General features: G+C 41.3%; 1 protein-coding gene and 2 long non-coding RNA genes across 3 annotated transcripts; 2 read left to right on the top strand and 1 right to left on the bottom strand.

Moving 5' to 3' along the window:
* Positions 1-36854: 36854 nt before the first annotated feature.
* Positions 36855-37465, bottom strand: LOC114570312 (neurexophilin-1). Its single transcript, XM_028600575.1, has one exon. The coding sequence runs from the start codon at positions 37404-37406 to the stop codon at positions 36855-36857; it is 552 nt and encodes a 183-aa protein (XP_028456376.1). The 5' UTR covers positions 37407-37465.
* A 19921-nt stretch (positions 37466-57386) lies between these two features.
* Positions 57387-60008, top strand: LOC114570165 (uncharacterized). The gene is made up of 2 exons (XR_003694478.1): positions 57387-57557; positions 59951-60008. It is a non-coding gene; the product is annotated as an uncharacterized LOC114570165 (long non-coding RNA).
* Positions 60009-65242: 5234 nt separating this feature from the next.
* On the top strand, positions 65243-65789 carry LOC114568967 (uncharacterized). Its single transcript, XR_003694366.1, has 2 exons — positions 65243-65330; positions 65603-65789. It is a non-coding gene; the product is annotated as an uncharacterized LOC114568967 (long non-coding RNA).
* Positions 65790-72089: the final 6300 nt, after the last annotated feature.

Below are 72089 nucleotides of genomic sequence, written 5' to 3'. Positions count from 1 at the left end.
GCAATTAACCTTGAATGAATGACTGTACATGATTAATGAAGCTGGTATTACAGTTGTAAGTTACAGTCAGTTACATGATGATGTAGTTTCTGATAATATTCAGAGATGTTATTGGATTATCTTATTGGACTTTAACTTACCATTGCACTTACAATAACGAGCGTAGCTGTCCTCAATTTAGGTCGTGTACGTCTCATCTCCGTTTTTTCCTGCATCCACCGTGTGTGTTTGTGTGTTTGTGTGTGTGTGTGTGTGTGTGTGTGTGTGTGTGTGTGTGTGTGTGTGTGTGTGTGTGTGCGCACGCACGCGCACAAGTCAGTCTCGGGGGGAACTAAGCAGCAGAGAGCCAACAGGATTGAAACAGCAGCAGCTTTCAGCGACTTTAGAGTGAAAAACCGTTACAGCGTACATTGATGTTAAAATGTATACAGGTTGGCAGGACGGTCTGAAATGTTTTGCATGGTCTTTCGCTGTACGTTTTGTTGGTAAATGTGAGATGTTCGAGTCACACACATCTCCTCTTCATATCAGAAACAAGGAAATGAATTTGGCGATGTAAGTGTGTTACGTCAACCTGTTCTCACTCCCTTGGTCAGTGGCTCTCAGAGTCACGTCCTCAGAGTCACATACTGACGCAAAGTCTGGCACGTGGGACTGCCGTGATTGGTTGAAGTCGCTGGAAACTCCTGTTATTGGTCAAATTTGCGAGTCACACCGAATTCATGGTGATTGGTTGAATTCCCGTGAATTGTTGTGATCGCTACATCGCAAAATCCTGGAGGGACCGAAAATCATGCTTCTAGCAACAAAAGCAGAAAACAAGTAATGAAACCCTAAAAAAAAAAAGGCTGCTCTAGCACTGTGTTATTGTAGTCATCATCTGTGGTTGTTAGCTACACTGCAAAGCACACATCTCATACATCGCTTCCTCAACCTGGCTGATCGCTCTGCAGTCCTTGGGTCTAGATTGTTTGATTTCTTGCGGTTGTGACTGACTCATGCAAAAAGACCAATGGTAACATTTCTCTGCAGCAGCCTTGAGTAAAGCTGGCTCTCGGTCTCCGTTGCAGTCGGATGCAGTTGTGGTTTATGAGCCAGGCGGCCAGCCCATTAAACCCGGCGCTCTTTTGTAAAGGTTGTCTGCCTCTTAAACGGTGGCATCTTTATTGATGTGTTTCTCTCTCAGCCCCCCTCATGTAAAGAAATATGCGATATGGCCCTGGTTTAAATACGGTTCTCTAACACGAGCTGTTTATTATGGCAGACAGGCCAGCGATAGAGCTATAGCTTCAGAGCAAAAAACAAGTGTGTGTGTGTGTGTGTGGAGGAGGGGGGGATGTCCAAGCATGAAATGATACAACAAATTAATGTCTTCCTTTCATAGGCAGCTACATTACCACACACACACACACACAAATACACACAGAACTGACTCCACATGCCACATCCTGCTTAGCCCTGACAATATAGCAGCTGTAAAAGTGGTCGCCTCTGTGATCGGACGAACAAATCACAGCAGTAGAGATGAGATGGTGCCGTCCCGCCGCTCAGAGAGCCGGGGAGAGCCACAGCAGAGGACAAGCTGTCAGTCTGCTGCCACAGAAAAATAGTCACTCTTCTGTAGCTTCTCCCTATGCATCAATGTCATTTTCAACAGGCCCACTTTGCTGTCTATGGCTATACAGCTGGTCTTTATCTGTAAGAACGACCATCTAGGTTTGCTCCAGCGTACTTACGATGCTAACCTGCCGTCTGGATTCCGCTCTTATTTGGTTTCGCTTCCACATTATCTTTTATGCTCCTTTTGTGCGGAGTCACCTTTGACATCAATTTCAGGTGGTTCATCGTGGGTGGCTTTTCAGAGCTGTGGTGCCAATATAAATGTAATACACTAGGTAATAACTCTGGTTAAGTATTGATCCTGTGGGATTTCTAGACTGTGTTAAGTTCTCCATCTCATTGGCTTCAATCTCTACATGACAGCCAGTGTGTGTATGTAAGTGGTATTCTGTGTGCTCCTCTGTGCACAATCATGACCGCACACACATCAAATGGACTGTGTTTGCTGTGGAGGCGTGGATGAGTAGAGTCGAGGGAAAGAGAAGCAGACCTGATTAGCACTGTAAGCTCTCGCCATGCTGTTGGAGTGTGTCCCCTACCTCAACGCTCCCCTGTTCCCCAGAGCTGCTAATGACTGCTAATTGTGGCACGGCAGGGGAGCAGTGATAAAAACTGGTTATCTCCAGCCATGCCTGGCATTGTGGCCACCCACCGGCTGGGAGGCTGGTGGCCTCTCATCTGTCGGCTAAATTATTAGGAAGTTGACTCATCTTCTGTGTGTTTGGGAAAGCAGCCTGAAAAACACTATACTATATATATATATATATATATATATATATATATATATATAAGTATATAATTAGGGCTGCAACAACGAATCGATAAAATCAATAAAATTCGATTATTAAAAAAGTTAGCAACGAATTTCATTATTGATTCGTTGTATCGAGCAACTATTACGCTACTCAGTCGCGGAGAAAAAGAAAATTTGAGTTGAGCGCAGAGAGGAGCAGAAAGGAGCAGAGAGGAGCAGAGAGGAGCAGCGCGGAGCGAAAGAAAATAAAAAAGAGCAGAGCGGGGGTAGAGGAAATACGAAGAGAGACCGGAGAGAGACCAAAAACGACACGGCATGGCACGGGCGCACCACGGTGATGATTCAGCACCTAAAACGTAAACATGTTGGAGTCCTTGATGAGGAGGAAGGGTAAAGTAACTACACTATCCTACTTCTGTTCCGGTTTGAAGTGAGAAACGTACCGTCCCTCCAGTAGCTCTTCTGGTGCTGCTGTTTACTCGTTATCCAGCTGACTAGCATGACAAGCTAGCGTTAGCTCGGTAATAACAGTAATAAAGCAGGGGTGGTATAGTTTGCAAGACTAAAGACACTACTATTATTCACTCGCCTTTTTTGGTTTAATCAAAAAAATAATCAACAGATTAATCGATTATTAAAATAATTGTTAGTTGCAGCCCTATATATAATATCACTGGGAGCGAAAGGATATTTGAGTCGGGTATAGCTGCAGCCTACTTACGGTGTTTTGGATGTTTTTGAACTAAACAATACGGCAATCATGCTAAGGAATAAAATAATTTTTTCAACAGATGTCTTAGTAACAACACGATGGAACTAGCAAAGCAGTTTTGTGTTTATATGTGCTTGCAGGATTTATTCAGTTTGGGAAATCCCACAGTCTCTAAAGCTACAGCTCAAAATTGTCTGGCAGAGTAAACAGGGAGGGACCCATCTGCTAGCGATAGGGGCCAAGACTGAGACAGCTTCATGGAGCTAAATAGATAAATATGCACCAAACAAGCCACTTTGAAATTTTGCTGTTCTCATGAATACAAAAGTTGGATGACCCTCCCCGCTAGACTAAAAAAAATTGGATGACCCTCCCATCAACAAAGAATAAAAAGACATGACCCTCCCCTATTTTCCTCCGGTGATCCATTCCATAAATACGAACGGTCCCTTAGCTGGGAGCTTCATGGAGAAAACAAACGTTTATGTTAGCTGCCCTACAGCTGTCAGAGTTAGATTTGACTTCATATATTACCTTCTAATAGCTGTATTCTCAGCAACGTGACAATCTGCAAGAAACAGGTTCCTTATAAATCACTAAAATAGTAGTGACAGCACAGTTTGGCTTGGTTATTAATGCAGTTAGCATCGTTTGTTACTTACCTACAGTAGTTTATGACAAATTGTTTCGGCTGTTCTTTCTAACATGATGTCATTGTGATAACCGAGCACCGTTAGCCTTTACAACAACGCCGCTGTCACTACCCGATGTGAGTCGAGTGCAGATGTGAGTTGCACATGCTCAGATTTAAATGGTTTACAGCATAACGCCAAGGGATCCAGATCCGGCAAATGTTTTAGCTATCTATTATTGTTTGATTGCTAACGTTAACTCAAAACGCCATTCAAGTTACAGCCTTTGTTGTGTTTGATTGCTAACTTGTAGCCAGCAGTGAACAAACTTTGTTATGTTTGTCCATTTTTAATGTATTGACCTCTAATCTAGAACTGACATCAGGGATCATGCCATGAAAATGTGATGCCTTACGCTAAATAATAAATTACTGCTATGTAATGTACCTATCTCATTATTCTGTGGCTAACAGCAAAACAGATCTGCTAGACTACCTGTGTGGGGCTATCGCAAAGTGACGCATGCGCAACTTACATCTGCACTCGACTCACATCGGGTAGTGACATCACTTCACTAAACTTGTTAGATAATGTTTCATTACATTACAATGTGTGCTCGTGGTGGAAAATGAATGTAAACAAAGGCTAATGTTAGAAGTCCCTCTAGTGGACAGAACGTGTAACAACAACCATATGCTTGTAGTGGCATTGACAATGCATAATCCTGAGTAGTGTAGTACATATTATTTAACAGGCTGCAATTGAGCATTAAATATTCGAATATTAAAAAAATATCAAATGGAATTCGAATGGTATTATAGAGGAAGATTGACAGCTCTAATCAGCACCATGTTTAAAGGGACAATTCACACTAAAACAGTTCGCAATAGGTGGATACAATGATTTTGGCCAGTATGAAACATTCTCACTAAATTTGAAATCAGTGGTGGAAAGTAACTAAGTATATTTACTCAAGTACTGTACTCAAGTACAATTTTGATGTACTTTACTTAAGTGTTTTGATTTTCAGTTTTATACTTCTACTAGGCTGCATTTCACCACTGGAAGTCAGAGCATCACGATTTCATTGATCCTAAATTAAGTTTGTGGACTTGAACTGGGAATGTCAGAATTATTGTCTAAGAAACAATAATTAGTTTTATTCGACTGTTGGGTTTCCAGCTGACCAAAACCTTCCCATGTTGTTTCATCCTTTACCGTCTATATAGCAGGATTGTCACTTGATGACATCATGCTACTGTCTGTCTGTCTGCTCTTAAAATTAAAGGGGCACTGCACCAATTTTAAACATGACCGTTATTTTACTTCACTCATAAAAAGTACTACTTAGCCTATGAAAGCAGCTATAATGGCTCTTTAAAAAACATAAAGTCTGCATTACAAACTTGAAGTGTGGGTTTTTTCTAAAGAAGAGGACATTTAGGAAGCAAGGTGTCTGAGGAGACACTACTGAGTTAGGGTTAGTTGGAGCTTGACTCACACTAAGCACTAAAAGTTGCGGAAATCTGCTGCTTCAGTTTCAACTGTTCTTTCATGAGTCCCTCAGCTTTTGTGAGTCCCTCAACTTCGTGAAAGTGCAACACTAAGTCACTGGAGTACCCCTAAATTGCTACAAATGAATTGGTACAACGAATCTGTACATTATTATAAAATTATTGAAAAGTCCAATCTCTCGTTCTCATTACCTTTATTGACCTGTATTGGTGACCAACATGGATAGATCTCCTATACATCATAGTTTACGACTACTGCCATCATTCCCCTAAATGTTGGTCACCTTTAAATGATACAACAACAAAATCTAATTTTCATATTAGAGATTAAATCAGGAAAATGTCTAATGAAGAAGTAATACATGCAAAATCCAATTATTAGTGCTTATTTTCCTCAGAGAAAGGCACTGTGGCTCAAAAGTGTTGGAACTCAACAGCTTAAAGCAGTTTGAGCCTCTATGGATTATTGAGGAGATGCAACTTTTGAAGCAATTTTCTGTGACAAACATACTTTAAACTTAATTTTCAGCCACTTAAAGCAGCAATTCAAGATTTTCTTGTGTATTTCAAACAAACCACTGATGCTGCTGCCAGGATGAAGAAATGCATCAATATTTCCAGGAAATAACTGCCAGGCACTGAGTGTTTAGAGGAGCAAATATAGAAAAACTGGCTACAGTTTAAAGCCATGTCGTATGTGCTTCTGTCATCACCAAAGAGGAGTAAAACAACATTTATCTGTATGAAAATTACCAAGAAATATAGATTTGTGTATTGAGGGATTTTGTCTTTGCCCTTATATGATGAAGGACGATGTGATGAACAAGTTTCTTTCAAAGAGCGCCATCAATATCGGTTCATTTTTTAGAGAAATTGGCGGATGTAGTGCCCGTGGTGACATGCTTGGTGAGTGAAAGTCCTGTCATCACTCTGTCAGGGCTGGAGGTGTAGCGCACACCCTGACAGCTTCCAGCTCCCTGAAAAATGTTGATGATGTGTGCAGCCATGGTTTGATAAATTGTTTACAATAATAAGCCTGTGTTTGCATTTTGAATTGCTGGTGGAGATGAAAGTAATTTAGATTGCCGCTGTAGTTAGGAAGTTATTAAGTGTCACACAGTCATGCTGTGTTTGTTTTCAAGATTTCCGATCTCACAGAGATGTTTGTTTCACTGGTTGATATTACTTTTTCTTTTTAACCTTTGATGATACATGTTTTGATTTGCAACATCATTTTCTTTAAAATACAGTTGGTGTTGGACTCTGTAAAATGAAAATACTTAAAGAAAAGTGTTAAAAGTGCTCTTTTTTTGTAAAGATACAGGGATCTCAGTGTCCAGGGACAGCAGCTAAAGCGTTACTCTTTCAGCGTTTGATGGGGGAGTTGCCCTCTGTGTAAATCCACTGTTAAGCTCTGTCCATCCTTCAGTCCCAGCACTGCCTCGCCTGCTGAATCTCTTTCTCTCACCTTCATCAGTCTGCATTTCCTTGTGTTTGGCTCAGAGGGAGTCACTGTTGAGCAGGACACAATGAGGACATAGCTGTGACAGACAAGCAGGGATATACATTCTCTATATCCTTGGGCATCCTCGCTGCATTTTCTTGAAGTGTCAATTATAATGCCAGTGGATGAGAGATCAGAAGCCTGTATGCAACGCAGTGATGAATTTCTTTTGCCAACTATGTGGCATATTATATTTGGAATGAGATTTTGCAGAGGATAAAGTAATGTTCAGATGAAGTGCCTGACCTGTTCCTTTGTCCTGTTAGCTCTGCCATATCGCTCCATCTCTCATTTTAGCGAGAAAATTTCCCTCTTGTTTCAAACCCAATTTTTTCCAAAACTCTCTGCGTTAGCAGCAGCCCCTGCATCCGTCCAGTCGAAAGCACAGTGTCCAATCAAACTCTCATATCCATACAGAAAATAATCATTTCTTACTCACCATCACTCCTTCACCCAGTTGATCCATCATTCATATAATTTCCTCTCGTTCTCAATTACCTTTCTCTTTGTCAATTACTCTGCCTTGTTTGGAAAACAGACATGGCTGAGCAAATTAAATACTTATTTAAACCAAAATGCAGAACACAAATTTAGATCTCACATCAGCACCTTTTTATTTCACAGTTTTTTTTTTTTTCGAGCGTTTGCTCCTTGGCCCCCCCACCTCCTCACCCTCTCCCTGCAGCAGATGGCTTTGGTCAGAGGTGGACAGGTAACAGACGACCCTGTAACTCTGCTCAGGGCACCTGAGCCCTGCCCTGCCCCACCTGTCCCCCCTCCGTCCCCCTCCTTGTCCCGCCACCAACCCCCTGCACCCCTGTAGCCCAGCCCTTTGAACACCTCCAGCCCTTTCTGCTCCTCCATCAGCCCCAGCACGCCACCCTTCAACCCCTCCCTGCTCCTCAGTGTCTCCCCTCCCTTCTCTCCCCCTCCCTGTTCCTCTCCTCTGGGCTGTATCTGGTTGGCCAGCTTCCCCCTCCTCCCCCCCAGTGGTGCAGGCCTTCTGGACGGAGCAGATGGCAAGAGAGGGCCAGGAGGAGACGTCCTCTAACCTGGGAGCCCAGCCAGACCTGGCCCACAGCGAATGCCTGATGCCTGCCTAATAGACCTGGACTGGGCTTGCAAGAACTCGTCTCACTGTGTGTGTGTGTGTGTGTGTGTGTGTGTGTGTGTGTGTGTGTGTGTGTGTGTGTGTGTGTGTGTGTGTGTGTGTGTGTGTGTGTGTGTGTGTGTGTGTGTGTGTGTGTGTGCATATGGCCGTGTGTGTTTTTCTTGAAGCCAACATTACTGTGTCAATGCTGTTGCCAATAAGTACCGGTAAGTGCTATTGGAATGTGTGTTATTTAAACCCCAGAGTGTGGCTGTAAGGTTTCACTGAACCCTAGAAAGGCCAAAAACAGTCTATTCCCAAAGGTACTTGTACTACTACTGAGTACTGTACTTAAATACAACTTTACTTGAGTATTTCCATTTTCTGCTATTTTACACTTCTGATCCACTTCATTTATTTGATCATTTAAGTTACTTTGCAGATTATGATTATTAATGCAAAATATAATCAACAAATACATTGTGATGTATTATTATAGGTTAAGATAAAACGTTATTGATCCCCAGGGGGAAATTCACAAGCAGTATACTGGGATAGTTAAAATGAGCTCCACCTTTACTGGCTGCAACATTAAATCGATGAACACATCAAAGCATCTATTTCAATCAATTATCATCCAGTATATTACTGAAATGGGCCAATTTTGCATAATGAGTAGGCTACTTTTACTTTTGGTACTTAAGTATATTTTGATGCTAATAATAGAGTACTTTTACTCAATTTTGAATACATGACTTTTGCTTTTGTTATTTATTATTTATGCTACACTGTGGTATAGCTGAAGCATTATGTTTTGGGGTCCCATGCTCGTGAATAGATACACCTGGAGGGAATTTCTTCAAATTTTGGACAAACGTCCACTTGGACTCAAGGATGAACGGATTAGATTTTGGTGGTCAAAGGTCACTGTAACCTCACATAACATGTTTTTGGCTATAACTCAAGAATTAATTTGTTAATTATGACAACAATTTACACAAAGGTCTAGGATGAAATGTTGAAGTGATGACATTTGATACCCAAAAGGTCAATGTTCAACTCCACTGTGATCTAAATGCTCTGCAAAAACGCTTTTCTGGCCATTATTTAACGCCATAACTCATGAACAAAAGGGGAGACATTTGGTCAGATACTGAATTGGTAACACTAATCATAAGCTGTGGTGTTTGTTTAGATCTTCTGTGCTGCTGGGTTGTAGATGTGTGTGAAGCATCCACGTTTCACCAAAAAATACACAGAATATCTTTTATTAAATTCCTTCAAAGTTTTCACCACATACAGTATGCTATATGAGTCTCGACAGACATGGATGTAAACTGCCACTTGACTAGTTGGCGTAGGCATACAACCATGAGGTGGTTTCTACTTATTAAGTGACTTATTAAAAGCTGAAAAATGTTTGCCCGTATTGGTTTGTGTGCGGTTGCTTGTAATTAGAAAATATCTAAACAGTTTCTATGGCAACATGCACTTCCCTGGACTGAGGTTGAAGATACACGGTGCTCCTCCAATTGCTGAGGTCGTACACTGTTGGTGTTTTGATGTTTAATAGGTGCGCTGAGTCTGCCGCTAAAAAGGGTTCAAAGCCAAACTAAGAACAAAAAACTCATCCAACTACATATTTAGTTTTTGGATGTCTTGTAATACACAAACCCAATCTACATGTGTAGGTGAGTTTGATTCCTATATGTGCACAATATGATGGATGTGTTGGATTGAGAAATATATTGAGTTTAAAATACATGTGTCCCAGAGGAGAAGCATTTTCTACTGTAGCCGGGCCGAGAATAAATGTCTCTATCAAATCTACCTCGGAGAGTTCTCCAATCCCGATAAGCCTTACATCTGTCGGTCTGCTCCCTAATAGCCAAATCTGTGCTTTCAGGGCACCTTCATTGTGAAGAGACAGATATTCTGTCTGCATGTAAAGCAGAGAAACACTCCCTGCACACTGTTTTCGAAGTGTATTTATGGCTATTCCATAAAATTCATTTAAAATTCATTAATACCACGGGGACAAACTCAATGAGCTCAGCCTAGTTTTCCCTCATTTGCCCACCGAGTCCAAACGGATTGTTGTTCTCCCCAGACGCTGCTCCTCTCCAATCTCTTCCTGTTATTAAATATTCAAATCTCCACCGCACTCACTCTGTTTAGTAAACACTCAGGGGACCTCACCAAGACTATTAAAGCAGAGATGATTGCGATGGTTTGTTTTTGTTTAGTTTTGTTCTTTCATATAGCCGACATGTTAATTGCTAAAGGATTGCTAGTTAACTGTTTGACCATCGTGGAAATAATCCCATCACCTGACTGGATGTAACGCTTTCATCTGCAAGTTTTTCCTTCTCTTCCCCTCGTTTATTTCCTCTCTCATGTTTGCATGTAATGTAATATTCTCACACCCACCATGTATGAACGTGCACACTCTCAAAAATGATTTTACACTCCCACACCCTTCCTTCTTTGATCTTTTATTCTTTAGTCCTCACCCGCAATCAGATGATATGAGGAACATTGAATTTATTTTCGATTTCCCTGTTTTACATCATTTATCACTCCCATCCGTTCTTTTCGCTATTGTAGATTTTTTTCTCATCCGATCTCCTGTGTCACGCTGTTTTCTAATAAGTGACATAGTAATTTCTCTGTGTTATTAATGGCGGCACACACCCTCCATCCAATCAGCTCCAGCTGCGCAGAGGCAGGGACGGGCATCTTGTGGCCCCCCGGTGCCCACCCTACGCTCGAACACGCAGACTGCCACCCCCACCAATGCCTGGGGAGCGGGCTTGCTTGCCCTAGAGGTGATGTTAATGGAAGATTTTAACTACATTTCCCTCCTTCCTCCCTTCCTCGCCTCCTCTCCCAATGGTGCTGCGGATATGAGCCTAGAGCAAACACAGGCCACTCTCATTAAGGGACTAGTGCTGGTATTAAATTCGCTGTTATTAGAGAGGCCTGCTTTCATTTCACTTGCACAGCAAACCACAGACACCCACAGGAGACTAAGGGTGAGGACTAGATTACACTCAGATGGCTTTTGGTGTGTGCGTGTGTGTTTGTGTGTTTTGGGCCTGAGCTATAAAGGGTGCTTAGAAAAATGGGAGTTGCAGTTGCTGCATTCTTTTTTGTAAGTGCCAACAAGTGCATCAAGAGACCCCCGTTTTAAAATAATAGACTGTAATGTGGCTGGGCAGAGGGCATGGCTTTAATAGCAGGGTTTCCTGCTGGGTTTTGGGCTTGCCTTATTGGCTCCCTGGCGCAGAGGGGGGTCATTTTTCACATTACTGCTCACCGCCTGCCTGACATGTCAAAGATGGACAAAATCAATATACATAGAGCAACAAAGACTCGGGCTCCACAAAATCAATGCCACTTATTTGATGGAAGACTGTTTCCACAAGCCAGAGCAGAGTGTGCATGAATACTTTTGCAATGTGAACTGGCAGCTTTGCATTCAGACTCCTGTATCTGGAATAAGTGCCCTGTAGGACATCCTCGCCGCCTGCCGATACTGCTCTTGTCAGCGGCCCCTCAGGGCACGGCAGGCTGAGTGACAGGAGCGAGCCAAAATGACTGTGACAAGGGATCTCGCATCAAATTCCCTGACAGTTACCTCAACAAACCTCCTCTGATACTGCCATGTCACACGCATAAGGAGATTACTGAATGGATTTAGTGAATGTGAAATGTGAGTGAACGCTCCACGATACAAGCTTTTTTTTTTCTCCCCCCCCGGAGTCAAAGGAGCCTGCTTATGTGATATGCTGCTATCTGGCGTAGGCACTTGGCTGGCTCATTCTGGAAGAAGACAGGTGGCAAAGAGGCGAAAGCAAGGAGGAGCAAGTGCATGTTGCGAACACGCTGCAGGTGTCCTGGTCACATGCAATGGCAAGAGGCTGAAAAAACAGCCATTACACACCTTAAAAGACACAAACAAACATAATTACATTGGCGATACAGTGCAGGAGGACCCTATTTGACTCGGTGTATTTGTTGTGGTGTTTGTGATTGTAGCATGCGGTCAGTTTTTCATGGTGGCAGGCCCTTCTGTTGGTGCTGTAAAGCACAGCGGTGTGTTCAACTGTGACTAGGACTAATTAGAGGAGGAGAGTGTCCGTCATGGTGCCTTGCTGTCTGTGTGCTGGTCATCCAGCGGGAGACTGGGGGAATATGGGCACTGGAGGAGGCGGGCAGGACCCAGACGAGCCTCGCTCCTCATTCAGCCCGCTCCATCTTTCCCTTTCTCTCATCTCTTACTCATTTGCCCTGCTGCTCTCTCCTCCATCCTCTTCCTCTCTTCCATCTCTCAACGGGGGTTCATCTCTTGTGATTCACTGAAGCCCATTATCAGTTCCCCGCCAACCTCCATCCCAAGCCAGCCTCTTAACAACAACACACAACCACTCGATCAAAGCCCCAAGAGGGCCGGCAGCTTGATTGATGTTTATCAAAGAATCCATTGTTGTTGCCCTGTGTTGCCAATCCCAGTCATCATGTGCGCTGCCATCATTGCAAGTCTCTTATTGTATTGTATCGGTGTAGCCAGGTATTGTTTCTGCTCCATCTCAAGCGATCTTCAATTATAAAAGATAGTGCCCGGTGTGTCAGACAGCCATGACAGGTCTAGCTGACATTCCCTCATTTAAACCTCAGTAATGTAGTTTCAAATCCTCCATGATGGACCCTGGAGCCAGACCTACAGAAGCGACAGAAATGGTTACTGGCATGAAAGCTACAAGGGAATCAAAAGAGATAGAACATTTATGTAATTGTTTGTTTTTAGCTTGTACACTGGTCAGCCTGTAAATACGATTATGAGGTCAATGATTCCACATAAATGTTGAAGCTGTTTAGTATTGTGGCAGACAAAATTGCACTTGTTCTACCAGGTCTAGATGTTCTGTGTATGTAAAATTTGAGCAAATGTTTATGTTTATTAGCTTGACCTTTTTCAATTATTGCTGACCTGTATCAGATATACAGAAACAGTGGAAACTGTTTAAACTTTTTCTGTATGTTCGTCCTGGATATCAATAATTTGGACACATAATTGTATGGGAATCAAGATTGTCCTCCCAAGAAAAACGACTATGTCAATATTTTTAGGAAATGGCCAAAAACATGTGTATAAGTGACAAAGCCCTCAAGCGGCTGGAGGAATTGATACCCGTGTCAATGATGAAATGAAATAGTGTGTTGTTGTTATTGAGGCGCAAAGTCTACACAGATAGGAAGTTGGATGAGTGACCAAAATATTGGACTTTGAATTGGGATCTCTTTGCTTCCTGTTTTCGACCAACAGCTTTTGTTCCCCAACCAAAGCAAGACGTTTTAGGGCTTTAACATTACCAAACTTTACCTAGTAGATCAGAAAATGCTTTTTATTTGAAATATTTATTTTAGCAGTTTTAGAAGGCACTCACAACTGATGTCATACTGCTGATAGAGATAGATAGATGCTCATATGTCATTCTGGAGTGCAATTAATGTCTAGTTCATAGTGTACTGGAAACCCTTATACTGCCCAAATTAAACCCAGAGATGTTGTTTGATTGAAATGTCATCTATAGGCCGAGTGGATGAAATTAAGCTTGTTTGCTAAAAGTTGCATGTTAGGCAATTTTAATAATTAGCATAATAAGCTAATTCAGGGTAGACACTGCAGGTGAATAGGGTGACATTTTTAACTTATCAATATCAACATGAAACTTCACTAGTTGATTACTACATTAAGACAATTATTTTTTGTATTACAAGTTTTCAGAAATGTTATGTTTAAATATGCAAATTAGGCATTTTCTTAATAAATGTGCGCAAATTTGCAAACATTTCTAGAACAGAGATCTGAACATTGGATAGAGCCAGGTTCAAAATGCTTGTTGACATGTTAGAGTCAAAGGTTTTTCCAAAAATAAAAAACATCCACCCTTCTCCCTCCCCTGTCACCTGCTACTCTCCCCCATGATGCCCCACAAATTCCCATGATGAATGATAATACCTCCAAAAAGGAAATTAGGCTAAAGCACCTTAAATGTTCCTTTTTGGTTCAAATTTGACCTCTGACATTTCCTTCTTTACGGACTCTGTGCACTTTAAATGTAACATCTTTAATCCTTCTTCTTGTTTGGCCGCTCAGTGATTTATACTTTACATTCCACTTTTCATTTTATGATTTCTTCCTTCAGAAATCCCTCTCGCTGCATCCATCTATCCGTCTTCCGTCCATGGGAATATGAGAGTTTCCCTCAGAGCCACAGCTCTCTGTGCAGCTCTCAGACCAGCAGGACCAGTGCTGTGTCAGTGTCAGATCTCCACTCATGTGTGGAGCAGCTCAGACACAAGCTCAATCTATCCCAGCACCCTGATTCCCTTCCTCCCCCCCTCTGTTTCTTTTTCTCTTCTTTTCTCTTTCTCTGTCTCACTCTCTTCCTCCCGCCTCGCTGTCTTTTTCATCTGCTGCCGTTTCCTCTAAAGGGAGATTACCTCCTCTTCACAGGCCGGGGCTGATATTTCATTTTCAAATCACTGCTCACAGTTGTTTTACCACTCTCCGCTTTTCTCGCTCTCTCTTTCTTCAATGTACTGAGAGACAAACACAGCAGAGGGAAGCTGAAACACAATGGGCATGTTGACATACAGTATAAGAGGAGGTGGCGTCTGAGAGGCTGAGGCCTCTGTGGCGCTCAAATGAGAAAGGACATCGCTCATTTCCAACCTCAAATTGCCTTGCTCTCATCTGTGACCCTCGCTTAACAGCCTCACTCGGGCAATCCACTGCCCATTCACATACAGTACACAACAGCAACATGTAAACATGTACACAAATACATACGCACTACATTCAAACGCTCTCAATCAGAGTTCCAAAACAGATTTATTGTTCATTCTGCTGTCATAGCCTTGACCAGTGCAGGGGTTTGTTACTGACTCAAATCTGGTAACACACATTACAAAGACCAAGGTCCTGTCTCCATGGCTACGAGATCATGTTGACCAGTTAAAAAGCTCAAAAAATAATGGCTACCCGGGAGGCAGAGTGATTGATTGCAGTTTGCCACAAGGGAGAGTCAGCTGAATTGTGGATAATACTGGGTGCTGCAGAGTCATCTGTTTGACATTTCACCTCTTGTACAGTGCGGTGATCACCTGGTCCTCCACCAGCTTCAGCGATTTCTTTCCTTGCTCTACCTTCTGTCAGATTGCCCTGTGGAAGCAGTCCTGCTCATATAACTTCATTACTTTTTAATGCAGTCGTAATTACTCCAGCATGTTGTAATTGGACAGAGATATGACAACAATAAAGGATGTCAGGATAGAGAACAGGATTTTAATTGTGGGTTAATGATATTTATTTTGCGCCGTGCTCTTTCTCTTCTCAGTCATGGCTCAGTCGTGTGGGCTAAGTGTCGGATCTCCGGGGAGAGTGAAGGGGTGCTTATTTCTCTGCTTTCTCCCCTCTGCTTTTGTCATAGAGAGGCAGCACATTAACCTCGGATCCGATTAAGGGCTGTAACAGAGCCAGGTCGCGGAGTGGCCAAGCGTCCGGGCTCCTCTGGGCTCCTCCGGGCTCAGATTAGGCCTGACCCCCTGACCGATGTGTCAGTAACAGATAATGAGCTTAGCTTTATCAGCCCCATTTGTTTCCCTGAGGGTCCACACAGCAACCTCATCCTGCTACGTCGGGCGGGTGGAAACTCTGAGAGCAGTACAGGGGTTAATGCTCAGGATAAGAATCATGTTGCTTCGTCGGCTCTCACTGGAGGCTCCTCAGCTGAGAGCTGCTCTGGAAGAAACAGTATTAATATACCCAGGGGGCAGATACTGTGCAAAGATGCACTTAGGAACGATAACAACACTATTCATGAAGTGATAATTTGTCTCTTACAATTACACCCATTCATTTGTTAAAATGTCAAACAGCCCTAAGTAGATTTCATTGAAATGTAGAGAAAAGACATATCTCACCACTGCATCTCAACATCTTCACTAACCACAAATGTATTCGTCATTTTGCTTGTTTATTTAGGTTTTGTGATTGTGATTGTCTGACTCACTGCTACATTTTCCCACTGCCGTGTGGTGGCATTTTCAAAATAATATTGATCGGCCCAGGAGGGGAGCTATAATCACAGATCAAAACAAGGTGACGTATTGTTACAGACTGGCCCGCAGCGTGACAGCCTCATTCGCAGGGAACATGTTTATTTTTGTCTTGTAGTTGTTTTAGATGTCCATGGTACTCACTAAGCAAGTAAAGTGGGGGTAATAAAAGATAGTGATTAATTATGAATGTCATTTAGTCTAATTACAGCCATTTTTAACAAAGACCAACTGATGCTAAATTGAGGTTGAAACTCAGTTGCAGTCAATCCCAAACCTTTCAACATCTACAGAAGAAAGTCACATCAATATCTTGTTATAGCTGATGGGCAAATGATACACTTGCAACAATGGGCAGAGGCACTGACAAAAGGGAAAAAAAATGAGGAGAGAAGAGGTGCGAGGAGAGTTTCACATCCTAACCAATGACTATTCGTTCACCTGTGGTTTGCATATGGTGTTGATGAGGAGGGGATTATCAGGCAAAAAAAGAAGAGATGAGAAGATGAGTGAAGCTGCTAGATTAATATCCTGCCACGGCAGCCCAGGGAGAGATTAATTTCCTCTTTACCACCATTACCATCAGAGGCGCATGCATTGGGGTCGGGAGTTGCTTTAATGGAGAGAAAGTGAGTGGGATCTGTTCTGCTGCTGCATGCCACAGGGGCTGATGGGTAAGACAATGGATGTCATTGGTCCGGTAGTGAACTTAGAGCAAGTCTGCCTACGCGCCCTTTGCCCTGTGTGTGTGTATTTGTGTGTGTGTGAGCAAAGATGTGATTGATTAGATCTCTGAGTGTTTGTGCCACTGGGAAGCAAAAGGAAGAACCTAAGAGTGTGCAGGCATGTAAGAAGATTGAAATGCGCGCACGCATGTGTGTGTGTGTGTGTGTGTGTGTGTGTGTGTGTGTTTGTGTGTGTGTGAGAATGTATGTGTGTGTGTGTGTGTGTGTGTGTGTGTGTGTGTGTGTGGGGGGGTGTGCTTCTTGAGAATTAATTTGATTAAATCAGAGTGCTGTCACTGTAACCGATGAGAAAGATGATCTTACTCCCGTTTCTGCAATATTAGGCTGATGAAAATGATGGCGTTTTTAGATCTTATGCTCCATGTCTTGTAATATTTGGTGGAATTAGACCAGAGAAGTCTGCCATTACTGGAGACCTAATTGGAGATGTAGGAACCGGAGGACTAATTGAACAATATAGGATGGTTTCATAATGCAGTTTATTTTAGTTGATATGTAAATCTGTCCCAAGAATGTCTTGGAAGCTGGCGTACAAACAGATCATGAATGACAATATGGTAAAACCATAGACTGTATAAAGTATTGACGTAGTCTCCGTGACGTGTGGCTCTGGTCGTCGCCATCTTTGCAGTGCATGAAGTTGCCTAGTCTTGCATTGCCAGACCTACCACCACAGCTCTGCGGAGGAGGGTCTGGTGAGTCTACACAGCATTCTGGGATGGGAGAAAAACTTGCTCTGGTTTATTGCCATTTCTTTAAACCAATCACAATTGTCTTGGGCAGCACTAAGCGCTGTACGGAAAAAACTGTGCCTCTGCAAAATAGCCTTGGGAAGGAACTTGTTGTAGTGGAACAGTCACAGGTTGTTTTAGTCATGCAAGAGAAAAACTCAGATTGGACAGATAGTCTAGCTAGCTGTCTGGATTTACACTGCAGAGATCTGAGAAAAGGTTAACCATAGTCTTCATAAATCGACTGGAGTTTAAAAAAGCCAATACAAAGAAAGCCCAGGGCAACGGATATCCGGCCTAAATGACTGAAATCTGGTGGAAATTCAGTCAGCAACTGAGCAATCCCGGATGTGGAACGTCATGGATATAGACTGAAGAGGTGGAGCGTGGATGGAGCTGAGGCGGGCCCAATGAGGCCTACAGTCTTTAATGCTCGCCTCCTATGCTGCCCGCCCACCTGTCACTCAAAGCAGAACACCCTTTATTACGCATAACTCTTAATATAGCTTAAACAAGTTAGTTATACGTACTGGATTTGCATATTTACTCATCGAAAATAAACTTCTAAAAAAGGTGAAATAATGGTTAAAGCCTAGTATCTAGTATTTCAACAGAAATATTTTAATAGAAATAACTAAAGATTTTGACTAAATCTTTATCTTTATCACTGTATCAAAAGAGAAGCCAATCTTCTGGTTTACATTTGGGTTACGTACAGTGCCTTTAAGATCCTCATTTGTCCAATGTGAGGCTCCACTGGTTATCACATTCTGGTTGTCAGCTCACCATTAAAGTGCTCAGTCATTAGTTAGCTGCCATTATAAATCTTCCCCCTTATTAGAAACGCAGAAAGCTCAATAGCTGGAAATGCAGCCACTCACAAACACTCTATCAAACCATTGCCTTATTGATTGGCCTCTCTCGTCTCATTCACCTGGGCTCAGATTGATGGACCTCAGAGTGTCAGTCAGTCCTGTGAGTCAAATGCCTCCTTACAGTCGCTTCCTGTGGCGATGCCTCTGCTCAAATGTCAAATTAAATGAGCTGGCCAGGCTGTGCTGCCATATGTGCTCATCAGGCTACTTTCTCCTCCTTGTTTGTTGTTATCTTATATCAACCACACACACACATTCATACACACCTCTACCCTCCCCTTTAAATCTCTCCCCCTCCACCCCCCATGACTCTCCCGGGGCCTGGGGGTCATTTGCTCGCTTATAGGTTTAATTAAAGGCCTGTTAATTATTTAGTCCGCTCCGGGTGGCGAGTCCATCCTTGGCCTTCAGTTTGATCAGTGGGTGACTTGTTGAGTGTCGAAGAAGGCCTACAGCTAAACATCAGTTTCTCACTGAGCCTATACTCTCCACAGACTGAACACACACTGTAACAACACTGTTTTGGTTTGTAAACCCATTGATTGTTTGGTATTTTAAGTAGGGCTGCAACTTATGATTATTGTCATTATTGATCAATTTGTAGTTTTTATTTTAAATTTAAACTTTAGGTTTTACAGGTTTATAGGTTTTACTATAATGACCAAAGTAAGTGCTGAGATCTGGAAACATGGTGACATCGCTAAAAAAACGTCTGGGAAGTAAAGTAAGTACAGCGAGTCACACCACAAGGTCTGTTGACTGTGGTGGATGTTTACAGATCTTCATTTTCTCTTCTAAAATGCTAACCTTTTTTATTTTTTTTAAAACAACATTTATGATTGTATGCTTTTGTTTCTCTCCCCACCTGACTGTTGGGTGATATTTGTGTTCCCAGATTTCTGCAATTAATTTAGTGAATACAAGTACAATTTCAAAACAAATGCCTCCTGTGGACAGGTGTTGTAAATTAGTGTTTCTCTACAAACACTGAACACAATTACAATTCTAATGCTAATGTGGTGTCCATATTAAATAAAATGAGAGATAAAATAAAGCAGGTGTTATTACAGATAGGAATCATGGCCAGAACTACAAAATCAAACCCTGTATAAAAAACTACTCTGACTCCGTGAAATTATCTTCATAATCATTTGTAGAGAAAAATAATCAACAGCTTTAAAAAACACTTTTAATTAACGTATGTGTCACTTTGCAAAATGTTCACTGACACCAAATTTAATTTGTTTTCCTACAATATCTGCTCTTGCAATATAATATCCACTTGTTAAAGAGTGATTAAACGTTTTATTACTTATCTGTAGGCACTCAGAGCACACACACACAAGTTAATAAAAGATTCTTGTCCTGTTGGACCTAAATTATTTTTAGCAAAGTTGTTGCATTCTCAGTAATTAATTGAGTGCAATACTGATAAGAACAGTGGCCAAAGAGACCAAAAACAGAGATGAAAGGAGTCAATATTGAAGAAGAAAAATGACTCCAAATGAATAACAATATTGCTTTGTTATGTATAAAACAGTTAAAAGATACAAGTCCTCACATTTGAGCAGCTGAAGCAACAGAATTGCTTAATAAATGACTCAAAATTGAAAACTGTTGTCGATCGATTATCTAATTGATTAATTAAAAGTGATTGTTTCAGCACAAATATGAAGTCATTTCCAGGACTTGTCTTACTCTCCACTTTTTAGAACTATACTTTATTTCTGTCTGTTTTGTGCCAGTATGTTCTGTGTCTTATAACAACTCAACAATGACTGCACACTTAGCAGTAATATAGACTTGCTCATGCATGACTAAGGCAATGAGTGTGGGTGTAATGTATGAACTGCACAGTACCTCAACAGGCTGTGAAGTGTTTTGATTGCTGCTGTCCAGGTCTGCTCTGCCCCTGACTGGCTCCTCACCTCCATCCCCAGGGGGGATAATGACACTAATACCTGTAAGCGGCGCTCTGCCTTGATGCCAGCCTGGGAGGAGGGGGCACCAGGCCTTTTAAACCAGTTTCAAACCAGTCAATTAAGCTGGTGATTTGTGTTGGACAGAAATCGCTCTGCCACTTCAATGCCCCCCCACCTCCTCTTCACACACGCACACTGTTCCTCCTCCATCCCACAATCCTTAGGGGACTCAAAGAGGAATTGATTGGTTGAGCTCTTCGCCCCTCAGACAGATCAATAATCACTGTTTTCTCCCGGCGCTGTGCTGGAAGGGTGAGGGGCGACGCTCATTTGCCAGTTCCCATGGGAACTGCTCTGAGTCCCACCGGATATGGCGCTTTGAAGACCTCCTTGATTTTTTTCTCAAAGTTTCTGTTTTGGAAGTTTCAACCAGCAACCTTTGACGACAGTTAATATTGTGGCAAACGGTAAAAGCTTTAATTAGCAGTAGAATTGGAACAAAAGTGTCCATGTTAGAGGGTATCTTGGTAGCTGTGTGTGTGTGTGCGTGCGTGCGTGCGTGCGTGCGTGCGTGCGTGCGTGCGTGCGTGCTTGTGTGTGGGTGTGTGGGGTACGGTAAAATAATGAATTTCACTTGATTAAAAATTCCCTCGAAGAGCGAGTGCTAAAACCCTATTGATTTCCATTAAAAGTAATCAAACTTTTCATGCTACTAGATGGGTGTGGGAATCTTTTTTTTTTTTCATTGTGAAAAAAACTATTTGACTTCTGCTTTTGAAATGACCACCAATCTACACAGAAGAGTTTGAATCATCACATTCATCAATCAGCTCTCCCATGCCTCGCTCCAATATCAGCTGTTAATCATCTGAACCCTGAACTCAGAAAGTATTGGCAGGGTATCGCTGAAGCCGTGAAAAGCTTGCAAAGTTTAGGGCTGTATCTTCTGATTCATCAATCTCTAAACCAATAGCTCGAAGTTGTCTCGGGCATGAATCTCCCCTCAGTACCAGCCCTGAATCGTTTGAGCCATCAATTTCCCCTCTATTAGACTTGCACTGTCTGCTCCATGGCCATGTCTTCTCATTGGAGTTATGGGTGGAGTGGAGATGGGGGGAGGACTGTCGGCGGATGATAGAGACATGCGGGGGAGAAGAGGTGTGGGCAGAGGTTAGAGCAGGCAGAGATGTGCTTGGTATTTAAGCAGAGATACATGAGGGATGGCTGTATCTGTCACTTCTTGCCCCCTGTCTCCGCCCGGTGGTCCCCGCTGCTGCGTCCGTTCATGCCGGTGGCTCATAAAGAGTCTTGCGCAGCCCTATGTTCAGGTCGTAAAACCAAATTAAAATATTAAATCTGTCAGGGCCTGTCCTCGTAAATAAAGCCATATATTACTCCTCCATCTATAAAAGTGAAAAAGGGTCGAGGCATTTTACGAGGGGGAGAGGAGCAGGCCTATTTCGGGTCCGATCACAAAAAGCCACCTCATCACTGTCTCCACCTGTGGACTGAGCTAATTATTCCCCTTGCAGAGTGATGGAGAGAAAGGAGGGATCGATGGAGAGTACAAGGCTGCAGATAGAAAGACTCAGGGTGACTGTTTTTTTTGTTTTTTTTTATTAAATCTGTATCAGTGACTTGGAGATGTAAAAACATGGTCGTAAAATCTCAATGAAATATTTGCATGTCTGTAGCACATTTTCAAGAAATAACCCAAATTTATGTGAAGAAATATCCACTTTGCTCATGTCTGTCCCGACTGATATAAGAACTTATAAGTCAGTTCGGGAAAGGTTTCACATATGCTCAACACGGTGTCGGGTTGTTCCAAAGAATAGGCTAATCATGCTGTACAGAGAGTGATGCAGTTAACCTCCCAGGCACTAACAACAAGTATTTGTTTAGATAAATAGGAAAACAGAAAAGGAGCAAAAGGGTTAACTTAACAAAAAATAATGTTGTGAAATGTGCAAAGTATTCCACCAATATGTCAATGGTGTAGATACAAGTAGGCTCTAAATCCAACATAATTTTTGGATGTGCAGCATGTACATCAAAGTTGAACAAAGATTTTCTGTTCGCAAAAATATTAGTTATTTTTAATAAAAAGTATTGATATCACATGTGCTTATCACTCTACCAATCTTGTGAGCTAGCAAGAAACACAAGGTAACACTAGTTAACACTGAGGCTGAATGACCAACTGGGCAAATCAAGCATCCCCAGGGCCCCAGACCAACAATGGCCCCAAAGGCTCCAGGTTCACTGTGTCAATTTTCTTTCCAGCAAATCTGCAAATTTGTTTGGTAATTTGCACCGTTAATGCACAATATAAACTGAATTGGTATGGGCCTTGTGGTGACACCTGCATATTAACCCTTTCTGTAGGCCCTATCTTGTGGAGGATATGATTTCAGTTGGTATTGTGTTTACAACGTGCATATTCCTAAATAAGTTTAATGTAATCACATTATCACAAATAATCACAAACTGCGGGGATGGGGGAGCTGGATCGGGCATCTATCACTATTTTTGTGACGGGGACCCCTAGTGGGTTAGTAGTTGATAACAAAGGCAGCAGATAGTTGTACGATAGCTAACAGACACTTTGAAATATCCAGCCACATAGCAAAAACTTCAACAGGCATTGTTGACAACAAAAAGTAATACCAGGCAGTTAGCATTAAAATTACAGCGTGCTGCTTTATTAACATCCCCACTAGAGGGCTCTACTGTGCCTCAGTAATTTCTATCTACAGTTAACCTGCCTCCCCCAGCGGTCCACTCCAGTGGTCCCTGAGATCAGAGCCATTAGCATTAGCAAGTGGTAGGGATGTTGGGATGGACGTCCACCTGCTACCGGCCAGCTGCTTCTGCCCGCTCAGCTAATTGGCTGGCAGGTGGCCGCGACAACGCAAGTGTGTCTCAGCCAGGAAGAAGAAGAGCGAGGACATCAATTCTCCCGGTATCCTGGACCAAAGATGAAAAGGCTTCTACAGAATAAAAAACAAGTCATGTACACATACACACACGGACATCTACACATACCAACCAACACACACACACACACACACACATACTTCATTTTCCTATTACAAAAAAAGGCCATAACACACATACATATACTCACACGTCTTGCAGCATTTGCTCTCAACTCACACAGACCCAAAATAAGTGCACACATGCACACCCTCTCTCCTCTCTATTTTATTTAGTCTAATACACATACACACATATACACACACACACAAACACACAGTCTTTGAGCTTTGCAGAATAACCTTGGCACCAGCATGGTGCCTGCTTCGCCAGTCTGGTAGATAGATGGTCCTCGATGCAGGCTGGCACAGGCTTTTCATTATGTTCACTACCAATCCATAGGAACTGAGTTTTGGATTTCTTCTCTTTTTTTCTTTCTCATTTGCTTCTGGCTTCCAACTTACTACCTGTGCTGCTATTTTCATGCATTGTCAGTGTCCATCCTTTTTCCTTTACCTTTTTAGTCTTTTAGTCATATTTTGTTTTTGCCTCTCCTCTCCTCTCCTCTCCTCTCCTCTCCCGGCTTAATTAGGATGTGGGGGAGCTGGTTGTCGGTTGAGTAAGCTCAGTATCAGATGATTAATTGCTGGAGGGGGGTACAGCAGCCCAGGGGCAGCATGGCCGGGGGAACACAAGGTTACAGGATGGTATAACCCCCCTCCATTCTCCATCCCATCCTCCTCCTTTCCTTTCCTTCCCTCTCTCTTTCTCTTTCTGTCTCCTTCAGCAACTTCCTCTCTTCCTCTTTCCCCTTCTCTTCATCTCTGTCTCATTTACCCTCACACTCTCCCCTCTCTCCTTGTTGATCTGTTGTAAAGCAAATTCCCCACGTTTCCTCGTCTGACCTACGCATGTTGGCGGTGAGTGCCATCCGGGGCCGCCTCAGAGTGGGAACATCGCTGCACATATGTGTGCCGTTAATTAAGATAGAAGGCCGAAGGCAGATGAACGGCAATGCAAACCAGCTGTTCATCATAGCAACGGTCATTACCTCCATGTATTCATTAACAAGGCTGGTTTTATGCATTTCAGGTGGTCAAAATGTTCAGCCTTACACTGTCTCCCACTGTGATTTGCAGTAATTCTTGCCTCAAATCTGTGTATGGTGGTCAGTAGTCCGCTGACCTTGGCTGCCCACAGGTTGAGAGTGTCAGACTGTGACTATGATTAGTTTGCAGATAGTGGACCTTGTCTTTGGTCGGCCAGAGGGCAGAAAATCTATTATGTGATTGGTTGGTTGGCATAGCTCTCTGTAGCGGCGGCATCAAGCAGGAGCTAAGTCTAGACTATAAATTTAGATTAATGAAAGGGTAGCTGGCTAAGTTTGTAATTAATAGCAGTGAGCTGCAGGGGCTACACGTATTACTTAAGCCTGAACAGAGCTGGACACCTCCCTGACCCACACACCTCCCACACTTTGTCACAGGGAATGGAGACCTCATCTATTTTCTCTGAGTCCCTTGTTTTTTATGGCTTGTTTGGACTTCACTGCTTCTTGCAAAATGTTGTTCGGCAGGTTGTGTGTGTTTGGTTTATTCTGCAGAGTCACAACATTTCTGTAGCACTTTAGACTGTGCCTGCGAAGGGGCAGCAGTCCACCTTGAACAAAGCATATTCAACGAGACAAAATGCTGCTTCAGCTCTTTGCGTAGAACTCATCTTCGCCCATTGTTGTGTATACCTGAGAGCATTTTTCTGTCGCCATTCTCTGGCCATGACTGTATTTTCAGCTGCATTCCACTTTTGTGACCCTTATTTTCTCATTCTCTTCCTTCTTCATTTCTCTGTATTTTCACCCCCTCCCCTCTCTGATGCAGACTCTCTCTCCCTCCATCATATCGAGCTGTCCGTCAGTGTGGGGCCTCGCGCCTCTTGGTCTTTGATGGATGGGGAACACGTAGGAGGTGCAGCCGTCCTTAATAGACACGGCGGATTGAAACGCTGGGGAAGTAAATGTTAAGGGCCTCATAAAACATCCACTTCCCCGCCCTCGTCCTATGCTGCCCACCCCCACATCACCCACACAACTCCCTCCCACAATCCCCTCCCCTCGCTACTTAAATCTCCACCCACACGCAACCGCTGACTTATCAGTCGCCTGCCAGTGTCTCTGTTTGTGACTGTGTCTTTCTTAACACTCAGATATCTTAATGTAGAGATGTGTAGGCATTTGTGGTTGTGTTTGTGTGGACATGATTGTATTTATGTGTACCAAATCTTCCCTCCACATCCCTCCTGCGGTGTGATAGTGGTGATGGATGGAGTCGGAGGAGAAAGGACCACCTTCAGCCTCAATCAGACGTCTGTGAGAACCGTAGATCAGATTGTATGGCAGTTTCCAGCATTGATATGTCACTGCGTGTATATACAGTGACCGTGGTGGCCCCTTTTCCCCTGACCCTGGGTAACTGTCAGGTCCTACTGGGTTGTCGAGATGTAGGAGGGGGATTAAGAAGACGCTGGTAAAGTTGATTTATTTCCTCACACCCCAGTCAGAGACAAAGGAACCGTGTTAAAGAGCCTCCATCAATAAGCCAGCACTCTGGCCACCATGTTTGTGAGAGGCGGTAAGGTCAGCTTTTAACGTTTTGGCTGCAGGGCGATAGCTGTACCACTGAATAACTCAATTCCCTACAAGGTGGGAGGGTCAAGAGGAGTCAAGGACAGTGATGAGGCTGGAGGTGGGTGGAAAGTGAATTTAGCAGGAGAGGGAAGACTTGCTGTTTCATCTGGAGCATTGACCCTGGTCATAATTCCAATTGCCTGACTTGTCTGATGCAGAAAGAAATCCCTCAGGGTGAAAGGAATTGCCTTCCCCCCGCAGCTCCATAGTGTGTGTATATACCTGGAGGAGGGGTTCTGACCGTGATTTAGATCTTCAAAAAACGGATCCAGAATTGAAAATCTCATAGTAGAAAATGTTTCAGGCACCTTATATGTATGTGTCTGAAAAGACAACCTGAAGCCAATACGAGGGCTCTGCAGATTCAGCCATTAATCATCATAACACAGGAGGCATCCAGCGATGAATTAGAATCCCCTGGCCCATGCAACCTCAATAATCCAATTATTAAAAAGCCAAAATAGAAGGTATAGTGGTATGGTAAAATATTTAAGGTGAAGGTCGACATATTACAGCATAGGCATCAGCTCCCTGGTAGGCTGTTATTCCCCAGTGGCGGAATTTCATAGCTAACGTCAAGACGTACTGTACCGAGCTCTTGTTGAGGTCATGTTTGGAGCTCAGGACGGAGCCGCGAATGAAGTCATGTTTGGCCAGAGCACAACATGAGACATTGAGAGGATTTTAGGACCAGTGTGATTTGGGTTAAGATGGGGTCTGAGAAGGTACAGGCAGCAAAGCTGACATTATTCTGCAGGTAATGAGCAGGAACATATTTGCTGAATAGAGATATCTATCATTGAAATAAGCAGGGTGTCAGCACATTATAGAGAACACTCTTTGAGGAGAGGGACAATGGCAAATCTTTCTCGGCTGTAAATACTTAAAATAATATGTGTTCAGGTAGAGAGTATTATGCATGTTGAAGAACTGAGTAAAGTATATCTGTATTGGAACACATTCTGCTGCAGTATCTTTGTCATCTTTGAGTTTATTATTAACCCTCTGTAACTACAGCTGAGTTATTTGTATGCTTTAGAAACTTCTGAAGTATTTTAATACAGTTTTGAGGTACTGTGCCTGTGCTTTGTATATTAATGTCTTATTTTGTGCTACTTTACACTCTGATTCCATTGAACACTCTAATTCCAAACAGTGGAACGTCTGTACTTTCTCAGTTGTAGTGTACGTAGTGTATAGTGTAGTTTCGCAGATTGTGTGTTATTGAGGGAATAAAAACATTACGGGTGCTGTTGACGGTAGCTTGGCTGTTTAAAAATGGTGGGTTTGTGCAGGATGTCTCTAGTAGCTAGTGACAGTTCTGTCTGACCAATCACCTAGTACATGGTAATATTTAGAACTTAAAAAAAAAAAAGAATTCCAGTCAAGTCGAGTCTTACCACATGTGGAAATACGGCATAAGCCACCGTTTGCATCTGTGGTATTAACTTAAGATGATGGTGTTTACAGCGCGTTGCACTGGCCATTAGTGACCAAATGAATATCTTCACATTTTGTTTTCACTGCTTTGACTAGTCCTTCCAGAAAAATGCGTTTTTTTGTGATTTTTGCGGGCAAAAATCCTTGATTATGCGGCACGTTTTCTTAAAAAATGCGATGGAATATGCGGGATATTTATGCAAGTTTATGCAATGAAATTGCGGGAATTTGCAAAAACTGCGGTTTGATGAAAAAAAGAAAAAAAGTGATTCCCCGTCACTTCATGGCAACAGGGGAAAATGGCTGCTCTTGTGTGAAGTAAACACAACATTTTTCAACTTTCTACTAAGATATATGTGATTTGTTTTTGCAACAAAAATGCGGGGATTATGAAATCATGCAAGAGGCGCATATTTTGTGCGGAAATCGGCAATTTATGCGGCGAAAGTGCAGCGTATTTGTTATATGTGGACTTTGGCTAATAATGCGTTGAATTATGCGATCGCATAATCGCGTTTTTCTGGAGGGACTGTTTGACTTCTTGAAGTTATAGTTTTTGTCACCCCCATGAGGAATTCTAAGTAATGACAACAACACTGTAGGCGTGCCCACATGATACAAGCCTTCGGTGATCGCACACGCGCCCCCAACCCTCCGTCACACAGTTGCTAGCTTTCAAGGAGGACACAGAGGATTAAAAAAACATGATGGACTTTTCAGAAGAGGTAATAATCTTCTCTCGAGTTTCTGCGCGGGAAAGTCACCGGACAACACAATCTTCTGAACATATCCATACTGAGAAACACAGTGAGAGTTGTGTGGAGCTGATAGGCTTAATTAGCTTTGTAGCAACTCATATGGCAATGGCTTGAATGTAACAGACATTCATTAACATAAAAAAGTTACGCTTTAAGTAAAGGAGTTAAATACTTCTACCACCACTATCTTCAGATCATTCACACTAGAGGAGTTGCAGAGGTGACATTAAGTATTTTTTTGGCCAACATTTGAGACATTCTAACACTAAATGTGAAATAATTAATCACCACCAGGCTGTGATCCTCTTATAATTTGGCAAAATGTCAGACTGAGACTTACTGCATGACCGTCCATTGTCATTGAGAGGTCACATTAAAGTCTAGTTTTCCAATTACCTTGCTGCAATGAACCTGCTCTCCATCAGAGCTTTCTCTTTTTACTGAGTTGTAAACGGGAGGGCCCAGCCACCGATATCACTTCATTCAGCAATAAAAGGAGGTGTTTGCAGCACAAAGTTTATTCAGACATTTTACAGAGGGACCATGGCCAGACTTTCATATGAAGAAATTCTTATAACATTTGTTGCTACTTCTTTGGAGGAAAAACTCCTGAGATAAGCCTACTGTTTGTCCATTGAATGCATTTTAGTGTTATGTTATGTTATGTGAGGGGAGCTTTACTTTTATGGCCAAACAGTCGTTCATGTGCCATTTGCAGTGAGTGCCTGTAGGGGGATATTCTGCTGTTAGGTGACTGTTTTTCCAGTGCCTGTGGCTGGTTTTAGAGAACCTCTGGGCCCAGCACGACACAAGTCTCAAACATGTGTCACAATCAGCCTTTTGGGAAAATCCAACTGTTCACTAAGGAACAAATAAAGTTTATCACCTGAGAGCTCCCTGTTTCACTTCTCCCTTAAATAAGCAGGAAAGTGGTGAAATATTACAAGGAAGAGGAGGCAAATGAAGACTGATTGAGGTGCTGTGTGAATGTCTGCGGGCTGAGTCTGCACATCGTTGGGTTTGTACTCATACAGGATCGCTGATACTGATGTGAGCCCAACATGCTCGCATGACAGGCCTGGGGTGGGAAGATTACTCTGTGTGTGTGTGTGTGTGTGTGTGTGTGTGTGTGTGTGTGTGTGTGTGTGTGTGTGTGTGTGTGTGTGTGTGTGTGTGTGTGTGTGTGTGTGTAGGGGGGTAGTTCCCTTTAAACAGCCCCAGAGATAATGAGAAGCATCGGGGCCCCTAACTCTATCTTTGACTTATCAAGCAACTTCACAGTACTAAGGACTGAACTGTCAGCAGAAACAAACCTGTGTGTGTGTGTGTGTGTGTGTGTGTGTGTGTGTGTGCGTGCGTGCGTGCGTGCGTGTGTGTGTGTGTATGTCGGGGCTACTTGCTAACTTAGGGGCAATAGAGGGAGCTAGAGGGATATGGAGCATTGCCAGGAGCAAAGCATTGAGGATTTGGTTGGGGAAAGATGGAAGCGAAACCAGGGCCAGAAAATCCATCAGGCTGCAGTTTTTGAAGGACAGTTTCCCAGTGAGAGTCTCACCCTGTCAGCCCCCGGGCTGCGCTTCGGTCTGGCCTCGGCGGGAGAGAGCTCCTCCTCCTGAGATCACGCTGCTTCTTGTTGAAGGTTATTAAAGAGGAAATAAAAATGAACAGGAGGAGAGAACAACCTGGTGAGAGACAGTGATGGAGAGGTGGAAAGCTAACCTTTACCAGCTCTTGTTTAATGTCTTCCTCTCTCTTTCTTCTCACGTTTATCACCTGATATGAGCCCTGAGCTGAGCACTCTTTCTCTCCTCTGAAGAGTTTGGCATAAACACTTCTCAGTTACATGAAAAGAGGAGAAACTGTAACATTTCACACCTCCCTCGCTCCCTCCTGGTGCAATCAAACACACACACACACACACACACACACACAGATGCCGACACACTCCTCGCCAAATTCATGAGCATGTACGTGACCACACATCCACACCTGATTGTCTTCTAAGGGAGTGAATAATTACTTTGCCAAAGGGCACAACTGTGATCCCTGGCTGGTATTTAAAGCCTTGTCACTGAATTTAAATTACCCCTCCACTCCCGCGCTACCTTTAGTTAAGTGGAAATGTCCCCTTTTCGGGCTAATACAGAGATCACAGCCCTAATGTCTTCATCATGGCCTCCAGCTAATACTGCCACATTGCATGACACGGAAGCCCAGTTTGAATTTCCACATTGGTGTCGACGTGTGAAACTATTTGCTGTCACCCACCACTATCCAAACTCCACTTTTCCTGTTATAGTGTTACAAGATCCATCGAAGCATCAAACCCTCAGCTAAGATATTAGTATTTCCATCTCAAAGTCTTGTTTTCTGTGCGTAAGAATGATTTATAGATAAGTGAGTGCTAAATTGATGGAGGTGTGTGGAATTCTGCCCCTCTAATTAGTTTATTCAGTTATTCTTTCCTCTTCCCACCATGTTGTAGCCCTAGGCCATCTGTGCTGTCTTTTGCAGCAAGCTCTTCCTCCACCGCCCTCCCGCTGTTTCCTCAACCCCTTTGCTGCACTATAATTTTGCAGTCTCTCTTACAGCCTCCGTCAAGCATGTGAGCCCTGCGTTGTGTCGTGTGTCCAGTCCATGTGGACATAGGGACAGCAGCGCTCTATCATAAAAGGAGCTGCAGGGGTTGAGAGGCTGATCCTGTATTCAAAACCACCTAAGATGTGTGTGTGTGTGTGTGTGTGTGTGTGTGTGTGTGTGTGTGTGTGTGTGTGTGTGTGTGTGTGTGTGTGTGTGTGTGTGTGTGTGTGTGTGTGTGCGCAGCGAGCACATGTGTACATCTGCTTTTACACATTTGTGCTCATAGTAAGAGTGTGACCATGACCAGCAAAGAACAAGTGTGTTTGAATTCAGTGAGTGCAGCGTGGTACGGTATGGTAATAAATTGCATCTGGATGGAGATGGTATCCAGGTAACAAAATCCCTAATCAGTTTCTATAAGATCTGCAGTCCTGTGTGCAACATGGAAATAGATTACAGAGAGAGAGAGAGAGAGAGAGAGAGAGAGAGAGAGAGAGAGAGAGAGACTTTTTTAATTGAACCCATGTACAAATCATGGCAATATGCTTTCCGTATGTAAAATATGCCCATAATTTCATTCTTCTCAGGGTGAAAAAGCCTCTGAAACCACATTGCCACTATAATTAGACCAAAATCTCTGAAACTCCAGACTAATGAAATTTTCAGATAGGTAAGCAGGCTGACCGATCACACCTATTTAATATAAAAAGAGATTTGGGGATACATTAGTCATTTAAATGAAGAAATTATTTACAGAAAAAGATTAAAGAAACTGAATTATTCGACAAAGATTATCCTTATTTCAGCGTTTGCAGGCTGACAGGGAAACCTGTATCATATTAGTTACAGATGACTGATGAAATCTGATTTTTAATAAGACCACAGTATCATTTTTGTTCTGTATATCATCAGACTGGTACACCAGCCTAATCCTCACCGATGATTTTAAAGTGTGAAGAAATAAGAGCTTCGGCTTTGTCAACAATGTTAGCGAGGGGATGATGCTGCAGAGTGCAATATCTACCGCCAGAGTAATATTACACTTTGTGGTGTAACATGTCATGGAAGAAAATGACACATGGCTATTATTCTGCATTATAAAATTGCAAACCTGATATAACATTAACAATAATGAGTTTATTAAGGACAAAAAAAGATCCACATGATAGCCTTGTTATTAAAAAAAAAGTACTAACAAGGAGTCAGCGCTGTTCCTTCTGTCTTCTCTCACTCTCCTTGTCTTTTGTTACATATTTTGTCTAGTTTTTTCCCAGACACACGTTTTCATACCTCAAGGTTATTTTTCTGAATGTCAATTTATCATTTTAAGCTTTGCACGCCTTCTCCCGCCTCCTCTTGCCATGACTAGTTATTTTCTCAATTGACTATCGTCCAGCTTCCCATTACTCATGCAAAAATGCCCTTTCCTCCCTGAGAAACTCACACTTTTTTGTTTTCTCTTTTTGGACAACTAAAAGCCTTCTTCTAAAACCTTATGTCCATTATCAGTGCGTTGTATATCTGTGGACGTGTTGCAGGATGTGCATATTTGACCCAGTATGCTGCTCTCACAGATTCTCACATTAACCTCATTCCTGCTTTCTTCCAAATTAGATTTCTATTCTTCTGTCTCCGCGTTGACTTATTTGCTTCCCTTTCATCATCTCCGGCAAGGTTATCCTGAGGCACGCAGCACTTTTATGGGAACAAGGGGGCGTAGAGGAGGGGTGGAGGGCCTGGCTTTGCCGCCAGCCATGCCTTAATCGATCTAGTTTAAAGGGATGTTGTGAGCTGAATGTTTGAACCCATCCCCTCGTTAACTGTTTTCAGGGATTTAATTAAGAAGTAGAATGAATTTAATGTCAATTATATCTTAAAATGAACGGGGAGTGTGAAGATGCACAACAAAGAAACCAGAGAGAATTGTGGTGGGGGTGGGGTGGGGGGGGGGGGTTCATGCATCATTCCAGTTGAAACATTTCCTTCCTCTCCCTCTCAACCCCGTTTTCCTCTTTGCTCCCTTTTCTCCTTCTATTTCTCTCTCTGCATGTATATCTGCAAGAGCCCGCAGCAAAAAATATTGTCACATCTTTTCTTTGCCGTTGGCACACAGTATGGATACGCAAATATGTGAAAATAAAGACTTCAGCACTGTTGACACTCTTCCTACACATGAAGCACAACCAGATATACGACTGGAGTCTGCTCTCTACAACGGAAGTGGTTTAAGTACTTCTGTGTACTTTATTGATTTTTAGAATGTTGGAACCACAGTAAATGCCATCATTTCATCCATACAGTATATCATCCACATGACATAGAGAAACAAAACCATGAGGAACAGAAAGATAAAACAGACGACCTCCACTGCATCACCCACATTTAAATACAACTTTATTCAGATCTGAGGACTCTTAGCTTTTATATATATTGTGTTTTTGACATTCGGGTTTTGTTACTATTCTTTGCTGAGTGGACCAGTGTTGTCTTGCAGTCTCTAAGGCCAAATATCCACATGTCTGTTGGCATTAGATGAGTCAACAGTAAGGCTGCTGCCGTAACAACACCGTCCATGCCACAGCAACATGGCTGTCTCTTAAACTTAGTCCAGCAGCCTTTCTTGAACTCGCCCCGGAGAGAGGCGGAGAGGGTGGAGTCTCAGTGAGAGTATTGCTGTAAATCTGAGAGGATCATTAAGGAGCAGAGTGAGGGGCTTCTTCCCAGCATGTAGCCCAAGATATGTCCTTGTTTTTTTCGACATGAGTTCAGTGCTTTGGGCTCATGTTGACCAACTTTGATTCCAACATGTGTGAGTATCCAGCTTCTCTCCGGACGCCCGGCAGGAGGCAGGGAGAGGGGTATTGAGGTTACTGAGGCGTATCTGTGTCGGGCACTCCGTTGGCATGCTCTCGAGGAGATTTCATGTCCTCACAATCCAGGGGCTTATGTAAGATGCTTTGAACAGGAGAGAGGAAAATACCTAAACCAGCACATCTTAAGACTGTGTGTGCACACGCATTTGTTTGATGGGATATAGATATAGAGGGAAATAGATAGATAGAGAAGGAGAGAGGGGAGTTCCGTTGGCTCGGCATTAAGCTCACAGAGATTAGCCAGCTCAGCTCAGCGCTGTGCGCAGGGCAGCAATGAGGAACTACCCACAGCAGGGTTCAACGCCAGGGTAAGGGAGGTAGAGAGGGTAGGGAGGCTTAGGCCAGTCAGCCGGGTCACACACAAGGAGAGGATGACAGCGTGAAGATGGCGGGGCATATGGCTGAGTAACATGCAGACTTCTGGAGAGGAAAGGGGCAGAGAGAGTTGGAGGCTGAGGAAATGAATAAGCAGAGGCAGTGGTTCATTCATGCTGGTTGATATGCATTTTACATTTTGCTTTGTATCTCATCAGGCAGACAGGACCTACATCTATATTGCATGTTCCACTCTGACTCTTTCTGTATGCTTTCACATAAATTCTGCATTTCTGTGATGTGGCAGGAATCAGAATCTGTCCTTACAAGCTTTCTCAGTTGGAACTCTGATTGATGGAAAATCCTCTCTGTGAAGATTCTTAATTGTTTTCTTTTCTTAATTGAAGAATGTTTTCTTAATTATTTTAATTCTTAAAAAGACTTACAGTAGAGACACAGACACGTGTGTTGATAACATATATTGGTGCATAAAACAATCACGCACAAGAGGACCCGGAGGTTTGACTTTGCCAGAGGAACAGTCTTTATCATTGTTGCTGGTGCTGTAGCTGCCTGTCCCCTGCAGTCTCGCTCGTGCTATGCTGCTATTTGCTCGGGGCCACAAGTTGATGAGATCGCATATGGAGAGGAGCTACTCCTCTCTTTAAGAAAAAAAAAAAATGCAGAGCTTTGATGTGCAGATTTACAGGTCTTTGCCACTATATTTAGCCCTATCACTATGTTTTCTCTGCTCCTCAATCTCACACAGAGCAGCCAAGACAAAGCATTTATGTCTGGCTTTATGCCCCCCCCCACCTCACACACACACACACACACACACACACACACACACACACACACACACACACACACGGGAGGATGGCTTCATGGGGACCACTTACTGCTGCGCGGGTCCACCTGGGACATCGTTGCACAGCTCCAGCCAAGCGCGCACCGATCTCAGCTAAATCCCTGGCTTCACAGAACATTAGCATCAAACTGGTTACCTGACCTCACTGTTTAATGACTCTTCACACCTGTCTGGTGACTGTTCACTGAAAAGTAATTGTGCACTCTCACCAACAAAATGTCAGGCTACCTAATTCATAGCTCCATTGTGTACTTCTCTCCAATGATACTGTATACGGAAAGCAACATGCGATGGGCCAGCCAGTGGCCATTTATCTTAATGAGAGCAGTTAACTCTGGGCTCAGTGCAAAAAACACAATCATCCCCATGAACGTCCTCTCATCCTCCTACTCGCTGACTTGATTTTTAGGAATGCATTTTGCCCTCTCGTTGAAACCTTAATTAGTTCTAAAGAAGATTAAATTATATGTAATTATTATGATAATATTTTCATTTATTCAAGATAACAGGCCGACTTTAGTGAACACAGTATTTGTCGGGAGAGAGCAATCTGCCTCACACAGTCAAAGTTATCAAGGCGTGAAATCAGGAATCCTGACGGCAACAAAATGTAATCTTTTTCATACAGAGGGGACAATAGAAGGAGCTGCATACTCTAAGTCTCCTTCTCCACTTTAATTAAAACAGCTCACTGAATCCCTCCCTCTCTCACTCCCCCACCTCTCTCCCTCTCTCTCTCTCTCTCTCTCTCTCAAGTGTGGAGGGCCAACTCTATCTCTATGCAGAATTTAGTTATTTCCCCCGCACTGAACTTGTCTTAAGCCCTGGCCCTGAATCTTTGTTGAGCAATTGCTTTTTCTTGCAAATTGTATTATCTTTTCTCTCTCCCCCTCTTTTTCCTCTTTTATTAAAATGGAGGTGACATAACTGAGAGATGTATTGTGATTAGATTTGGCAGGCTGCAAACGTAAACTACACAATGACAGTGCCGTGGTGGGATGCTTACACATGAGGATGTGGACGGGGAGTGGGGGGGTGGTGAGAAGATGGGAAAAGGAACTTTTTTTGGTACAGACTTAAAGTTCACATAAAAATATGCCCTTTAAAAAGACTTTGAATTGAGTGTAACCTAAATGATCCAGTGGTTGGTTACACTTTACATTAAGCTGCTCTTAGTGAGAAAAACAACGCTTTGTGTTCCCTCTGGTAACTTTTTAATCATTTACAGTGTGCGAGTGTTAAAGCTTTAGTGTGTAACTTTTTGAGATTATTGAACGTCTGTTACATTCATGCCATTGCCAAATGAGTTGATACAAAGCCAATTAAGCCTATCAGCTCCACACAACTCTCTCTGTATTTCTCAGTATGGCTCTCAGTATTGTGTCGTCTGGTGACTTTCCCGCGCAGAAGCTCGAGTGATCATAATTGCCATTTCTGAAGAGTTCATCATGTTTTTTGAATAGTCCGTGTCCTCCGTGGCTTCTAGCAACTGCGCGAAGGAGGGGTGGGGGCGCGTGCGCGATTACGGATGTTTTGTATCATGTGGACGCGCCGACAGTATTGTTGTCATTACTAAGATTTCCTCATGGGGGGCGACAGAAACTACGCACTATAGCTTTAAACGCTGTATGGTGTTTGTAATAAAGTCTGAATTTGTATACAACTCTCCAGTGAATCGTATCGCAGCTTTCACTGGAAATGCTGCCTTGTGACTGCAAAAGAGTTAAATATCATGTAAAATAAATAAATAAAGGGTGATTAAAAGGACATTCGCATTCACAAATGGCTTAATGGAAGAGAGAATTAGCTGGCGAGGAGTTGGCATTTAGAAACTGGATTGAGGTAAGAATGTGCATGTTTGATTTTCACGACCAGTCCAGTTAATGAATGCTGCAGTTACGCATTCCAAATGCCTCATTATCATCATTATGCATACTGTAGTTTTTGTCTTGCATATATGTTTTTACAATAGTTAGGCTACAGAGAGGTTTTTTTTTTAAGGTGTTTTGCTGCCACAATGGCATTAAGGACGATTCACAGCCCTGGTTTCCTCCTCATGTGTTACAGTTACTCCTACTCACCCCCCTTTTCCTCTCCCCTCCCACCTCTCCTCCCCCCTCCAAGTCTTCTAGCCCGAGGGCAGGTAGGGCATCTCGTTATGGTAGTTGTAGTCCGGGCAAACCTTCTGGACCAGGCGGTAGTCCGTACTGTAGAAGGAAATGTAGATACAGATCACCTTGAAAGGCTTGGAGCAAATCCAGGACACGTGGCTCTGAATCTGCTCCTGGAAGCAGGTCTTGGATGGGTCGTAGTTGCACAGTGAGGTGCGCTTGCTGCGATCCACCTTCTCATAGTCCACGCGGCAGTTGAAGATCTTTGAGTCCTTGGGGTAGACCACGCTCTGGCGCTCCAGGTCAAACTCCACCGCCTTGACAGGTGGCACCAGGCTGACAGAGATGTTGCCCTGGCCCGTGGAGTTGTGGCGGAAGTAGACGCTGAACGTGCCGTTACCATGGTCCACAATCTTGCCAGTGATCAGCAGGTTAAGCCTCACCGTCTTGATATTGGAATAGAAGTCTCCCCAGCCAAACATCTTCTTGAACTTGCCGGTCTTAACAATGGGCCGCCGTTTGACTCTGGAGCTGGAGGCGTCAGGTTTGAGCAGGTCGCTGCCTAACATCTCCCAGAACTCCTGCTTAGAAAACTCCTGCTTGGAGAAAGGGACTGGGGAGCGGTAGGGCAGCTCCAGAGATGTGGTATTAGCAGCTCTGCTCTTACTGTGAAGCATCCAGCGGCTCAGAGGCGAAAGGGGAGCCTGCCCGTTCAGGAGGCCCACCGTCTTGGAGGAGTCGTCTGAAGAGCCCTTGGGGCTGGAGGAGTCGTCTTCTTGACCCAGGGCCACCTAGAGAGAGGAGGTGAGGATAGAAGGAGAAAACAGAGACAGAACGTAGGCAGTTATCAGCAAGGTAGAAAGAAACGTGAACAGAAAACAAATTAAAGGCTTAATCGATACTTAATTTACCGTTCATACCTCTAGTGGTTGTAACCCTGACATTCTGTCAATGCTATATATATATATATATATATATATAAATAAATGGTTGGAATTTTTCAGGTATTGCTATTTTTACATTCTTTTGTTTACCCTGGCCGTGAGAGAAAATACTCCTTTATGTCTAGTGTTCGCAGAGCCGATGTAATTCCCTAAGCTCCCTAGTAATGGGCTCATATTCAAGCTACTTGAGGCCAGAGGGATCAAAGAACAGATTCAAACAGAAAAGCCACATCAAAACTGAATTCACATAAAGTGTTTTACTCCTGTGGGCAGTTTAATCAATATTTGTGAGGGTGGACAATTTTCTACAAAGTCTATAATCCTGTTAAACAATAAAGCTCTGTCATTAAGAAATGATTTATGCCCCTTTAAAGTATCTGGATGCGCCAAAAGGAGCCGGATTCATGCTCAAACACTTGTTTCTACATTGCCAAAACATCATCCTAGGTGTTATGGTACTATTTCATCTCATTTGCACTCAAACTAAGTCAGAAATGGTCACTTGAAGATCATCTATTTGGAGAGAAATTGAAAAATCTTAAAGGAAGAAAGTCAAAATAGAGAGAAGACTAAGCCATGTTTCTTGTTTTAAAGTGAGCTTTTTGCTTCTTAAGCACTGCGGTGTGAGTCTGGGAACAGGGGAAACTATTATTGCCTGGAAGGTTTTGGTCGGAGGATCAAAGTGTTTGAGGAAGGGGAGCTAGGCAAGTGGGGGGGCCGAAGAATAAAGTGTAATGTCCAATTAAGACTTCCAGTGTTTTAATTAAAGAGAAAAAAAACTCTGTATCGGCACACACACAAAGCTGTCAGATGTTAACATCAACTGAGGCAAGGCGAAGAGGAGTGAGGGAGATAAGATAGTGCTGCTGTGCTCAGCAGTAGCTTTGTGAAGACTGTGTGAATGTGAGTGCAATGTAATGGCTAATTATTCAACAGTAAAGATCTATTAACAGGTAGCTTCTGTCTAATGCGCCATGGAAGTCACCAGCATTATTGTGTCCTTTGGATTTGGCAGAACACACACACACACACACACACACACACACACACACACACATTGTGGATTTTTGAGTTGTAAACGTGAACAATAAGTGATGCAAATGCGGTATAAGTTTGTGTATGCGCACTCTTCCTGGAGAGATTTTACAATGATGCATAATGCATGGTTTCCTGCCTGTGCTCTGATCCATCTACTGTCTTGACTGCCAGGGCTTCCTTATACAGGCTTAGTCAGGATTATTAAGTCTGACTCATTTTTATTCCATTTTATGCAAGCTTTTCAAGCTCGCTCACATTTGTTCACTTGCGCCGCAGTCAGTCAGCGATATTGATTCTCTGTCTCCCTGAAAACATGTATTTCCTTTCATAACAACGTGTATCGCATTTCAACTGCCTTGCGAGGATTCCCGCTGATGTGGTTGTGGTCTGGTGTTTGGACTCAGATGAGAGGACTCCCCTCTATCCCTCATCTGGCCCTATTACCACAGGGGATGTTAGAGGCCAGATGCCCTCCCCTCTAGTTACCTGTCTGCTGCTACGCTACACTGCTGCTCAGATCCTTCGGCCTCCCTAAGGGGGCCAATAACTACCTTGACAAGGACTCCTTCCTCTTGAATCAGATAGTTCTGATAGCTCTATGAGGGTCCCATACTCTCAAACTCATAAATAATGAACACAAATTGGGAAGAGCTGAGAAGACATATTGATTTTAATCTTTTCAGATGTATCTATGGTATGTTGTTTCAGAGGGGGAAGTTGAGGCCGAACAGAATGACTTTGATGACAAATACACCATTCCCCAAAGCTCATATTGAACTGATTGTGTTTGATTTCTCTTCTTCAATGAGCTGTTGGCTGCTGGGCACAGAGCGTAGCACTCTGCCTGCCTCCCCAGATAGCACTTAAGAGCCCCCGTGGTGTCCTACAAAAAGGCCCTTTAGCGTTCTTGAAAAATATGTCACTCTTGATTTCTGTAAAAATTGCCCCTTGCTTTTAAGATACTGATCATTTTGCCAGCGGTCTAAAGTGACTCTCAGATGGTGCCAACACTCGTATTTTAACAAATTGCAGAATGCTTTGTTGTACCCTACATATTGAGCAAGGCATCCCTCCCTATCTCTTGCAGAGTCTTCATTAAAAAGCCTGAGAGGCCAATGCTGCAGGAGGGGAGCTAAAGTGAGACTTGTGCTTTTGTTAAACAGAAGATGTGAGTGTTTGGCACTGCTGGAGATGTCAGATACAGTGTGCAATATATTAAAATGAGCTTAATATGGCTCTGGAAAAAAGAAGAAGAAAAAACTGAGCCAGAGCTGCAATTATTACTGCAGTGAGAGAACAGATGCTGTGTGGTTTTCAACACACCACCATGATGCCTTTAAATTGTGGTTTCATTTCTGCTGGTTAATGTACTGTAGTATCGCTTTTTACATAGGCTACTACTTGAGTGTTTTCAAATCCGAGGAGATCTGGTGAACAATGGCAACAGAGGTCACACTGCAGTACGTATTTTTAATCATTCAATATTATAACAATCACTACTTTTACACACTCTGTTCTGAAAAACTGCATAGTACTACAACTCTCGCGCCGCTCTGCCTTTAACTAGGAGAGTATATGAGGTGTAAGATTTAACTATCAGCATCCTTCCAACTTTGACTTATGCAATGTAAGCAATTTGAAATGGTGTAGGAAAACCCCCAAGTTCACTGTTGTTTTCTCAAGGTTAAAGATGTATGCATTGCTTCACTTTGGTGGAATATGTTCACATTTTCGCATGCACACCTCAACATTGTTTTGTTAGCAGTTAGTTGAGCACTAATGCTGTCTGCTTTGGATATTCACAACACTCACAACACTGCTTTCATATTTAAAACACAGTCTAGGAAATCATCCTTTGATGATGCACCACAAATGATTTGTCAGCAACCCGTGTTGTAACATTACAAAAGTATTTTGTTGAGTTTGAATATAAATTGAGTAGTTCCAGGGCTGCAACTTTAATGTCAAAGGTTTACTGTTCACTTCATACTAAAATATGCACCATATACGTAGTGTGACACCGTAAAAATGTTGCTTTCAAAGGCCAGAACAAGTTACTTTCAGAATATGTTTGTTTTGTTTCATGAAGCTTGGCAAGATGTATCCCAGCTTTAAGTACTGTAGTCAAAGTGTGGGCGATGGGCAATCAGGTCTTAGTGAGGGGGCGGAGGTTCGGGGTGATTTGTCATTTGTCATGTGCGCTAAGTGAGTCAGTGAAACGGCTGGAGAGGATGGGAGGTGGCTGCAGGCGCTGTGGTAATTGTGAGTCATTCAGCCTCAGTGAGCACAGGCCCCAGGCCTCTCTCCCAGCAGGGAGTGTGGGCAGGGGAGCGATCCTCACAAGCCTGCCAGCTCCACAGGCAATAATCAGCCTGTTACAGTGACAGGTACACCGTTTTAACCCCTTTCCCCCGGTGACAGAAGCACACTATGGCCATAAGGCCGCAGAGAGATCGGGGAGCCACTTAACTGAAATCTATGCCCAAACTCTCACAGATGCAGGGGACTGGTGACAGACCAGTGTGTCAACCAAAGGATATTGTTCCAAAATTAGACTCCCACTTGAGTTTGCACATTCAGACTTTACTTGTTGAGTTCCTGGAAATGAACGAGGGTTGCACATATCCTACCAAGAGCTGCACACGTTTTACTTCAGAAACTACCTGGAGACTAGAGATAAAACAATAAGTGATTAGTTGATAATTGATTTGTACGTTAAAGTCATTTTTTTTTAAAGATTCTCTGGTCCTAGCTTCTTCAATGTGAGGATTTGTTGTTTTGCCTGTTTTGTATCATTGTGAATCAAATATATTTGGTTTTTATATTGCGGGCCGGACAAAACAAGCAATTTGAGGACATAGACGTAGGTATTAGGAAATTAAAATTAAATAGACCAAATAATTAAGAAGCTATAACCAGTATTTTGATTTATAATAACAGTGGATAAAATGACCATGTTTAAAGTAAAAGAGGTCGCTCAAAGTGATTAACTCAGCTCGACAAAGCATTTTAGTGTCTCTCAGCTCATTGTTTTGATTTGGTTCATTCCCACCGCTCTTATAGCATTATTTTCGGCTTTATTTAGTAGCTAAAGAGTCAAATAATTCCCTCAGGAGTTGGTAGAGACCAACCTAGAGCTTAATGTACAGTGATTATTGGATTTACATTCATCAAGTGGCCAGAAAGATGACTACTAATGTTGCTCTGTATCTGCTCTATGTGTAAATAGGCAACTGATTACTAAAAACAAGGGGCATGCATTTTGGTCATTCTGCTAAGAGGGCACTGCCCCTATTTTATTGTTTTTATTACATTTTTACTGTGATATATGTATCCCAGTAAGCATAGGTCAATGGCAGGTGAAAACACATTTAGGAATCTAGGTTACAAATAAACTAGGTATGTGAAAATGTTTCGATGTTTAGGTAACATATAACCTATATAACATGTAACATATACAACATATAATTGTTTCAACAGCTTTTCAGTGATAAAATTCAACATTATTTAGGACATATATTTTTCTTTAAGCTGTGCATTGTTACCACCCTTCACTATGCGAACCAGCAGGCAAACGTACAGTTGTGACTTTGAAATTGTAGTTTTATGGATGCATGATCTGGAGTGAAGTAAATTGATTGATTGATTGATACAGAGAATCTTCCTGTCGAGCCACCCAGCAGGACTGAAAGCATGTGCTTGTCCTGTGGGAGCTGACACATTTAATCAACACTCCATATTCCTCTGGCTGTTGCGTTGAAATCTTCATCTCTAATATGACATCAATTTTTAATTAAAGAACAAGGCAGCTCAGATTTCTTAAGTGTTCGTCAATGCTTTATTATTATATATATTTTTTTCTCCGTCTGATCTCCCCATCTCCAGATCTATTATGCTCACTGCAGGAGACTTCTCGGTTACTTGATTAAAATCTGCAAATGGCTGTGCCCTTATAACTGATTATTCTTCTGGCTGTAGTGTAGATCCAAGAAGAGGTGAGGAAGGGAAAAGGTCATTTCACAAGAAACAAGCCATTTGACTCTTAATGAATAATTCACTCCAGCTTCTTGGGGGTCACTAGAGCTTAGATCTGCAGTGGGTGAACAAACTCACTACACTGAATCTTTTTTATTCTAAACTCTTTCCCCTATCTATTCTTTCTTCCTGCATCCTCCACCCGCTTTCCCAGCTCATTTTGGACAGGCTCAGTTGTGTGGTCCCGGTGGAGTTGGGCTCATTTTGTATGCTCAGAGAGAAGCCAGCTCTGAATTGGCTATCACATTTTTTTACATTATAAGATATTGACAAGTTGGCAGTGCGAGGAAGGTGGAGAAGGTCTGTTTCTACCCAGTTCATCCCCAGGGAGCAGGGAGTTAAAGCATGCACTGATGGGGCAGAGCTGATTAATCAGCTCTGGCCAAGTAAGTGTGTACACATACAAAGAGTCCGATTTTTGTTACTTTCAACGCACTTGCACAGAATTAGACATAATAATTAAAAACAAGGACAACAAAACTGAACAAAGCGCTGCTCCAGTATTCACACCTGTCTGGTAAAAGCTAAAAGGACTCTACAAATTTGATGGAGGTTCAGGTATAAAATGTTTCAATTGAATGCCGTCCTATCAAGGCCTGTTTTCTGACTTAATGCTCCAGTCTTTTTGTTAGATTTTGAACACCTGCCTGGGAGCTTAATGCTGCAGTGGGTAGAATGCAAAAAAAACACCAGACTTTAGAGTAGAATGAGACCTCTTTCTGCAGCTCTCCCTCTCCCCTCTTTGCATAGGGAAATGCATGTGCAGGACAGCCAATAGGAACGCTCTCTCTCTCTCTTTCTGAAATGACATGTGATAGATTTTCTGAAGCCTAAATACAGAGCCAAAAGGAGGTGCAGCAGTATAGTTTTCTCTCAGACCACACATGAATTACAATATGCTAAAAGATTATTATGGAATCTTTGCCCAACGTAACCAAAAATAAAGTGCTTACCAAAAGCATGAGTACCTGAACATTTGCCAGTTTCAAAAAAAAAAAAAAAAAAAAAAAGCTAATTAATTATTATTTTTTGTTCATTTAATTACTTCAGTAAAGGTCAAATCCAAAGACAATGGTTTAACTGTGCAGCTACCACCTGGGAATGTGTGTAACTGTGTGAACGATCTCTAGTCACACTTATAGTTGCACTAAAGGGCCATTAGCTTAAAAACCAGATGTGGTTGCAGAGGTGGGTGTCCACATTTCTATGGTGAACACGGATGCAATGCATCTCTGATTGTTTGGAAGCTCTGGCGAGGTCACAAGACTGCCACAGCAATCTGCTTCTTTAGCTGAAGTTAAACTCTTTTTCTGTTTAGCAGCAGTCTTTGATGGATAAAAGCAAAAGTGAGTGGGGAAGTGAAATCTGATCACAAGTGCTTACTTGTGAAACATCTGACACGCATCCTGACAACAGGTGTGAATCGCAGACCATCTCAACTGCATTAGAATTCACCAGAGGAAAGGACATTGTTGGAACTCTTAAAGCAACCTTGCTTTTAAGTGACGTCTAGCAGTTGGGCGAATAATAATACCTGCCCTCTCTAGAAGGATGACAGCATTTTTTCAAATGACATTTGTTAACTTTCCATAGCAAAAGCTAGAGTGAGGAAGTCAGCGTGGATGTTTGGACATACAAAAAACATGACTGCACACTTTAGTCTGTCTCCTACCAAGAGTCAATGTTGGTTTCTTTTAACCAATTCTATCTTTCCTTGACCTTTAAAAAGCAACTATAGTTACCTAAAACTATCCAGACATTAACTACACAGAGAGCTGCTGAGAAAACAGTCATATGCCACTTTTTAATTAACTAACAACAATCTATTTGTGCATTAGATCAGTGAACCTTTACCAAATAGAAAACACGACAACTCCTAACCGGGTCACTGTGAAGTGGGGCATGGGTAAGTGCAGACTGTTCAAATTGGACAAATAATGTTCAAAATAACTGCTGTCCTATACTCCACAACAATACTTTCTCAAGGCAATTCTGAAACTACAATACTCTGCAAAAATAAAATTCTATTATCCATTTTTTATACTTGAAACGCTCTTCTACCGAGCTCAGCCAAATTCCCTGATCCCTGTGGCTGCGTGCTGCTTTAATTGGAAACCCCCGTAAAGACCCTCAGCGGGCCTTGTCTGGACATGTGCACCACTCTGACCCTGAAAATCACTGTACCGTCACTGGGCAGCATGCTGGTGAACTGCACACTACATGTTCATTCAGGCAGAACAGACTGTTTACAGATTGTGAGAGAATATAAATGGGATTTTGCTCCCCGGTCTCATTCTGATGTGGTATCCAGCGGCTCTAGTCACACCACAATGAGGTCAGCATGAACCTCAGAGCCTGGGGCATCAGAAAAGCTTCAGTTTCCTTCGACAACCTGATGTTCCCCCTTCAAATGAACCCACGTCCCCTGGTCCCACACCGCCTTTTCTAATATTGTTTGGATGCTTGAAACAATGAAAACCTCATTCTGGATTGACACTTTCCATAGCATTTTCACAACGCAGTAAAACAACTTTTACTATTGTCAGTTCCAGCAGACGCTCTCTGAAATTAAAACGTCTGTTATGGATTTTCTCATCCTTAGTTATTCCTCTGTGTGAAAGTCAAGCGCGTCTTTATCTGGATCCCCTGGGAGTTATACCCGCTCATTCTACCCAAGGCTACGAGTCATTTTTCTTTAAGCTGTGCACTGTAATCCACCTTTCACTATTCAAACCAGCAGACAAACCTACAGATATTCTTCCAGGATCTGCTCTGTCTCCCCTGCAGTCTCCCAGAGAGCAATGCCACAATATATTGTGCTGGTTTTGAGCAGACAAGACATTCTGTCTCAGGACAGCTCAGCGCTTCAGTATGAAGGGCTGTCAGTGTGTCAGCGAGCGTGCTTTCTCTCTGTCCGTCTCTCTCAAGCTCTCTCTCTGTCTGTCTCTGCTGTGGGGCTGCTGGGAGCCTGAGGGGGGAGGCGGGGAGGCGAGGGGGGGGGAGGGGCAGACGGTCCCTCAATGGCTTCCTTAACTGGGTGGTCAGAAGGGAAGTGGTGCACCTCTGGGCTCACTCTTGCTGTGGTTGTGCATAACTCAAGGCTGTTTTACACTACAGCAGGAAGCCACAGTAGGTCCATTATAATGCCAGCAGCTCATTCACCGCTTATTCATGTTTATTTATTGTTTTTGTGATTGCTCATTGTTGGGTTATTTATTTGATCAATACACAAATACAAATTAATGTAAAATGTTTAAGCAAAATAGGTTAAAACACGAGGAAGGAGTCTTGTGTTGGCAGAGCCAAAAAAGCGTACACATCAAAATTAGGGAGATAAACAACAATCATGCAGTCATTTGTGCAAACCAACTACTTTCATAAATGTAGACCCACAATAAAAAACATTTTTAAAAAAGGTAAAAGCAGCTGGCATTCATAAAGTTCATGGCTGAAGCTGAGTGTTTTTGAAATAATGATGTAGTAAAACTGAACAATGTGCAGTGTGTGGATTCGGAAAGCAGTGGCCATGGCAGAACTTGTAAAATGGGTACGACCAATAAACATAATTTACTTTGATCTATAAAATGTTCTGCATTTCATTTCCTTGTTTTGTCCCACTAACAATCCAAAACCTAAAGAGTTTTATTTTACTGTTAAAAATCTATAAGATGTCATTAAAGAAAAACTGCAAATTCTAACATTTTGAGAAGCCAGAACAAGCAAATATTTGGCATTTTGCTTAAAAAACCCTGAAACCGTTAACCAAAAAGTTGCGGAATAATTTACTGTCAATTGACTAATTGTTTATTGAACTAATCGTTGCTGCTATTGGCATGAGTTTGGTTCCTGTATCACACACTATGCGAAATATCTTTTGTAAATGATCAAGTTTTTGCAGTTGTATATGGCGTGTGCTCACCCAAGATATATTGCAATCATTCTAACAATGGCTAACAAGGTGAGTGCATATTATTGTGCTCATAATTGTCCCTTTTAAATGGCCCCCTTATGGGGAAAAGTACCAGACAGATGTCATCAGCACAATAGACTGTTCTGTCTGCTTCCACTGTGTTTCTGCAGCCTTGTGATAGAAATTTGACAATTATGAATGAGTTTTGTGTTTCCTGTGCCTGTGTGGGATGTGAGGTGGTGAGTCGAAGCTTATGAGCTCTGACATACAGATTGCAACAGTGATAGCAAAGAGCAAGACTCAAGAGAGCGAGAAAGCCCCAAAACAAAACAAAAATTGTATTCACTCTGCTGCTGCTCACATTTGTGACTGCATGCAATATATGCCCTATCAAACACTGTGTTTTTTCTATTTGTTTTCTCAGGATTAAGGTGGTATTTCTGCTTAGTCGGGGATGTATCTGGGTGGACAAGGTTAGCGACCCTGCAAGGGGGGCAGGTATCTAAGAAACATGAATGTAAGGCTTTTGACAGGCCAAAACGGAGAGAGGAGTCTGGTGTGGTTAGAATTAGTGCCCAGCAGCCTCTGCTTTTTAATCTTACACACACATATTCAAGTTTGTTACACCATGCTGTCTTGTGGAGTTCCAGGCAAACTACAGGCAGTTTTGCTTAGATTTGTATGCCTTTTATTGTCTCAGCTGTTGCACTGCTAAGTTATGATTCAAGCGTCCCATTGCTGTGGTGCTACAACCTAATCACAATCTTGTCTTTGTTATGAAAGGGATTTTGGCTCTGCGAGGCTTTCAATGTAAGAACATAATTTGTTTTTAATTGCTGTGTTAGATAAGTACGTGTTTCCTTGCTGATGGCAATGTCAAATAGAGGGCGATAGAAGTTTAGAAGTGGGAAACATATTGTAACGGCACCAGATCCTTATTTGCAAATTCATCTTTTCTTTATACTTTCAAATAACCTCCATGCACAGAAACCCTGGAATATGTATGAATGTCTTCATCGAAATTCAGTCTGCAAACAGTGACATTCTGTGCAGGGCCACAGAGGTGAAATCCAGCTATCGAGCACGATGGCCAGCGTCTGCATCTGCACTGAAAGCAATCAGAGGGAGTACAAAGCTGTCCTGTTTCTCATGGCCACAGAGAGGCTACCTGAGGCTCATCCCTTCCAGAATATTCTGGTGTGAAAAAGCAGCTAGGAGCTCAACATGCATTTATGAAGAGCCGAGCACCTGCGTCCCCAGGGATCTTTACCACATGAAGGTTACAGCACATGCAAGGTCTTAAAGGCATACTATGCAGTTTCCATTTTTGTCAAACAGCGACCCCTAGAGTCGCTGTGGAGTACTTATTTAACGATACCCTTTTTAGCTCTCGCCGACGAGTGAAAGCTTGACCGAGTGGGACTCTTGTCCTCACGCGGTCAGTTTCTCGTTTTCTTTTCCTTGACTCTTCCGACCGCACTTTCTTTGTTTTGTTCGTCGACTCTACTATGATTCACGTCTGAAATGCGTGCTAGTGTCTTCCATAGAGGCTGCTTCTTAGATGTTGTTGATGTACGTGACGTCGTGTTGTAAGGCAAGTTGTGATTCTCGTGAGATTTGGCGGGACGCCACCTCTCAAACCTGCATTGCTGGTTTTGCCAGCTTTTGCTGCTTTGCTATCGGGATGATTCGCCCGACTACGAGTTCGTTTACCATTGAAATGATTTCAAAGCAGTTATATTAAGGTACAAATCTTGCATAATATGCCTTTAACATGCTCTTTTTTGGGTGTGCACGTAATTTAAGTACCTACATTTGTCTTCTTGTTAAGTGCTAAGTGAGTTAAATTATAATTATGTTTAAAACATAATTATTTGTAATGTTGATTAAGAGCAACATTGATACTTGTGGAGTGATTTTGGAGTAATTGCAGGGGAGAGAATCTGCTGTTCACTGTGGCAGTTCAATGCCCTGTTCTGTTGCACTTCATTCTTCTACTGGTAGATATTCAGATTGTGACCTCACCCCTCCCAGATTTCACCGGCTGGTCCGGGGATTCACATTGTCAACCTTGTGCTGTGCACGGTTCCGCCACACTGCTGCAGTTGTAATTATATGTGGATTATTTTCTTGGATGCTTTGTGCAAAGGGAAGAAAGAATCTGTGATGACTGTCAATGAGGTGTACAAACCTCTGAGGCAGGTGTTTAACAAATTCCATTTTTTAGCACTTTAGCTACACCTCCTGTCACTTCCTCTCTTTTTCCTTTGTCACCACTCTGTACCTGCTCTGTTGATTTTCAATGTGTCAACTCATCCTATAAAGCCACCTGTCTCTCTTCGGCGGAATGTGTGAGCTCAGTTCAGCCTGCTGCATCTGTTTGGTGATGAACTATGCCCTTTGTGGCTTTCACATTAGAACTGAAACGATTAGTTAATTAAGGCATTAGTCGGTTAATTAAGGCATTAGTCGGTTAACAGAGAAATGATCAGCAACTATTTTGATAAACGATTAATCGTTTAGGTAATTTTTCAAGCAAAATCACAAAACATTTGATAGGTGCAGCTTCTTAAATGTGAAAATTGTGGCACTTTTCAGAATTTATTTTTTACATTTTATAGATCATACGACAATCGATGAATCGCAAAATTAAAAAAGCAGATTAATCAGTAATGTAAATAATAATTAGTGGCAGCTCTATTAAACATCTTGACTCTGCTCAACCAACAGCTGACTGCTAATCACAAGAACAGTGAAAGGATAGTAAATATCAAACTATCCTCCTAAATATTCCATAGATTATTCTCTTGATACATGCTTATCAGCCACTCAGTTCACTGAAACAAATTCAGTCTGCTTGCCGAGCATCACAGAAGAAGAATAACTCTACCGCTGCCAAAAATAAACATAATTTCTCAAGCAGTCATTATGCAACTGAGATGGTTTATATTATTCATTGCCCTCCATTCAAAACCAAGAATATTTAACATTTGAAACACATCATTCATCACATAAACAACAACCAGAGTGGCACATTGTGTTAATTGTCGTCTATATTAGAAAAGGCCCCTCGAGAACTCAACCCTCTCTGAGAATTGCGGAGCTATTACAACAGAAAATCATCCAAATTGAATTTTTATGCATAGTAGGCGTATACGATTATTAATCACGACTCTGTTGCATAATAAAAAGTTACTTCATTTATTAATTGCTCTATAATTTATCAATGTCACGGGACTAATTAATTACGCAAGAGCTCCTGCTGAGGGATGTCATGTACGTTTTTCATAGATACATGGTCAGGAGAGGGAGAAAAAGCCCCAATTAATTCTATTATCATTAGCCACAGACCTTTAGGGTTACAATAGGCTGCAGCCCTGCAGCTCACAAAATGCTCCCAGAACCAAGACAACACAAGAGTGAGTGTTAAGCCTATTATCCCACACTCTTGTATCTCGTTATACAACGGCTGAAAAGGCACTCATACCCCATTTTTTAAGTCAGTGTGTGGTCTCTTCTCTCTCTCAGATCTGTTGAAACAGCTCTGTCTCAACTAAATAAATGTCTGTGTTCAGTCTTTCATAAACCCTGCCTGTCAGACCTCAAATCATCAAAATGGCCATTACTTCCCTGTGAGCACCTGAATAATACTTTAATATGAAAACCACAAGGTCATCCTAGAAGCCAACACAAACAGACAAGCATCAAACAAGCACTCAACCTCACTTGAGTATTTCCACTGCACTGTTTTTTTTTTTTTTTTTTTTTGGGAGCTTGCTCATTTCCTGGGCCCTGTGCTACTCAGCCCAGGGGTTTCCGAGTAGAATGGTATTCAAGTTTTCTCATGTGAATCAAGAGCAGATTTTTCATTAAAGGCTGCTTTTTAATAAATATGCGAGCGTACATGAAAGAGGAGTGGGTGATCTAAATGTGATAGTATAGGTTATGTAATGTTGGAGGCATTTATTAAGACCGCAGAAATAGTTAATGTTTACACGTGTGGTGTTATAGGTCAGTGGGGGTCCTTAAGGAAGGTATCGTGTTAACTGAGGTAAGATATGTACTGCAGGTTGTTAGTGTTACTTCTCAATTAAGAGAAGAGAGATTCTAATGAGACATTTCACTCAGTTCAAAGTTATCTCACCACCCACAGTATAAATTATGTATGTAATCATATCTGACAAGAAGGTAAGTCCTCAGAATAAAGACTTTATTAAGAAGAGCTGCTTGTCTGTCTTTATGTGGACGTCCTCTGCCTTAAGTCTGTGTGGTGCAGCTGTTTGTAATAAATGTCACATAAAACAATCTGATCAAATATGTTGTGTCTGGTCTAAGTTCCTTATTCTAAGCCAGGTGTGTGTGAGCTACTGCAAGGTAAACCCACTTTCTTCAATTTACATGCATTTTGTTTTGCCGTTTATGTTGGCTGACACTGTCTGTGATGGAGTATACTCATTGTATACATATCAAACTGGTGAAAGCTTTCACATTTATTTTTGTTTTGCCTCTTTGGCTAAAAGTGGAACATTACACCTGCCTGCAGTTTGATTGATTTAGGACGCATGTGCACTTTTCGTGTAATTGTTTAGGTGAAAATGAAGTCATCATTTTCATGGGCAATTACATACTTTCAAGTGACCCAAATATATAGATTAAATGATACGTTAAAAGACTGACGTGGCTCCAAATACGCACACTGATGTTGGGCACCGGCGGCACTGTGCGCTCGGCACGCTGCCAGCACAAGTGTCCGCTGGTAATAATAATAGTGCACCCGCCGTACCTGATCCTAGTAGCCGGGTCAAAGTGAATGTTATGTACTTCATAATTATAAGTCTGGGCCAAAATAACATAGACATCAGCAGCACACATGCGTTTGGAAGCAACGAACAGAGAACATCAGGCGAGAATTATCTCTGCATCTCTGCAAAAAACTGGTAATGTATCATTTTGACCAGCATCATCTCAGCTCTCCGTTACCGTTTCCACATGTTTGTCTGCATAATTTGAGTCTACTTATATTCGCGAGTTTGTAAGTTTTTGGTGCAAACGGGGTTCAGACACCTTACCGTGTGACGCAGGTACAAGGTGTTACATGGATAATAAAAGGTAATTTTGAAACAAGATGCGTAAAGACTACAGTGTGACTTTTACCCCACTCTCAGTCTTTTCTTACCAAACAAGCGGTTCCGTTGAGGAGGAGCAGGATGAAGCCGCGGTTGGGACGCATCATTTCGGCGCGTAAAGCCCACAGCTCCCCCTCCCCGGTAACAAAAAACAAAAATGAAAAAACTCCCACACACGGGCTTTTCCTCCTTCAGGAAGACGTTCTTCCCCCGGCACCGGATCCCTCTCGGCTGACGCACGGTCCCATGTCCAAGACAGGCTGAACTGCAGCTTCCACAAACCTAAAAACAATCGCTGGAGTACCCCCTTATTTGTCTTTTTTGTTTTCACCAATCCCGGGTTTGAGTCAAATTAGTTGTGGTATGAGAAATCCATGAATATGCGGTAGGCTGTTATCATCCATGCAAACAAATAAAGAGATCCCAGCTCAGAGTAAAATGGGTTGACTGGGAAGTGGGCAGATCATAACTGGTAACCGGTGCCAGTGAAGATCCTGAAGGGATAGAGCTGCAGCCTCCTGCAGCTGAGACTGGCGAGAGAGAACACACGTTTTAACAGTTTCTCTCTCGCGCTCTCTATCTCTCTCTCTCTCTCTCTCTCTCTCTCTCTCTCTCTCTCTCTCTCTCTCTCTCTCTCTCTGTGCCTCTCCCCTCATCTCTCAGCCACGAATCTCTTTTCTCTCCCCCCCTTCCCTCTCTCTTTCCCCCTCCAGTATCTCTCTCCACCTATCCAGCAACTCCCTCCTTCACTCTTTCAGCCACTTTCTCTCATCCCATCCCCAGTTCATTTTGTATATACAATCAAATAAACAATTAAAAATAATAACCAATAGCTACACAACAATAAACATCTGTTCCACTTGTATGAGTGCATCTGCCTCTATTCTCCAATCCCTAACCAGTAAAAGTGACATCAGTTTTTCAAACTACAACAGCCTAGCTAATCCGCTGACAACATTGTGGGCATTCCTCATCACCAAGCCTGTATAATCATCACTGTGGGTGGGCGAAAATCATTGATTGGGAAAGACTGGGTCTGTTTTTACACTGTGCTTGTCACAACAAAAAGAACTCCTGTGTCATAAAGTAACTAAGGATGTTAAAGCTGCAGCTACATGTATTTGTCACAAAGCCTGATCCTCGAGCATGCTGTCGCCTCATGCATGTTACAATCAGATTGTATGTCCTCCCCACAGGTCAGCCAGTGATCCGGAGCCCCGCTGAAGAGAATCAACGTACTCTGTGAGAACTGATGAACCAGTGACCGTCACATCAGGGGGGTGTTATTGATAAAGACTTTCCCTAATAACACACAGTTCATTAGGAGCAGGTTAATGGCCTGGAATGCAAAATATCACTACGCAGGTCCCCTGGCTCACAACGGCTCCATTTCTGCTTAATTAGACTCAGAGATGAGTTTCTCTCGCTCTGTCCATCTCGCTGAGTCTTTCCATTTTCTCTTCTTTCTCTGCAGCTCTCTTCAATCTGACAAGCAAGACCTGGTCTGTATCTCTCTGTCACTAGGTCAGAACCTTTTCTATCAGTGTTATTTTGTCTTGGATCAGCCCATTTTAAACCTGATCTGGTGGTTTCTCTGCACCTGCTGATAATGCATGGGGTGTTATCTGCTTGCACCAGTGTAAAAGGGTTAATTGATCTCAGTTCTGGGGTTAATTGGCTCAACGGGCCTAATGCTGAGCGAACCTGACCCCTGGAGGTGCCAGGTCAGAGCTGAGGGTGGTCACCAGAGGCGATGAGGCCCTGTCAATCCAGCGTGACTGAGACATCAAAGAGTTTGGCTGCAAGACGACTGCTATCTTGCACCCATCTGACTGTGTGCACACATACAGATTCACTGCTCATTATGATGCAGGAGATGCTGATGAAAGATGGGAATGAGCTCATTTACTTAGGAGACTGCTTGATCCCCTCTCTCTCTCTCTCTCTCTCTCTCTCTCTCTCTCTCTCTCTCTATCTCTCTCTTTCTTTCTCTTTCTTTTTTATTAGATTATTTCAGAAGCCAAACATGTCTCTGTATAATGCGAGACAGCTTCTCCAGTTGCCCAGGGTATCAGGGAGCTCTCTGGGAGAGGAAACAGCAAACCTATAAAGGGAGATCCGCTCCCCGGCCTACAATCTGAAGAAACAGCAACCATAATAAAACGCCTTTTAAAACGGAGCACGTTCATTCATACACACACACACTTTCAATCCTGCACATAATTATAGGGCCATAACTCAGTCTGTATACTCTCTGGGGAAGAGCCAGACAAGCGGCTGCTATTTTTTACTCACTTGAAAAAAGAAAAAAAGCAGTGTGGATGCAAAGATACCCATCATTTGACACCCAGGATCGACTTATCTTAATGTCGTTTCACAGACGATTCACATCAGCATGACAAGTAGGAATGCGTGTTTGTTTATTTTCCTTTCATTCCGCTTTCCTGCCAAACTCCCAACAATTGTGCTCAATCATTGCATTGCTTGACACGTAATCCTATTTCACAGTGTAATTCAGTTTGAATGAGGAGCTGCAGGCAACAGACGCCCTGGTGAGATGTCTGCAGGGTGGATAAATGAGTATTGACTGCCCTCTAGTGTCTATCGTCTCTGCTGCACCCCTGAGGATGGAGGGAACGCTTTAGCAGTGCTGGTACCAATGGGTGATGGAGGTCATTTAAAGGATCAGTTCACCCAAATGTCAAAATACCTCAAGTGGTATGTATTGACTGAGATTTTGTTCTGCCGCCCCTAAACAAAGGAAAACGATTTAGTTCAGTTTGTGGTGCTCACAGCATTGCACATTTACATTTAAAATGTTAAAAGCAGCATACTTTTCCAGAGCCAGTGTCCCTGGTACTCTGAGTTATCCACAGAAAACATATTCAACACTTTTTGGCCCGGTTCCAATATCCACCTTAAAGTCTAAGAGGGATCAGGAGGACTGTCCCACTGTGAAATCACCAAGTTTTTGATGACTCTCTGGTTGACCACAGAGGTCCTGAAAAGACCTCTGCTGAACATACAATAGGCAATGCCCCCACCCCCCCATTACACATATATATTTAATATTATTTATTTGTATTACTAAGAACTGACAGGATTACATTTGATATGATTTTACCGGAGAAATAAATAAATTGATTGATTGACCTTTTGAACACACACATTCATGAAGTCCACAACACTGCAGACTTTGTTTAAGGGAAAAACCCACAATGCATTGCGCTTTGACGTTGTAAAAAACAAATGTGGAAGGAGTCGACAAGAGAACATTTTGTCTGTGAGGATTTAGGGCTTATTGGAAGTTTTCTTTTGTCTTTAGAAAGTATTCTTTTTTTCTGTATTTTCAAAAAAAAACACAAGATTATTTAGAGTAGCCAAGATGTGGATAGTCACTTTGCTGTTGGTTTTTTACAGTGTCATTTTTTAAAAGCTGAACAAACATGGTTCCATTCACCTTTATTATTATGGGATAACTGCAGAAAGTGAGAAAATGTTTCTTGTAATTTGGGTGAACTGCCCCTTTAAATACCACAAATAATCAACACTAATGAGTCCAATGAATCAGACATATAATATGCATTTTTTATTTTATTTTTGTTTGCATTTTTCTTTATGTTGCAGATTATGTTTAGATTTGCAAAATTGATTTTACAGTGCCAATTCATGTGTGACACAGATGTGCTTGTTGAACTGTACTACATGTATCCAGATGTGATTGAAGACTGAGGAATAATTCTGAGCTCTTGCAGCCGCTTGGGGGTGCTGCAATCAAAGGAAACCCGTTGGAGTTTTAATGAGCACCTCTGGCTACGTGCAGAGTGCCCCTGCATGGATATCAATAACCATCCATCAAACATGGGAGACTGATGTCTGACAACATGAACAAGGTGTTGTGTCAGTGTTTGTTCGCTGCGACTGTTTCCCCTATTGTGAGGAGCACATTAGCGGAAAGGAAAGAAATCTATTTCTGGCTGGTGTTCCTGGTTTAGGACATATAGATCGTATCAAGCTTCAAGTCTGGAACATATCTATCTTGTTTCATTGTGACTTAATCTGATGCACTGCACCATCTGTATACCACAATTATAGCAGGATAGGGGGAATTTACTGTAAAGAAATGTCAGATTAACACCAGCAGTTACTTTGTCTTTCTACCTCCCAGCCTTTTTCACTACTCCCCTTCTCCTTTATTCTCCAGAGATATAAATGAGGCACTTCAAGATAACAATGGACTGATTGAATCTCCATGAGCTGCTCTGTGACAGAGCAGTCAATCACAGTGTCCTCTGCTAATCATTGTCTTTCCTGAAAAGAGGCCAGGGCACAATAAGAAAACAGGTCAGGAAGGAAGTAGGAGTGATGACAGATGCTGGCACTAGAAATATAGAGGACCGAGGGATGAAGGGAGGTTTCATGTGGATTGGGGGATGAAAAGAGGTCTGGATAAATGGAGGAGAATCAAATCTCCAGCTCTGGGGAGGTCTACACACTCAGATCCATTAATCCCGCACAGATCCTTCTTTTCTTTATGTTTCATTTCCTCCTTGAGAAAAAGAAAAGAAAATCTTTATAGTTTTCCATTTGTTTGGATTTCCGTTAGTCACCAATATTCTCTTATCAACTGTTTAATCATTACGTTTTGAATATAGCTTCTGCATTTTAATGCCTGTGTATATTTTCTCTTCCTTGTTCCCACTAAAAACTTTTTCTGAAGTTGAGTATATTCCTTATAGCTTTGCCTTGGGATCTGATGTAAACTTTAACTGTACCACAGAGGGTAATTGAGTTGCAGGAGGGATGGGATACACATTTGGGACATGTCAGCTTTATAATTTTCCCTCTTTCTTTCCTTATTGAGTGGATTACTTCCAGACCTTGACAGGAAGACTCTGACACAGAGGTTGGTTCCATCCAAATGCTCCTCCAAATCTTTTTCAGCAACGCATGTGGTGTAGCTGCAGGGAAGGATTGTTGGCCAGTATCTCAGTCCAACATTTTAAAAAGCTATCTTTACAACAAATGGGTTGTTGTAGGCCTAAGTTTCGGTAAAAACAGTCATGCGCCTTTACTTTTCATCTAATGTCACAAACAGGTCAACCATTCCCAACACTTCAGTTTATGAAAGGACACATCAGCAATAGTATAATTTCGCAGTTGTTAGCATGAATGTGAACATTTATAGGCATCAGCAGTAGAATTAGAAAATAAGACCTCATAGATGTGAAGCATCTTCATAAAGCTTAGTCCCTGAAGAAAGGGGACAGGACAGGGTCCTGGGCGAGGGTTGCGGCTCCCCCGAAAAAGACCCAACATTTGTAATTACATTTTGTAGGCTATAACATTTACTAATTTGAATCTTTTTTTTTAAACCAGACGTTTCTATGAAAATGAATCAAACAGTATTTATTATTCATATTAAAATATAAACAATTTTAGTAATCTTGTGTAAAAATTGACCATAGTGTCCTCGTCTTGTGCAACCCAGTCTCCTACTAAAAATGTAACAACCTTACAAAATAGCATGGTGAGAAAATGTAATGCTGTTACATTCTTTTGAAGCTGCAGCAACGTGAAATCTCGTCTCGTAGCTGCAGCAACGTGAGATCTCGTAGCATGCGAGACTCACCCCGTTCTGCCCTGAGAAAGGACCATACCAGAAAGGTAACGATCATTTTATTCATTTAAAATTATTATCATTTAAACAACTTGTTTAACATATTTATTTTTGTATACAGAATCCAATCGATATGTGCTTTTGCAACTGATCAACAAATGTACGATTTTCTTGTGTTTGCAATATAGCTTCTTAGCTAGCAAGCTAGCTAAAATACTTGTCAGTAGTAGCTAGCTAGCTACTGTTATTAGCAACTTATGCATTAAATTAAATGGACATTGTTGCAATGGTAGTATCCAATAAACATTTAAGACAGCCCTAGTTAATAAAACATTAAGTTAGGTTACCTGTTTTTAAGTCATTTTTATATAGAGACCCACCTTTTGTATGACCTAGCATTTCTTGATATCTGGTATGATTTCCATAGGGCAGCTAGCTAGCACTATCAGCAATCTTGTAGCAATGAAAATCTAAATTCATTCCAAGCAAGATTAAATTATGACCTCTGTTCTTGAGTTTATGTGTTTTAACTGTTAAAACACACACACACACATTCGTTTTCAATATGAAAGAAATGTGTATTTTAGATATTTTTTCACCCAAATGTAACCTAACGTTACCTTTTGTACAGCTTTCAAGATGTTGCAATATAATGTAAATGCAATGTAAATATAATGGTTGATAGTAGTAATGTGTTTGTGTGTGTGCATGTTTATCCGTGAGATAAGGAGGGGGACACAAGACGTTTGGGTCTAATCACACCGCAAGCGTGGCATGTGTATTCTGTCTGTGTTATGTGGCTACTGCGTTGTGTTTTATATGTGCATTCATACCAGAAATGTCTCAGATGCGCTGCTGCTGCGGCCAGTCTTTTCCCTGTCTCTTTTGAATGGAAATGCCTCCAATATATTCATGTCACCTGAAAAATAGGTGTCGGTCCTATTTCTAGCATGCACGCGTTTCCTGAGATGTGCGTGTCATTCAGGCAGTGTGCAAGCTCTAATCTGTTAACATGGGAGCCCAAAAAAAACGGACACGCCACGCAGCTGACACGCTCATGCCACGCAGCCGGCTACACACTGCCTGCGTGTTCGGCTTGAGCTGCGGCCGAAAATGCTAAAAATAGGCCAGATGCCTATTTTTCACGTGACATGCAAGCGTGTTGGAAGCGTTTCCAGGCAACATATAATACGAAAAGATGTTTATATGTCATTTTGACACAAATACATTTAATAAATGATATTTTGATGTTTGAATGTCTCGAGGTTTTGACACAAATGCAGATATATAAGTGTAATTTAAAAAAATGTTTAATCAATTTTCAAATATTGCACCTGTCAATACAGAACGTGTATATTCTGTATACGAATATTCTGTAGCCTATTTTGCCGTCAATACTGCCAACGTTGTCTTTGCTGTAATCAAATCAGTATATATATATATATATATATATATATATATATATATATATATATTTTAACATTATATATATATATATATATATATTTTAACATTAAGTATTACTGCATTTTATCAATGGGAAACATACATGTGTACAGACAAAATGTTTTAATCAATTTTCAAATATTGCACCTGTCAATACAGAACGAAATATTCTGTAGCCTATTTTGCCGTCAATACTGCCAACGTTGTCTTTGCTGTAATCAAATCAGTATATATATATATATATATATATATATATATATATATATATATATATATATATACATTTTAACATTAAGTATTACTACTGCATTTTATCAATGGGAAACATACATGTGTACAGACAAGGCTAGCAGCCGCAGCTACCGCATCAAACACGTTTCTGGTGTGCAATGACATGCAACTGACATGCAACAGAAACGCCACGCTAGCAGTGTGTAGCCGGCCTTGGAGCTATAGGGCCCTATCGTCGATACCATGTGCATTGCAGCGCCAAGTTGAGCGCAAGTGTGCTCGTTTTTAGACTGTCTATTTAGATCCTAAAATAGGGCCCATAGACTTGTTGAGATTTAAACAGATTTTCTTTTTGAAAATCCCATAGAAATACTAGGCCTATATAAAATTGATCTACATAAGATTGCTGTTTATTATATTTCAAAACTGTTGTGGCTGTCTCTGTGATTGTGTCTCTGTACTTGTGTACCTGTGTATCTGTGAAAGGGAGGATGAGACATAGTGTCCGAGATATTGAGTTGGGGTGAAAATCGAGATGTAAATCTGACATTTTATTCATAGGCTTTGTTTATATTCAGTATCCAAACAATATGTGGTTTCAAACATTCTAAACTCTACTGTGGACATTGTTGAAATGTTGTCTGTGCAGAAGTCATGTCAGTTTTCACGCTACCTCGCTTACCCTCTCTTTTTTTTCTCTACTTCATCCTTCTCCATTCAAACCTCTCACCCCATCTCTGTTCCAACTGTGTCCTACATAAAGATGCCTGGATCGACTAAAAAGTCCTGTATCTCCTGTCACGCCATGATTGGCGTGGCAAAGAAAGAAGTGCAACCTTTGTGGAAGGGAGCAGCCATACAAGGCAATTAAAATGAATAAGTTAAAAAAAATTGAAGAAAAACCACCAACAAAGTTCAATGCCGTAAAGGCACTGGATAGTGCCTTTATTGATGTAAGCATGTTACATTCATTTATTTTCTAGTTAATTGTTCATTCAGGTATCTGTGTATGTGCAAACAAAAACATATGGTGTTTTGTTCTTGTTTTGTTACAGTTACATAAATTGAAAGCAGTGGGGTTCTACCCCTGCTCCTGGTGGCGAAGCAGGGGAAGAAGAAGTTTAAGGCCCAGCTGCTCCACCTGGAAGAGCAGCCATCCAGGGAGACGATGAAGGCATTTGCCACAATTAAAGGGGTCTTGAGACCTTCCTCAACTGTAAGCATACATATTCAGTTTAATAACAAAATAATCAGTTTCTCATACTTTATTGTACTTTATTGAACCACATAACAGTACATTCTGTTTCACAAAGCCTACAAATTAAAATATTATTTATCTTTTTTTTGTTTAATCTACATCTGTTGAAGGATTAAAAACATTTCATAGGAATGGTTTATTGACAATTCACTGACAGCCAATGTTATGCTGGTGTTTTTTTCCCCCCACAATCAGAGTAAAGTTACATATAAAGTTACATATTTGCATATATTTGTAGTGTTTATTTAAGCAAGATAGGCCAGAGAACCAACGACCTCTTTTTTTATTTAGTTGTTTTTTCAAAAATGGTTACTACATATACCTGGATTTAATAACATAAAGCTACAGCAAAAGAGAGGGTTAGGACAAAAGGGCTTTGTTGTGATATGATACATAACACGATGCAGGGTTTATGAGTCAATGTATTGAAATTTTTATTTTTATTTTTATAGCACATTTCAGCAACAGGGCAATTCAAATTGCTTTACATAAAACATTAAAGAGCAGTTAGAAAACAATTTAAAACAATTTAAAAACATTAAAAGACAAGAATAAAATTTACAGTGCAATATAAGAATTTAAAGACAGACATCTCAAGCAGTTCGGTCCATATTTTTGGCTCATCTCACCAACAATGGGTCCTGAGGCTTGACATGGCTTGGAGGTTTCGTTACCCATGATGACAGAAACTTTATTATATTTTTCAATGTGATCGTCACCACAAGGCTAAGTTATTTTTTTTTTTCAAACCTTTGTCAAAACCCGGAACGGACTCGCAGACCGTCTCTTATCTTTGTTTTTAATTGAATAGTCTCGCAGACTACGTCTGTTCAATTGTAATTGTGTAGACTCTCAACCTATCTTTGTGTGTAAGGAGATATTCTAATTTCTGTGACATTATAAAGGCATTATCATGTGCATAACATTGTTTTGAAAATGTATACAGTATATATACTGTATATATGTCTGTATATACAGTATAGTAAAATATCGCAATACTCAAATTTATTGATTTTACAAAAAATGGTATATAAACATTACAAATAACGGTATAAATTGAGTTAATTAATAATAGCATACAATTACAATAGAGGTACAATATGAATATTGAGGTAAATGTTTTGAGCCTGCAAGACTTAAAACCTGTCCCACACTAGCCTCATTATGTCTGTGAATACAATGCATATTGAATGTAATGCATATTTTTATGTCAACAGTTTTTATATTTGTGACATGACATTTCTCAACTATAACCCTTCATAACAGTAATGAAGAGACTGTGATTACTTACATTTTATATTTATTCCATAGTGCCTAAGCCTGCTGCATCCACCTATCTTACACCTTACCCCAGCACTCCCACCCTGGCTCCCACTACCCTCACCCTACCTCCACCAACCCTCATGACTCCCACCCTGATTCCCCAACCATCACCACACTGCCTCCCCTACAATTTCTACTCTCACCCTGCCTTCCTCTGCCCTCAACCTGTCTCCCCTCACCACTCCCACCTTACAAACCCTCACCACTTCCAATCTGCCTACCCTCACCACTCACATCCTACCTCCTCCTACCCTCACCACTCACATCCTACCTACTCCTACCCTCACCACTCCCACCCTACCTACCCTCACCACTCACATCCTACCTACTCCTACCCTCACCACTCCCACCCTACCTACCCTCACCACTCCCACCCTACCTCCTCCTACCCTTCCCACTCCCACCCTACCTACCCTCACCACTCCCACCCCTACCTCCTCCTACCCTTCCCACTCCCACCCTACCTACCCTCACCACTCCCACCCTACCTCTTCCTACCCTTCCTACTCCCACCCTGCCAGCCACTGTCACCACTTTACCTGCCTCAGCTGTAGATCTCAGTAGGAAGAAAAAGGAGAGGAGAAAAAGTAATGGTAGGGAATGTATTGAAAATTTGTTAACTAAATAGAACAGAGTATCAGTTGACATGTACATTGTAGCATAATACTTCATAGGACATATTTATTTATTTTCTGCTGTTTAATTCTTTTGCTTTCCAGTAGGATACATACTCACTCAAGTATATCTTTATTTCAGACTGTTCCTATTGCCACCAGGAAATTTTTGATGGGAATGTCCTTCGTGAAAGACATAAAAGGTTGGTATCTGAGGGAAATGAAAGTGCATTAACAGTAGATAGGCTGTTAAAGTGGGGTAGCATAGTGGCTAAGGAACTATGCTAGCATTCATTAGCCAGAAAAAGTTGTGGGTTCAATTCCCAGTTGCCACCGTTGTGCCTTTAAGCAGGACACTTAACTTCTAGTTGATCTGGGGAGACTGGCCCTTGTAATAATTGACATATGTAAGTTGCTTTAGATAAAAGCGATAAGTATAACTAGAAATGCAATTCCAAGAAATCACCAGTGCATGAAAATGCAAAAGATGATATGTAAAATATCATATGGGTCATTCTGTGTCGAATCAGACAAAATCCAGGAAAATGGTTGCTGGACCATCTCAGATTTTGCTCAAAGTTTGTTTACCTAATATTTAGGTCCCAAAAGTAAGACCTGTAAAATATTTGTATTAAATTCCAATGTTTTCATACATATTTTCACCCTTAACGTATCATTTTTACTATCTCAGAAATACCTCATCTTGGAGGCCATGTTTGGGCATTAATATCTTGAAAAGTATAATTCTTAACCGGCCCAAACTTTGTAGGGTGGAACGTAGACATGTTCTTGGTATGATTGTACTGCATGCCCATTAGTTTTATATAAGGCCCTAGATATGGAAAAAAAAACTTGGAAAACTGGTGATTTTGAGGGCCTTGTAAACAGATTTTTCTGTATCCACATGGCACCAATAATTACTTTGTTTGCTTTGTCTAATACTTAATTAACGTTGAGGCAGTATTTAGATTAGATTAGATTAAACTTTATTGTCATTGTGCAGAGTACAAGTACAAAGACAACAAAATGCAGTTTGCATCTAGCCAGAAGTGCAAAAAAAGTGCAATGTGATTTTCAAGTATAGACAGAACAAGAAATATAGTGCAGTGTACAGTTGGTTTACAGAAGGTGGTTTGGAGTAATATAAATTAAATATAAATATTAGGGCTGCAACGATTCTTCGAATAACTCGAATAATTCGATTACAAAAAATCTTCGAAGCAAAATTCTTTCTTTCTTGCCTCGAAGCTTCGTTAAATCAATGTAATTAAGGTTGTACGGCTCACTGTGTCTCCTCACGGAGGATTATTACTAGCGACCAAGAGGTGTGTGCTTCTGCGGACACAAGACTGACGGCCCATATTACAAATGAAGGAAGACGAAAAAAGCGAGGGTCTAAGAGAAGAGACAGGCGAGAGAATGCTGCTACATCTCTGTAACAAACATCCAGTGTACTCATCCATTCCATGGAGCCAACACGACACAAGGTAGTTGACGTCTGCTGCTCTCGTCCACCGCGCTGTTTACACAACTAGCCTGCAGCATGCTACTCTGCTAATAGCGATGTTTTACCAAGCTAAAACGAAAGCTGTCGGTTTGTAGTGTAACTTTTTATTAGTTTGCTTCTAATCTTTGGAAATGTAGCTGCTTCCGGAGACAAACCGGCTCCTCCCCCCAGCATGCATTCTTTATTCTTTCTCTTCACCATAGATATATCTATGCTCCTCACTGTGTATTAGGCTGTGTATTTGCATATCCAGTGCAAAGAGCCAGAGGCAAGAAGGGGAATTGGGCAAAAAAAAATATTAACATTTGGGCCACCAAAATTTACTATTGTAATGTATTTCTTTTTAAGGTTCTTGGAATTTGGCAATAAAAAAGGTTGCTTTTTCTAAAAAGGAAACCAGTCTTTTTGTATATATACAAGCGACAGGTTTCCTTTTTTTTTTAGTAAACAGCAATAATAAATATTTACTATTGCTGTTTACCAAGTATTTCTTACTAAGTATTTCTTATCCGATTAATCAATGGAATAATCGTAGAATATTCGATGACTAAAATAATCGATAGCTGCAGCCCTAATAAATATGTGTAGTGTATTAGCAGCTACCTTATAAGAGCAGAATAAATATGGCTATGTAATATGAACAACATGTACAGATACGGGCAATGTAGTAGCATTGACATAATAATGGTTGTAAAATATAGATATACTATGCAGTATATATATTATAAGAAAAACTGAATAAATATGGATATTCAGTATGAACCATATAGACAGATATGTAAAGTATGTACAGCTATGTGCAGTGTGGTAACAGTACCATTGTATTGCAGAAACAGTAACATTATAAGAGTAGTAAGAATAAGTGTATGTGCAGGATAAATAGTATGACGAGCAGTGAGAATATGGCTATGTATAAGTGTAATTACAGTATGTACATTTGTAAATAAATATAACACTGGGTGGGATAGGGTAGTGCAATTGTCGGGGGGCACACATAACTGTGGTATGCGGTGTTCAGGGTGATGGTTGAGGAGGTGTTATTATCTAACCTAGCAGACTGAGGTCTGTTGGTTAGGAAGTCCAGAATCCAGTTACAGAGGGAGGTATTGATGCCCAGTTCACTGAGTTTGGTGATCAGTTTGGAGGGGATGATGGTGTTGAATGCTGAACTAAAGTCAATGAACAGCATTGTGCAGAGTGAAGTGCTGTAGAGATGGCATCCTCTGTGCTCCTGTTCTGACGGTAGGCAAATTGGAAGGGTTCCAGTGAGGGTGGTAAGCAGGTCTTGAGCTTACATCTGTACAGAATAACCCTTATAATAATAATAATAATAATAATAATAATAATAATAATTATAATTATAATAATAATTTTTATTTTGTTTAATTCTTTGTAAGGGGCAGAAACAGCTATTTATGCAGTGGCATCCTTGCCCTTTATGGTAAGTATTTCAGCACATTACAAAAACATCTTGACATGAATATCATATTTGACATGAATCGTCATTTAGGACAAGTGTTTTCAGTGTGAACAAGAGTATCTAGTATTAATGCTATCTGTAAGAAATGCCTGGTAGGTGGGGGTGGTGGCAGATGTTAATCATCCTGTTCTGAAGGTCTTTTGTTATTTATTTATTGATGTAGGCCTATTGTTGTAAAAAAAAAAAAAAAAGCCCCTTATAATACTCATGTATACTTTTATTTCTTTTTTCAGTGGCAAAAGGTGGAGGTCATCGTGGACCAATGTGGAGAATATTGTGTAAATAAGGAAGAAGAAAATAAATGATAATAGTCATCTTTATCTTCACCTGGTCTTTATGTCTTGTCTCTGTTTTGCTCAGCTAATGACATGAACTACATTCTGGAGAGGAAGTTAAATAAATAGGCCCATGTATAAAAAACAACACATTATCCGTGTATTTTCCTGTTAGTTGTCCTGCAGATAACACAAACAAACAGCTGGCGATGTGCTGTTTCCATGTTCGTATAAGAAAATAAAAGGAAATCTTGTATTATTGTGGCCTCCATGTTTTCACACACGTGATGCTCTCGGCTACGGCCAACCATTGGTGGCAGCCATGCAACAAGTTGTTACGCCAAACGCCAATATAACAGAAGAAGAAGAACACGCGTCCCGACCATATGAACGCTGCCAGTCGGAAAAACAACGTAATCACGGGGTGGTCCTTCTATTCCCAGGTGGCATGAACGCAGCATGAGCAGGCAGCTCAGTTGCTTTTCACCGACTACAAGACCCAGGCGGACCCAGGGCATGCTGGAAAACATCGGCCTCTCAGCTGATCTAACAACTGATTGTTTCAGAATCGAAGTTTTGTATAAACTTTTTATTGATTTTGAAATTTAAAGGCTGTCTGATTTAAAGGCTTATTCTGTACAGAACACATGTTGTGCTGATAGTGATGTTTAGAAGTCAGAGAGACTAAATCTGTTCAGATTACAGATCATCTACAGTCTGTTGTTAATTAAAATCAGCAACAGATGCATGTAGAGCATTTCGATCATAATAAAAACAGCTGGAGGAGCTGATTTATGGTCTGATAACATTTTATTAAATCAGAATCAGACCACAGTGTTTCTGTCACTTGTTGTTCAGCCTGAAGGCTGCTGGAATCAACTGGAAACTGTCTGACTTGAGAGCGGACTTTTTGTCGGTTGCTCTCGTCCACTTTACAGGCGAGGCTCACGTTCGTCTTCCGCCCAGCTGGTAAAGGGCGTTACCTAGCAACATGGGGCAAAGCACACAGTTTTGGATATTTTGTGGAATTATGCTTCTTTTAGTTGTATATCATTGTCGTGACACATGTTACTACTTGCTCTAACTATTTCTGTGCACATTTCCATCTGTGGCAATCCTAAACCTAATTCGTTTTGTAAAAAAAAAGATAAAAAATGCCTCAGGGAACTACAAATTTCAGCGCCATTGTTGTAAGCACCATTGGAATTAATGGTACACGTCATGGGAAATGTAGTCAAAATACAAAAACAGTTATATTTTTAAAATTACATAATAGTTTTATATATAAAATGAGAAACATGATTACATTACTAACATTAATCACCTGCTTTGATATGAAGTCAAAAAGCTTGCAATGTTGTCATTATTTTTAAATACATGTTATTTACCCATGTGTGCAAATGAGGTGGAACAATGACAGAAACATAATTTATAACCCATATCTTAAGTAATTACCATACCAATTTTCAGACAGATATGATTAGTGGTTCTGGAATTAAAGACATTCAAAAAGTGAAATTTTTACACCTTTGGGGGGCGCTACTGAGATAACTGGTGGTCTGGGGGCAGTAAAAATTACTCACATGCTCTCTTGCATCAGACTGAACAATATATGGTAGTTTATTTTATCCTCTGAATATTTTCATTTTTTTCTCAAACTGACATATATGACCTGATCCGTAGTACAATTTGATGAGCTTGACATGAAGAATTATCATGACCAGATAATGTGAACAAATATTTGCATTTTCTTGCAAAAAAAGTTCACATGGAGTACAACCTTAAAAGCAAAACTGTCATAGCAATTAAATATCTGTTCAAAGATCATGGGCCAAGCCCTCTAGAAACTGTAAGCATAATCAAACCGTAAACCAAGAATGTAAATGGTAGTTCAACAAAAGCAAAAACTCTCCAAAAATTGCAAATGTGGCTTAATTCTAGTCACTATACGGTTACAATAGGATACACCAACTAATTTTTCATAATTGACTCTTGCATCAACTCACCTGTTACAGATGGTCTCTGAAAGTTTTTGGATATTTTGTGGAATTATGCTTCTTTTAGTTGTATATCATTGTCGTGACACATTTAACTACTTGCTCTAACTATTTCCGTTGCACAATTTCCATCTGTGGCACTGTTTTCAATCCTAAACCTAATTTGTTAAAAAATGCCTCAGGGAACTACAAATTTCAGCGCCATTGTTGTAAGCACCATTGGAATTAATGGTACGCGTCATGGGAAATGTAGTCAAAATACAAAAACAGCTATATTTTTAAAATTACATAATAGTTTTATATATAAAATGAGAAACATGATTAAATTACTAACATTAATCACCTGCTTTGATATGAAGTCAAAAGCTTGCAATGTTGTCATTATTTTTAAATACATGTTATTTACCCATGTGTGCAAATGAGGTGGAACAATGACAGAAACATAATTTATAACCCATATCTTAAGTAATTACCATACCAATTTTCAGACAGATATGATTAGTGGTTCTGGAATTAAAAGACATTCAAAAGTGAAATTTTTACACCTTTGGGGCGCTACTGAGATAACTGGTGGTGTGGGGGCAGTAAAAATTACTCACATGCTCTCTTGCATCAGACTGAACAATATATGGTAGTTTATTTTATCCTCTGAATATTTTAATTTTTTTCCTCAAACTGACATATATGACCTGATCCGTAGTACAATTTGATGAGCTTGAGAATGAAGAATTATCATGACCAGATAATGTGAACAAATATTTGCATTTTCTTGCAAAAAAGTTCACATGGAGTACAACCTTAAAAGCAAAACTGTCATAGCAATTAAATATCTGTTCAAAGATCATGGGCCAAGCCCTCTAGAAACTGTAAGCATAATCAAACCGTAAACCAAGAATGTAAATGGTAGTTCAACAAAAGCAAAAACTCTCCAAAATTGCAAATGTGGCTTAATTCTAGTCACTATACGGTTACAATAGGATACACCAACTAATTTTTCATAATTGACTCTTGCATCAACTCACCTGTTACAGATGGTCTCTGAAAGTTTTTGGATATTTTGTGGAATTATGCTTCTTTTTAGTTGTATATCATTGTCGTGACACATGTAACTACTTGCTCTAACTATTTCTGTGCACAATTTCCATCTGTGGCACTGTTTTCAATCCTAAACCTAATTTGTTAAAAAAATGCCTCAGGGAACTACAAATTTCAGCGCCATTGTTGTAAGCACCATTGAAATTAATGGTACACGTCATGGGAAATGTAGTCAAAATACAAAAACAGCTATATTTTTAAAATTACATTATAGTTTTGTATATTATTGTATACATTTTGAGCATGTGAATATTATCATTAACATGTGATTTATGATCCATGTCAAGCAATGCATGGTAAATTTATGACACATTTCCTGTTTATGTGGCAAGTTTTTTTTTAAAGTTTCATGTAAATATCGCTATTTAAGAACATTAAAACAACATTCTTAGCAATTTCAAATCAACATCTTGACATCTTTTATACCAACTTTGACATTATATTGCTTTTCAGCACATTGCAACAAATCCAATAATGTTTTTGCAATTTCATATCAACAACTTGACATTATGTATATCAACAACTGACATGAATAGGATGAATCAAGAATAAGATCAATCATCTAGGACAAATTGATCAGGATGTGTCACAACACACAAAATCCCAATTGCCGCACTTTCTGTTGGGCATGGCTAATGCTGTGTACATGTACATGTTAATCTTCAGGAGTTACAGGCACATACCAAATTTTGTGAGTGTAGAGAGAGTCAGTGCAGAGTCAGTGTAAAAAAGTTTTTTTTTATTCAAAACATGGAAATAGCTCACAACAGGAGGGTGGAGGATGGGACCTGGAGGTTGTGCCAAACAAATAAAATCAATATAACAAAACGGGGGCCTAGCTCATCACTAGCGTTAGCGCTTACAAACAAAACAAACCTAATACCTAGCCGGCTCTCTACAAAAAAGATAAAGAGAACATTACACAGGCGGCAACAACCACTAAACCTGGTGTATCTATACAAAGATCAAGTACATGCAAGATGTACAGGGTACTCCAACTTACCTAAGGTCCTCAACCTCCACCTCACAACACTCCACAGTTTAATAACCAAACAGCCACAGCTTAAAGGACAAGAAGACTGGCAACCAGCCAGCAGAGCAGAGCAAGAGCTAGCTCCCACTTCTCAGGAGTCCTTTTATTGACTGCCACCTCAAATACTCCAAACACAGGTGGAAAGCAATCATCTCAATCCTGGAGAGAAAAAAAAAAGAGTGAGCAAGAGAAAGAACAAGAGGGAAACACATCCAGACAGGAGCTTTGAAAGGCATGTAACAGGGCAGAGTGCACAAAAGGCATTTTAAATGTCCTCAATTAAATCCTCGCCGGACGACTCCATCTCTAGTTCATCAGAGGACTCCATCTCCAGTTAGATTTGGACGTTTCACTGTCCTGCTGCAGCAGCTGCTGCAATACAGTTGTGCCTCCTGGAAAGCAGGACTGTATGACATTTTGGCTGTGGCAATGTTGTCCTGCAGCTCTTGAAGACGCCTCTTCAAGATGCTGAGAAGACTTGGTTTCTCTGCCTGAAAAGACAAGATATGACTGTCAGGACTATTCATCACGCATAAAGTATTGACCTAACATAGCTAAAGTATTTTGAAAGCGCTCAATGTGCTGGTTTCATTTATATGCTGTGACATTTGGAGATACACAATTAGTAGGAATTCCAGTAGTGAACATTTACTTACATTGAACCTCCACCATTGCTGTTAGCTTGTGGTGCTGCATTTTGAGTGAGGTAATGTGCCTGTGCATCTCATCCACAATGATGTTGACCTCTTCCTGAAAGCGGTGGACTAGCATGGCTATGTCAAAGACATTTTTTTTGGTGGAGAGATCACCATTGTCTGTAGTTCATGGAATAAAACATGGTGTCAAATTAATGTATTTAGTGTGTTTTAATGTATTGTTTAATGACAATGGTAGTATGTTACCATAATATCACGTTTCATATTTCAAACAGTACTTCGTTGCTCATGAACATGCAAGTTTGCAACCACTTTCTCTGGTTAAGACATTGTTTTACTAAACATTGTTTACATACTGTCACACAAGCACATATTCATTTCAGTGTTTGCTCCATGATATTACAACTTTCTTACTTCATACATGTAAGTGGATCATGTAATTAAGGAATTTCAGTCCTTCTCAGCACTGTTCTTAATTTTACACTACACAACACAGTAGCGATAGTCATAAAGTATGATTTGCTATTGCTTCATTGAAAATGTAATCAACATAAACTTCTATTTATAGTTAAATCCAGAGGTTATTAACATACTTGAGTAAAGGCTTTCCCAGGGCCAGACAAAATTGTCAGTTATAAGCAACTCGTCAAGAGGTGGTAACTGTATTTTCAGTGCTTCGTCCAGCTGATCCATGGCATTCTGTAAATGCTTTTTCTCTTGAACAATTCTTTTACGGATGGCATGTCTCCTTTTGTTGGTGTCTAAGAGGAAAAAAATTAGAATATGCAGTGATGTTTTTTGTCAGTGTATTTCTGGATTTTATCTGATAAAATTACTCCAGGACTGTAATCAAAACGTAAAAACAGAGTTTAGTGCAAGTGAGTAACAGCAAAAGTTGTGGACACTAGGTGATAGAAGCCTTCAAACATGGCATCTCTGTTAAGCAGCAAATGATGGCCATGAAGCTCAACATCACATTTTTGCAGATTTGAGTTTCATGTTTTGCTTGAATACACTGAATGTGGACAATCTAGAGCACCTCAAATCACATGATGAAAAGATGTCCTGAAGCGTTAAAAATATTAAGGTGTTAAAAGTCAAACCAGTCTGTCTGTAGAGATTTTGCTTTTCGTTGGCGAATGCTGAGGTACAGCCCTCGATTTTTCCTTCCACCGACTCTTCCTCCAAGACAGTGGTAGCTGGGAAATTTTTGTTTAAATGATGACATGTTACATAAAAAATACATAAAATAAAAAAAGTTTCTGTTTATGTTTTAAAAAACCTTAAGTACTACCATATGGCCAGTGCTGGACATCAACAATCCATTGCTGGAGTTTGATGTCGCCCACACCGAGCTCTGCACACAGCAAGTCCAGCTTTTTTTCCTGGTCCAGTCTACTCAAGCGTCTTCAAAAAGCAACAAAAAACGTAGAGAGAATATCCACAATCTGGGTTCCCACTTAATATGTTTTGTATGTCATGGGAATTAGTCCACTGCTTTTCAGGAATGTGTGGCAATGTCACAGGGTGGAAAAATATACCTTCACGTATCTTTGGACTAATGTCCTTTGCAAGTTTGCCATTTTCCTTTGGTTCCAGGATATTGTCAACATAGTAATCATGTCTCATCGTGCTGTGTAGAAAAGCAATTGCTAGTTTGTTTA

The sequence above is a fragment of the Perca flavescens genome, chromosome 15 (genome assembly GCF_004354835.1).
Source record: "Perca flavescens isolate YP-PL-M2 chromosome 15, PFLA_1.0, whole genome shotgun sequence".
NCBI classification, from domain to species: Eukaryota; Metazoa; Chordata; class Actinopteri; order Perciformes; family Percidae; genus Perca; species Perca flavescens.
Note: the sequence above shows the minus strand (reverse complement) of the source record. Positions and strands in the feature narration are given on the sequence as shown.

Bases quoted from the DNA above. Each gene is read 5' to 3' on its own strand.
- LOC114570312 (XM_028600575.1), bottom strand. From the start codon at position 37,406: ATGTTAGGCAGCGACCTGCTCAAACCTGACGCCTCCAGCTCCAGAGTC.